The sequence below is a fragment of the Lutjanus erythropterus genome, chromosome 3 (genome assembly GCF_056507025.1).
Source record: "Lutjanus erythropterus isolate fLutEry1 chromosome 3, fLutEry1.hap2, whole genome shotgun sequence".
In the NCBI taxonomy this organism is placed as follows: Eukaryota; Metazoa; Chordata; class Actinopteri; order Lutjaniformes; family Lutjanidae; genus Lutjanus; species Lutjanus erythropterus.
Window position 1 is genome coordinate 36,036,218 of NC_139319.1, and position 72,089 is coordinate 36,108,306.

General features: G+C 39.0%; 1 protein-coding gene across 1 annotated transcript; it reads right to left on the reverse strand.

Annotated features, from left to right (window-relative positions):
• Positions 1-7,484: 7,484 nt before the first annotated feature.
• Positions 7,485-35,873, reverse strand: slc2a15b (solute carrier family 2 member 15b). Its single transcript, XM_084715965.1, has 12 exons — positions 35,725-35,873; positions 32,966-33,064; positions 26,489-26,649; positions 24,843-24,967; positions 23,898-24,043; positions 22,348-22,480; positions 21,021-21,208; positions 16,183-16,293; positions 15,554-15,655; positions 14,202-14,277; positions 12,813-12,940; positions 7,485-9,198 (listed from the first exon to the last, which is right to left on the reverse strand). Exons 1-12 carry the CDS (start codon positions 35,767-35,769, stop codon positions 8,971-8,973), a joined length of 1,542 nt encoding a protein of 513 aa, XP_084572091.1. The 5' UTR covers positions 35,770-35,873; the 3' UTR covers positions 7,485-8,970.
• Positions 35,874-72,089: the final 36,216 nt, after the last annotated feature.

The window sequence follows — 72,089 nt, forward strand, 5'->3', positions numbered from 1 at the left end:
GCTGGAAGTAGCAGATAGGTGAATTTACTTTAATTTATGGTATAGTTCTGTTGTAATGTCTACCCAGTTGCCCTCTAATATAGTCTAATAATGGTCTAATAAGTAAGTAAGTATACAATAAAGAACATAGTTTTAGTTTATATTAATACAAGGTACAGTTTGTTATGTCTTATTAGTGTACTGTACAATAAAATGCAGCCAAATGGTGTATTTCATAAGGAAGTTTTGACTTTCTGATCATTTTTATGTGTCAGTGACTTGTTGGCTCTCTTGTTCCCACTTTTCGGTCATGTCCGCTGTCATGTGCAAGTGGATTTGTGTCAGTGTGAAGGCAACAGCTAGCTCAACCTGTAGGGTCTGATGTGTGGTTAATTGGCTCCCCCTACTGTCTCTTCAGTTCCTCACAAGTCTCAGCACTGACTGACTCCACATTAATGCAGCTCAGCTAATGTTCCAAAGTGTAACTTACAACCAGCATGAAGGCACAAATGGATTTATAGCATTTAGATACATTTTTCTATGAAGTCTATATCTGCTGCATTTCTTCACAAGCCACTTAGACACTCACTTTGCCTCTTCCTTCCTTCCTCCATCCCTCTCTCCTTCCTGATCTATAAATACTCTCTCATCAGCAGAGCTTGGCTGCGAGAGGCGTCGACCCTGGCCTCTCTCTGTCCAGCAGAGCCATGATTTATGGGGGCTCAGGCTGGCGCTAACCTTGCACTTGGGCCCTGGCAGTATAAATGATGGCAGGTCAGTGGCACCGTGGATGGAGGGGAGACACTCTCATTCCCCACCTCCATCTCTCTCTTCTCTCTGTCCTGTTATCATGAGCGTGATGGAGACATCATCATCATCTCCTGGGAGTATAAATAGTGCTGGATCAGGTGACAGTGCCGGCCCTGGCCTTTGATGGGAGCTTTAATTTCATGCCTAATTTCTCTCAGCACAGAGAGGATCGATGCTGCCCTGCTCATGCTCCCCATCCCTCTGCTTCCCTCTGCTGCAGAGACAGAGAGAGAGCAAAGAAGGACAAACGTTCACTGTTGAGTGATGTGCATGCGCCAAGACATTTAGCTTACCTGTAAACACACATATGTGTGTGGGCATCCTTCATGAAGGTGCAAACGTGTTGACGAATAAACGCCAAGTCAAGACACACATGCAGAGGTCCGTTTCTGACACAGACGATCAATACAGCTGGAACAGATAGCTTTGGAAATAAGAGCAACAAGCAAAATATAACTACACAGCTACCCACCTGTGTGTTGTGTGTGTGTGTTACACATCGCCACGGTGATAAATAAAAGCCCTCTGTCCCCTGCTTGCAGCCCCAGGGAGGCATTGAACTCTAGCCCCTCCATAATGACTTTGTCTACCTATCGATCCAGCTATGATCCATGTACTGTAATTCTTATATCATCAGCCCCGGCCCCGGCAATAACTCCAAGTCATATTTCGGGGCCTCCCGTCCACTTGACAACTTAATGATGCAGGGGTCCTTGCCGAGTTTGGACTTTTACCCCCCTCCCTCCCTTTCCTCCTGCAGGGCTCTAATTTCTCCTTGTTCTTTCAGACTAATATCAGCAAAGGCACACAGAGGCTGTTCTCTCTAAGGACTCCCCTCTCTGAAACCACATATCTTCTCCTCTTCACCTCTGTGCGCTTGCAGTATAGCACAGGGTTGGTGTCCGGGACTGCTGTGCATCTGTCTCCGATTTGGAGCACAGCCCCTGCAGGCTCCCGAGGAGACTCAGCCGTCCCTCTTTAGACCCTGTTCTTTTTCTCCCGTTGAGCCGGGGCTATATTTCATTGTCATTTCAACCCTCTCTTCCTAGCCTGGATGTAATAGCGGGAGATATATGGCCCTGCGCTGCTGCAGCCTTCTGAGCTTCCTCAGCCTTTTATAAAACACTGTCAGAGTGACAAAACAGCAGCCCTTGGGTATTCGGGCACAGATGCCCCCCTCATCCCGAGGCCATTTCTCAATATCCTGCGCTGATCCTTTTAGCAAAGAGATAACATCTGGGTCCTTGGACAGGATGAGTTGGAACAGTCATCGTGGACAGAGTCGTAGCTCATCTCTATAGCTCTGTCTGCCTATAAGCCATAGGCTGTCTGTCTGTCAGCCATGTTTTTATAAGAGCTGATTTAGGGAGCAGTCCTTGGATCCCAAGCCAATAGAGAACCACCAGAGCATGCAGGACTTGCTGACACACCTGATACTGCTGATCAAGGAACTTCAACACTGTGGAAAAAAATAGACAGGAATCAAGTAATCTTTCTTCATTAACTTAAAGCTACTTAAAGCTAATACAAGAAAAGTTCATATGTTGATTTTGGAGGCCCCTGTGGACAAAAGTGGTAGTGTTTCCACCATAATAACCACAAAATATAGCATTAAAAAAAATTATCTCAAGAAAAATCTCCTCCTGCTTCTACTTAATTGGCTAACTGTAACTTTGTCTGTGAAAATGTAAACACAGGTTCGTACCTGATTTTGGGCAGAATCTGACCTAGTAGCAGCCATTAAGAATAACTATAAACTAATAGCCAATCATCTCCTGGATGGTCTCCTTTGCTTAGGTCATCTAGAGGCATCCATATTAAATTGAAACTCTTTCATAACTAGTTAGAAACTCCTTGTATAGGTTTGACATAAATATACGTTTTATTTGTTCAAGTTTATTAAACTTAAAATTTATATTTTTTTCAGAACACTTCAGAATTTATGAGTTCTTCTAACTTGAAACTTTTGACTTGAAATAATGAGTTGAATGAATGCACTGTACAGAGTTCAATCAACTCATTAAAGTAAGTTTCTAAAGATACATGGTCAGCTTTTTAGCAGACTTCCCAGCATATATTGTTTGAAAGTTAAAACTCTCATGAGACCCTTCTTTTTTAGTTTTTGAAGAAAACACATATGATGAAAACTTGCTGTGTGTCTCTACCACATTTTAAGATGAGTCAGGGTTGCTTGTTTTCACAATAATGAAAACACTGCAAACCATGATGAAGGTTAGTATTGAATTCAGTCCCTTACACTTAAAATGTAATAAATTCACTTGAGGCAGTTTCACATATTGTCTTTGCGCCAGTGCTGGAACAAAGTAACTCCAACAGCAGCAGCAGCAGCTGGAAGTTCTTTGTGTGAAGAGAAGAACTGACTCTTCAAACTGAGAAAATGTAGAAGAAATTTGTGTAATGTTTGTCAGGGAGACGGAAGAGTTGTTGGTTCAACTTAATAATCATTACAAAGTTCCCTCAACTTGTCTTTTCATATTCAGTCAAATTTTAAGGCTGCCCAGTCACTAACTAATTTAAAGTTAAAACAAAAGTGTTTTGTTTTTTTTTACTTTTTCAAAGTATTCAAATTAAAATGGTAACAAAAATAGGATAAAATCAATAAATCTTGCTAATATTCAAGAAGCTAAATCTAGCAAACATTTAACATTTCCCCAAATTTCTTTCAAATGAGTAATGAAAATCAAAAAAATTGTTAATTAATTTTCAGTCTGCCCTGTGATGAACTGGCGACTTGACCATGGTGAACCCCGCCTCTCGCCCAGTGTCAGCTGGGATAGACTCCAGCCCCCTGTGACCCTTTGGGAATAAGCGGTTACAGAAAATGAATGAATGAATAATTTTCAGTCAGTTGATGAATCAATGTATCATCCCTTTAAACTGAGAATTGATTTTAGGTACAAATGTAAACTTGATCGACTCACTTCATCCCAGTGCAATGGAGAGGACATAACTTTTGCATCTTGAAAAAGATTAGCCAGATTAGCCACAATCCTATTTGTCACACATCATATATGAGCTAACAACAATGCACACACACCTAATCAACATGGCGGCAGACTCAGATGCAGCAGCCAGTAGCTCCCTCAATTTTAAGGAAGCATGGAAACTTACTTTTTAAAGCTAAGACATTTTTTTTTACAGTGCATTAAGATTTCTCACATCCCAAGCTGACATTTTCATATGGTGCATTCAAATGGGGTTGTTTACCGTGTTTACAAGATGAGCCCATTTGAACATCCTCCTTTCATGTCGCAGTTACGAGTTTATGAGTTCCACTTGAACGCAGCAATATAGATTAGTTCAAAATTCCAACGTGTTCAAATTAAAATAATTAAAAACAGGAGAAAACCAACAAATCTGGCTGATCTGACTAGGAAAATTGATTTCTTCTTAAATTTATTTTACAAAATTATACCTCAACTTGTCTTTTCAAATTCAGCCAACTTAAAATTTTAAGACAGCCAGAACACTAACTTTTTAAAAGTTAAAACAAATAGTAGGATTTTGCTCAGACATTTCACCATCCAAAGGTAAAGAGGGAGTGTTATTGGGGGGTTGTTCATTACTGTCTCTGTTTGAAAGGCTCTAATGGTGTTCCACCTGGCCGCAGAGACACATAACAACCTATGCCTCTGAGACAGGGCCCTGATTGAGATGTGAGTAAAAGAGAAGAGGGGGAGGGAGGGAGGAGGAAGCAGATGGGCTCTGCAGACAATTAAAGCTGCATGTTCTGTTGTGATTCCTTCACTTTGTTCCTGTCACTCGCCTCATCCTTAGTGACATATATCCTCTTCATGTGCCGCTGCATCTACCTCCTGCCCTCACATTTACACCCCTTCCTCCATTACAGGGGCGTAGCAGAAAATTCTGGACCCTGTGCATTCTCTATGGGCCCCTCCCCAAACCCACCCTCCTCCTCCTCCTCCTCCTCACATGAGGGCCATGGCTTTTTACCCCCAGTCCGACACCCTTCCCTTCCTCCCATCTTCCCTCCTTGCACCATCTTTAGCTCTTCTCCTTCCTCTCACACTCTCATCCACTAGGCACACAATCTCCTCTCTCCTGCACTCCACATCTCTCTCCCTCCTCCTCCACCACCCCTCCCTCCCCCCCAGCCTTAATTGGGAGTCAGGGAGAGCAGTGGAAATCGCATTAACGCGGGCCCTGCCTGGGTGTGCCATCCATCTTCTTTTTTATTACGCCGCGCCGGGGCTGCCTGGGCTCTGCCGTTCGATTTGTCACCGGCCTCGTTCGCTGATAACAGGCATTTGTCATCGCCTTGCCTCCCTGTTAATGTTATCATCTCCTCCCTGACAGCCGCCCTCCGCCGGGGAGCGCCGGCGACAAAGCACATCCGTCAAGCGAATATTTCCACGGCTAAGGGGACCGCACACTGCAATAAGCCACATTAAAGCACTTATGAAGGGTGCAGGCCGAGTGTGTGTGTGTGTGTGTGTGTGTGTGTGTGTGTGTGTGTGTGCGCACCGGTGCCATGATGCACGCTGGAGTGTGCGCTGCGTGTGCGTACACACCCGCGCGCAGGAGCGTGTAGTGCGCTTGTCAGTGCCGTAAAAGAGGCGAGGTGGGGGCCGACAGGGAGAAGAAGAGGTAATTTGTTGCAATTAATTACGCAGTGAGTGTGGCTTTGTTGTGTGGGAGAGCATTTTATCTGTTGGAATGCTTCCTTCGCCAGGCTGTGATGCTATTTGTTTGATTTATAGCCTCTGCCTGCCCGAGGCGGAGTGAGCCTGCGTGTGTGAGAGTCTGTGAGTGTGTTTTCACATGTGCACAATGCTGTGGCATTATCCACAGAAATATACTGTAGTGTCGGTGACAAGGAGCCCTTTGTTTAGGAGTGACGTTACATATGAACAGCCACGCTGCAGCCCCTGTTTGTCCTCTCTCAGGACTCAAACTCTACTGTCCATTTGTCATTCAGCAACAAATCAACAGCTCAAAAGGTTGACTCTCAATCACCCAGCTTGCCTCACCTTCCCCCTCCCTCCTCTCCGTGACGGGAGGCCATGTCTGAAAGAGCTGTTACACTCAGATGTACCAAAACAATCCAGATGTGGTATGCTGATGTTTCTCACACTGGCCCGGTCGACCCTCTCCTTCCTCTCTCTCTCTCTCTCTCTCTCCTCTGTGATGTCAGGACAAGCAGCGATGTGACAACATTTATCCATTCTGCCTCAGTTGGGGGTTTGCAGGGCCCTCGTGCAGGGGCTGACAGATGGATCAGCCAGCCTAAAGGCAGTGGGAAGAGATGAGAGGGAGAGGAGCGCCACTTCCCATCCTTCAACATACTGTACGACTCCCAGATTTACCATACAGTGTCACATGGTATGGCAAATCTGCAGCCCGGGCTGACAGCAGACTGCAGTCAGGATGATGACAGTTTTACACAGTGAGAGAACGCTATGCTGCACGCTATGATCACAGTTTGAGTTGAATGACAGAAATATCACTGGTCATAACCTCCCTTACTTTAACTCCAAAGTGTCTCATTCACATGTTGAGCACAGAGATGCAGCTATTCAGTAACTGAACATGTAGTCATATTCACTGAGGGAACCAGAGGCAGAAAACAAGGTAATATTAATACACAGTGTCATAGATCCATATACTGAGGAGATGTAAGTTTGTTGGTTGGTTGTTACTTGTTTTAGACATTTAAAGGTCCAGCATGTGAGATCAACTGCGATTTATTGGCAGAATATGGCAGGAATGGAATATAATATTCATAAATATGCTGTCATTAGTGAATAATCGCCTCAAAATAAGACTCACTGTTTTTGTTATAAGCCATTCATATCAAGGCTGTGGAGTCCACCATGTTGCGCCATCATTTTCTTTCTTCTTTTTTGGTTTTCAGTTTCTGCTGTAGCTCAGAAAAAAATGTGAAAGGCCATATCTTGAGCCAGTGTTTGGCTTGTCCATTCTGAGTTTCACAGCCGCTGTCGGTTCTCACTTTCGAGCAGTTACAGAGAAACTTTATCATTAATTTGTAGTCATGGAAGTTCAATATTCACTCTTCTTTTAGCTTTGGTTTTGGTCTCCGCCAAAATGCACCATATGCAAGTTCGACCACTAGGGATAAGACGTAGTTTGATGTCACCCTGAAGTAGCATGGGATCATGGGAGTTGTTGTCTTCATTGTGAAACGACTATCATAGCTGATGAATATCTGACCCGACTCGTGCAGAAATCTCGTGTGATTTGAGTTGATTCAGGTGATTATTCCCTGCAGGTTCATCACACGTCTTTCACTCTGTCACATCGTTTGATAATTTTTGAAAAATCTTTAATGACTTGCTGACATCTACAAGGGCAGACTTTGTAGCTGATTAGAAAGTGAGAAACTTCTGAACATGAATTCATTTTACATTTAAAACTGGATTATTACCAAATAGAAATGTCCTTTTAGTAGTTGTTTTGGAGCCTTTGATCATAGTATAGGATTCTCATCAGCAGATGCAGCTTACCCAGAATTGTAGTAATTCTTCTGAGCAGTCTGAGGACTTCTTTGTTATGTTATCCTGTCCTCAACTTAACCTCAACTGAGCTCATGTGCTGATGAAGATCACGTAATATGATTAAAAGCTCGAGACCAGCTACTAAATGGAGTTTTTATCATCAAATGCTGTTTCCAAAGTCAAGGACGCACTTTGAACCTCACTTGGAAACCATTTATTAACCATTAGTTGCAATTTATAAACCAGTTATACAGTAAAGAGTGACTCTACAGTTTTAGTTCCAGTCCTGTCTTTTGTAATGAAAAGCTTCTTCAGGCTTTTAGTGTTTCTTCTACAGTTACATCAGTGTTTGGAATCATTTTTGGTTGTGGTTGTAAGGCCCACATTTTATTTGGGTATTTGTTTCTTGATGTATTTCTGCTGTAATTCCAAGTGTTATTTTGCTATGTTGGTTGCTTTTGGTGAGAGGCAGTAAAGCCAGATGATGATCTCTTTACTGTAATTTTCTAGACCAGTTCCTGGCATCACCACAGCTAAATGAATGTGAAGTAAACACTGGCCCCAACAGAAGTTAAAGTACTGTGGTAGCACAGGAGAGCTGCTCATTGTTTGATGGTACAGTGGGGTAAACTTGGAAAACGAGTTACTGTTGATTTTTAAAAATCTTATTTTGTTTGCTTGTGATTAGGAGGCTCAATCAGCAAAGCAGTTTACAGTTCAATGCAGCAGAAAAACAAAGAAAAAAGGCAGATTTACATATTGAAACATCTGTATTTCTTCATTTTGTAGATGTAGCTCACTGTCACTGACTCCACCATGTATTATACAAAAAGATCTTGTAAAACATACAGCAGTTAAAAAACGACTGAACAAACTTTTACAGCTACTTTGATGTGATATATTGATAAATTATAACACTTTAACAAGCATGTATTTGCATGTATTTGAACAAGACCTATGAAATGACTACTACAGTAGTCACAATATCCAGCTCTCTTATGTAAAAAGAGACACAAAACTGAACGAAAGATGAAAAGAAAGACAAAACAAACACAAGCTCAAGTTCTTGGTCAGCACATTCACCTTGAGCTCAATGCTGTAAACACACGGGGACAGTAAATATGATATTATTATGAGGGAAACATGAGAGGAACAGCTTTTATACCGTCTTTAAGTACACTGATAGAAGCTCAGCGTTATTACTGTCACTAAATAAACATTTTTGCTCTCTATTGAGCCACAGAGACAGCATTTGAAGCTGAATATGAACGTCAAAGTGATCATGGGATGTGTTGAAAGAACATGAGGCTAATGTGGAGATTAAAACTTGTGAGAGCGCTGTGAGAAACCAACTGAGCTCCCGTAAAAATGCTTTAAGATGCCGAGAAATGGATTAAAATGTCACTGATAGTTGATTTGAAACGCATGACTGCGTGACTTCTGTCTCGCATCTTGTACAGGAGCTACACTCTGACTGGGGATTAACTGTTAAAAACAGGAATTACTGTGTGAGTAGAAACATCTATTACAATATTTTCCTTTTGTGTGTACACATGGTCTTTGTAATTTTTTTTTACATGAAGCAGCAGATCTCCTCATGGAGGTTCCACCTTTTCTCTCTGCTACAGTTACTTCAGTCATTTCAAACCAACATCTACATTAAGGTCCACCTCCGCTCCCCTGTTTATTTTTCATCTTGCTTGCCGAGGGCTCCGTATCCGTTCATCATAGCCAGCTTGAGATGACCATTGGAGGTCAACTCTTCTTTGAGGATGTTGTTCTTGGTAGCGAACATTTGGCTGATCTCCATAAAGGTTTTGTTCTTGGTCTCCGGAATAATGAAGATGGTGTAGACAGCCACTCCCAAGCAGATGACGCAGAAGATCAGGTAACAGTAAGGACCTGTTGCCATCTGTGGTGGAAGGACACACAGTGTTACTTTGAATTAAAGAATGCACATGCATGTTCAAACAAAACTAACACTGCACTGACTTTCTTCACAAAGTTGACTAAACCATTAGTCAGTGAGAAGAGTCTTAGTCAACTATATTTTGAATTATTCATTAGTCATGGATTTTAAAAAGGCGGGAGTGTTTTTACACCTGCCTTATTTGGTCTGGTTCAAATGGACCATGGTCTCTTTGCCTGTTTAGTGTTTCAGTGGGTGTGAAAGCTGTCAATTGAACCCTGGTGCGGACCAAAGAACCAGACTGAGTCCACCTGAAGAGATGGGTCTTGGTGCGGTTCAAAACAGACTCTGGTCTATGTTTTTTTGTGCAAGCAAATTAACCAAACACAAGCTTTTACGATAGAAGGTGGGATATTAGCATGATTTCAAAAGCTAAACTGTTCATTAATCCCTCTGCTGATCATTAAATCTGTTCAGGAGACGATCATATAATTCATAAGATATGCACAGCCTGTATTTATGAAACTCATTTTGTGACAGGTAAGTACTTCAGCGCAGGTATTTCGCCTTATTAACAGGTCAGGAGCTGCTGCGTTTGTATCCTACTCTGTGTGCTTTGTCTGATTAAAAAGTGGGTGACAGTGATCCCGCAGTAATATAACTGTATGTCATACAGGAAAAATCTGGGAACAGGCAGATTCGCTCCTTCCTCCAGCCCTCTCTATCTCTCTCTGAACGGGGGACAACAAAAATCCCAGTGCATCCTTCTTATTCTTTTCTTCTCCTCCTAACAATTCTGTAAACTCAGTATATAAAGATATACTATGGGTTTGGCAGACGCAGTGCTGCAGCGCGCACATACGAGCTACAGCAGGTCAGCAAGGCAGCGTCCTGTCAGCTACAAGACACATCCTTGCGTCCTGTTTCGATCTGTCAGTCATTATACACGCCATGATTTGCTGAATAATGCTCATAATTGGTTATTTCTTTGTGAGCTTAAATATGCACAATATACACAATGACAATCACCAAAACTGTCCAATCAACAAGTTACCTTTGAGTCTATAAAACTGCATGTTTCCTCCTCTTGGTTCGTTTGTAAAAAAAGGACTAAATGCAACAACGTCTCTCTTTTTTCTTTTGGTCCGGACCAAATGAACCAAACTACAGTTGTGAAAACACCCTAAGTTCGTGGTCCTGTTAGATGACTGGGAACACAGTTACTAAGGTGATGTACAGGACTCCAGGGACCATAATGACACATTGGGTTTAGGCGGGGACAGGAGGCGTGAAACTATTGAAAGTTCCATCGTGTTAATAAGTCCGCAAGTATTTTTTTGTGAACAAGACTTGTGTGATGTTATACTGTGTTGAAAAAATGAACAAAATGTTCAGTCTCCCTGCTGTTTTTTCAGACACATTGTAGATCATTACCACCTTTGCTGTTAGTATTTAACATGCGACTCACTTCCTGCCTCAAAAAATATATATTTAAAAGATTAGATTAATCGATATGCTATGTTAGCAGCTAGACGCTAACTGTGCCTGTCTGTCATACAGGAAACGTACAGTGTACGGTGTAAGCTTTTTTGCTTAAGACAGGTGCCTGTTGCTGCAATGTTGAAGAGCAGCAAGACTGAGAACAAAACGGTAAAGTTATGGGCAGTGAAGCCAAAATAATCAGCTGGATGTTCCTGAAAAGTTCATAGAGTTTTAGGAAACAAGATATTGAACCTAGCTTAGCACAAAGACAGGAGGCACCGGGACACTGCTAGCAAAGCTCCAAGTCAAAAATATGGATTTGGACACCTTAGTAGCTTTGCACATTTTCTGTGAAATGAAAACAAAGATTGAGGACGTCAGAGAGAGCCCATGTGTTACATGGATTAGTGCAGGTTTCTATTGTCACAAGGGCAGATCATTGTCCTCTTTACTTTGTGTCCATTCGACTAGAACAGCACTGAGGACAATGACAGACAGCAAGGTCGCCATTTTAATTGGTAATTTTATTGGTATTTGGGGAGTCGCCTCTATTCAAACAAGAGCAGACAGCCCTTATCATAACTGCCATGTGTCTGACACTGCAAGTGGAGCCACAACAGATGTGCAGGAAATGGCAAGATGGACTTGAGAGTCTTAATGCCAACAAGACTAAAGATACAAAATAAACAACCTTTGGGCACAGAAAATGTTCGGTCACACTTCACATTATAGCATAGTTGTAACCTTCACGATTTTCCTGGGAGACTGTTTTTCATTGCCCTCTCCCAGTTTCCTCCTGGGGTCATCAGTACTCCCAACTTATGATACATTTTCACACCTTTCTTTCCGTTTTGTTATCACAATCTGTTTCTGGCACTGTGCAGTGTGTATTAACCCTACAACTAAAAGTCGGTTTTATAGAAAGTTTTAAAGGAAAGGCAACAATTTAAAGAGTAGCCTAACTAATATACACCTAGAAAAAGATTTGTAAAATGTTCATTTTCTGTGTTATTGTAATCAAATTTGAACTTGGACCAGGTAAGGCTAAATGCTGTGGTCCCATTGTGTTTTCCAGTTAAGTGTCAGTTATACTGGAGGTCATCTGCAGGCACTGGTTTGCCATAAAATTTGTACCTATTATTCTCACATTTTTCTAGAGGAGGACATCTATACCATCCACTTTGGTTGCAAATTCCTCCCTATTTTTGAGGTCTCAAGGTTTGCAGATATGCATTACAGCTCAAAAATAACATGGTAATTATAGTTGGACAATAAAGAGGCAAAAGGTGTAGAACTGGGTAGAGATGGTAGGGACATGTCCATGACATGGTTTAAAATTTAAATAACAATACAGTCATCACAGATGCACAACAAGTTTTAAGTCCTCCCCCTCATTATGCCTCACAGTGGTTTGTTCCAATACCAACCTGTAGCCCCAGGTGTCTTTTTAACTGCCACAATACTTAATATATGAATTAAGTGACTAACAATAAATCTTGAATTGCTCAGACCATCAGGGGTAAAGTGAGAAATACACATAAATATATTATTCTGTAATTTATTCCCATCAGTGTTGTAATCATAGTCGGCACTCCTCTGGCAGCAACACAGCATCTCTCCATCTCCCCTTGCACCATGTTACTGAAATTGAATAACTAGTTACAGTTACTAGTCACTTCTCTCAAAAGTAACTTTTGTATTACTTTTAAATGCCTGTTTCAATTATCTTAGTAATTCATACATAGCTTTATTATTCTAGTGCAGTTATAGTTCTTTATTTTATTATAACTATATAAATTTATTGTAGCTATATTAGCTATATTATTTTAGTGTATCTATAATGAAGCATACCGACTCATAAAAGCCCCCATCATAGCTCCCACTGGGACATATTTATTAACCCCACCAACTGTGGCATGAAATATCTACCCTTGAAGGAGGCAGTAATTAAGTAATGCCATGTAATTACCAAAGTAATGCCCAGGTAATAGCTTAGTATCATATATCTGACTTAAATTTGTGTAAGAGGACAATAAGGGGCCAAAAACAAAGGGTAATGATGAGAATAAAATAATAAATAACAGAATTCAGCTCAGTGTGACCAGAATGAAGGTGCAATTTGAGTTTGCTCTGACCTCTAGGAAGGGAAAGACGAAGCCGATGGTGAAGTTGGACAACCAGTTGAGGCAACCGGCCACAGTGTAGGCAGCTGGTCGATGTGACTGCTTAAACAGCTCTGCGGTGATCAGGAACGGCACCCCAGCTGCACAAAAGAGACAAAAAAACCATACTTGCATTATTTTTAAAGGACATATTTTGACAACTCTTGCCTTCTCAATCAGTCATGCTTCACTCCACATGCAGCTCATCTACTGGTCTGATCTAACCAGGCATCCTATCAAGCTGTCATAATACAAATCACATTTAAGCACTCCGTACAGCTGTATGAATCTATTGGGTGTTGTGAAATTAACATCAGCGTCTTCATTCATCAATTAGTTTATCAATATTCCCACTCAGGACTACTCTCTGGCAGTCATTCTAAATAAACAGAATAACAAATGATAAACATTCCTCGAGCCCCAGTGCTATTATATTACACTCCTTTTTTTCCTGCATGTACTTCATTATGAGTTCATTATTACTCAGTGATCATAGATTGACAAGAGAGCAAGATGTTTGTCATCTTGGCAGAAGTCCAACTCCGAACCACAAGAAACAGAATAGCTTAGCCAGGACTTTTAGCAATTCATTAGTTTGATATGCAGGATCTGCGAGATGTTGTCTTAGTTTTAAACACACAATTCTTCATTGTTAGAAGTGAAAGCTATGAAGGAGAAATATGCATTAATATGCTCTAATGATGAGCTTTCCAAATGATGTCCTCATTATCTGTGCATGATAATTGCATAGAAGAAGGTTTAATATTGTCAAACCAATAACTATGCCACAATTTGTCAACATCTGTGGTATGTACGGGAGGGGGAGTGGGTCATTGTGCATGCAAGGTTTCGTCTGAAGGAAACCGTATCTATCACGGCTAGCTTATGAACAATGAGCCATTAAAAGTCTAATTGCGGCAACAGAAATCCTCATCCGTGTGCCGAGGTATAGATTTCTCCAGCTTGACGAATGACGCTATGTAAACCAGATTCGTTCTAATTCATCATCCTCGCAGGTCCACTCAACGTGGCTCCTGAAGTTGTAAACTATCGCCTCTTAATTCACTTCACTCAACTCATCCGCTGTACAAATGGCTGTGGGAATGGATGTAGTGTGGCAGTTATGATTTCCTAATTTACAAGACTAATGAAATACAATATCTCTTCACAGTCAGAGGAGGAGCAGGGAGGGAGTGCTGCTGGGTTTGAAGATTTGGTGCCTGCTGTTGTGCGAGCCTCCAGCAGGGAGCAGTGTTATCTTACACACAGGGCAGCCCAAACCTAGTGCAGTGTGTGTGCGGGCTGTAAATGTTCATCTCAAGTTTTTAAACAGAGGTTTCCAGTGCAGAGAGGGTAGATTACCTGGACCTATGCAGAAGCCAGCAATAATCCCGACGACGCAGCCCACACTGATGTAGCGCATGAAGGGCAGCTGAGCCTGTGATTGGTCAAACACAAGTCATGAGTCTAAAGTCATGTGTTGTAAACAATTTGCACAGTTTTTCATACTTATTCATTTGACTATATTTAATCCTTCTGATTATATGTTAAATATCAGTTACATGGTTTATACCAAGTGCTCTCCTGACATTTAGTATTCTACAACCCCTCCCAATCCGTTTTTCCAAATTTCACCCACTTTATTATTGTTTACTGAAGAGAACATTTTACTAATTTTACTAATAATCTTATGTGAAAGTTTGTTATTTTACTCTTAAAGGATAGGATCACAATTTTTCAAATCTGTCTTAAAACAATAGTGTGTATATTAGGGGTGTCCCAGTTTCAATATAAATTGAAAACTGATCAGTTTCAATAATTGAAATAAAGGCAGAATCTGTCACTCTGTTTTTTTTCTATCCACCTTCACCTACTTGTGGTGTCTGGCAAGTGCCTGAAGAAAAACCAACACAGATGACGACTTTTTAAAGAAGAATTTGAAAATTTAAATGACAGTTGTCATAAAACCAATGATCCGTCTCACTGTGGCATAGCTGTGAATGTGAATCGAACTGAATCATGGATTTGGAGATTTGTGACACCACTAATGAACACTGAAACAGGTTTTTCTTGATGAGATTCCCACTTAATGTGACTTCAACTGGGGAACAAAATCCACCTTCTTCCTTCTCTTCAAAAATGTGCTAAAAAGTTCACCTCAAGCTAATTTCACTTCAGTTAGTACAACACCGATATCTTCTAACATCGCAGCCTTTTTAATCATCATTATTTGTATCTGTCTCTGTGTCTCTATGCAGATAGAAGACCAGAACTGGGTGTTTCTTCTATGTGTGTTTTTTGTTGTTGTAGTGGAAATCATATTAAATTGGGGAAATGTAAAAATGTACTTAAATAACAGTAAAAAGTGATGCTTTTAACATTACTGACTTGAAATTACTTTTTGCCGAATAATAACGAGCAACTTCTGGTAGAAGAAATATCTGTTATAATATTTGTTATCTATTTTGAAGAGAAAAAAATTACAGCAAGCAAAACCAGTTTCTTTGTTCTTTGTTTATCTGTTCATATAGCTTTTTATGAAAAAAGGGAACCCACCATAAATCAGACAGATTTTAGTTTAGGTAAACAATTATGTAAATTTTCTAACATCCTTAGCCCCATTTAAAACAATATACTGTACGCCTTACGCCACAATCAGCAAGTCTGCAATGTCATATATTCCGAGACGAGCGGGGCATCAGATGACACCGTACCTGGAGGAGGACGGACACTGTGATCCCAGCACAGCAGAGTCCCATGAAGAGGAAGCCGCCAATCATCAGAGGTCTCCTGCCCAGTCGCTCGATGGTAAAACACTGTAAAATAATAACGGGCCCAATCATCAGACATCTCTATGACTCTTATCTCCAAAACACAACCATCTAGACAGATAAACAGCACTACAGGCCACAGGAAAATAATGTGTATTCTAACTTTCCCTTCTCTGTGTGAAACAATGTGGATTATCAAAACTGTCAACAATTAGCCTTTCATTTGCATTCTGCTGTTTAAGCACTACATAACATATATAATTTGGCCTGAAACTAATGGTTATTTTCATATTTGAAAGTCTATGAAAACCCTTATCACAGGTTCACAGAGACAAAGTTGACAGAAGGTGCTTGTTTTGTTTAAAAAACACACCAAAAGCAAAATGTATTCAATTTACAATGATATAAAATGAAGAAAAACAGCAAAATCTCACATTGGACCCACTAATCAATTGGCTGTTCAAGCACTGTATCACACAAATTTGTTAAATACCCAATTCTGATTGGTCAATCACAGCATTCAACGGATAATGTGATCTTAGTTTGTAAAAAGTGTGATCATGTTTACTCACCCCCAGCATCCCAGAGATGACCTCAATGGCACCAGTTCCCACTGTGGTGTACTGAATATATGGTTCAGGGATTCCTGCGTTGTCAAATATGTCATTTGTGTAGAACCAAATCTGAAATTGACAGTGACGTTAAGTTTATTAATATGATGAATATGTCAGACGACAAAAAGACAGACACCCACACACACACACACACACACTCAGAGACAGATGCTCTGAAACTCAAAGTTTGTCTTTTTTTTTCACAAGGAGCCAAAAAGTCGCTCTGCTTATTTGGTGTTTCAACGTGATTCATCATAGTGATCATTATCATCCCGTCGACCATCACTCATGCATTTGAGATGCAACGTTTCATCAGTATGGACTTCTGACAAGTGCTCCCCTTGAAATTAATTTGTGTGTTCTCATTAATCACACTTGCTGATACAACATCCATCATTGATGAGGTGTGGACGAGATCGCAATTGGTGCAGTTAAATGCTGTCTTGTTGATTTAGTAACCATACATGTACTATTTCATCACCATTGCAGCACTGTATGTATGTATGCATACATACGCCTATATCAAAACAGAAAACTTGCACAAACAATCTGAAAAAGTTAAATAATTGGGACCAATTACATAGTTCTGAACACATGATTTGCCCTGAAAAATTACTCTATATACAAGTGGGCTAAAATCACTGAATCGAAATCTATCTTAAAGGGCTAGTTTGGATTATTTTAAGTATTTGAAGGGATTGTATGAGGTACTTATTAATTAGTATATCACTTAAAGAAGCTGACAGTCAACATGCCCCAAGTTTGGAGAAGCAGCAGGGGCACTGATGCAGGAAGCTAAGCAATGTACTGCTGTGAACAGGGTCAGCAGCAAGACGTGTTTTGCCACCTTAAAAAAAAAAATCACTATCAATTTAAGTGCACACCATAATTAGAATATTTTCACCACTTTACCTTGCCATCAGATATCTTTCTTCAGTGGGAAATCGTGTTTATATAAGCCAAATATTGCTCTTTCCAAACCAACCAAACTCCACAGGCGAAATAAGTAATTTTACCTCACAGAGCTTGGGAGTTGCTGGTCTACTGCTGCTTCTACTGGTCAATTTGCTTGTGTTATTGTGTGACTTTGGTGTTTTAAAAGGTTAGTTTGGATTCACTGAAGACACACAATAACACAAACAAACTGACCAGTTGAGGCAGCAATAGACCAGCAAATCCTGTGTTCTCCAAGTTAAAACTGCTGTTTTTGCCTATGGAGTTTGGTTGATTTGAAGAGAATGATATTTGGCCTCTACAACGTGTTTCCCGTCGGAAAATACGATCTGTTGGCAGGGTAAAGCTTTGAAAATGTTCTAAATATAACTTACACTTAAAGTGATATTGATTTTTTTAGGTGGACCTTTTTTTAAGTGGCTAAAATACGTTTTTGTTGCTGACCCTGTCACAGCAGCACATTGCTTAGCTTCCGTGCTGGTGCCGCGCTCTGCTTCCATGAACTGGAGGTGTTTAGACTAGGGCTACACAATTCATCGGAAGAAAACTGAAATCTTGAGCCACACATATATATGATCTCATTTCTAAACGACCACAATTCCCTTGCTCTTAAAGGACAAACAAAGCACAATACAAAATCCAAGCCGCCAGACCACACCAACCTCAATAACGCAAATGTTACACAGTTCATCGTCACTCTATTTTATTTATGTTGAGCAGCATTTCATTTACTTACTTTGACTAAGTGTTCTAAAGTAAGAAAGAAAAGGAGACTTTAGGTATTTCTTTTGTTACAAAAGACTCTGAAGTTTAAGTCCAGCACTTTGATATATTTTTTTGGCGTAAAAAATAAAAATAGCCTGAGAGAATCATGATCTCAATTCCTAGGAAAAAAAAATGTGATTAACATTTTAGCACGAGTTGTACAGCTCTATTACAGCCTGCCATCTACTGTAGGTAATACATTGATTATTGATAAGTACCTCATACAACCCACTTTAAATAATCCAAACTATCCTTTTAAAACAGATATCTTGTGTTATTTATGTTTGACATTTTGCTTTCATACACATGAAGAGTGCTGATTGTCACTGGTGTTTTATCAGTTACCCAGTGTCTAATGACTCAAAGGATTGCTGTTTGACTATATACATCCATATATGGTAGAAACAATTCTTTCATTTTTTAGAAGTCTTCGTTCTTCTAGAAAAACCTAACCCTAACCCTAGCCTTGGCATATTTCCTTCAGAAACGCCCTTCAGCTCTTCCAGGCCAAACCCAAGCTGTTCCTGAAGCGGCTGACTGATGTAGTCCCTCTGGTCCATCTGGGTGTACAACAAGGTCTTCTCCCAATTACACAGCCAGAGGGAGGCACCTGAAGGGCTCTCTGCACCTGTCTGAACCGACTAATCTGAATCCTCCGAGGTCTTCCTGGATCATTTACCTTCTTAGCCTGTTTGAGAGTGAGCTGTGTAACTCTGTGCTGAAATCAGTTCATCTTATCATCACTACCTGGGTGAGGGTCAGAATCAAGACTGGCCTATAAATCGAGACCGGTGCTTTGTGATTCCACCGATTATTGGAGATTATTGCAGAGTCTGCAAAAGTACAGAGACACCTCTCTCATGTCACTTAACCTGACATTCATCTTGAAAATAAGAAAGGGGACAAAGATTCACAAGTGTTTCTCTATATAGTGGCAGCTCTGCAGGCAGGTGAAGCATCTCGGCCCTCTTAATCAGGCCCAGACTGCATCCTGTTTCAGTGTGTATTCATCATTCATTTCTGAAGTTAAAAGTTTTCTAATATTGTTAATATTGTTCATCACCTAGATCCCCAACAAAGAAAAGGGCTCAAGGAACATGTGTGTGTGTGTGTGTGTGTGTGTGTGTGTGTGTGTGTGTGTGTGTGTACATATATAATGACATTGGTTTAAGGAGGTCATGCATTACATTCAGTCAGAAAAGATTTGTTATTATATCAAAGGCCTAATCCTGAAATTCTATGCTACCAGGCAACAATATAAAATTTTCTTGAAAACATGTAAACAGAGAGATTTAATTTCTACTTCTTGGTTTACACAAAGTTTATTCTGTCATTTGTCTTAGTGTTTTGTGTTTTTTTTTTTCAGCTAAACACCCAGCTGGGAGCGCTTTGTTTTTTTTTCAGCTGAGGTGCTTTGGTTGCTATGATACAGGGTATCTGCACAAATATGTGTTTTAAGTACCTAATTTTGTAGATAGTTTGTGTTACGAGTAAACACTGAATGTAAAAATGTTGGCACAAGGTAGAGTACTTGCTGTGGTCCTTGTTCAGGATGAAGTGAAGGCTGAAGCACATAAATCTGCTTAATTGTGGTCTCTTAATAAAGAAAATAAAAACACTTGATCGAGACAAACAAAACAAAACAAAATATATAGCAATGTGCACCTACTGCTTTATGATGTGAATGCCCAGACGTTATCGTGGTTACTTGAAGAATGATGGATTGGGAAATGGAAATGCAGGAAAAATTGTTTGAGTACTTCCAGATCCCCAAAATAATCCACAAAAATCAGTGTTTGGCCAGAGATATACTTGCATTTTAACCATGTGTTTGTGGAGTAGCATTACTTTCAGAGGACGTGCACAACCAAAACTACTTACAGTTATATTGGTCATCTGAATTGCTCTGTTTTTCTAAATACATAAAATTTTAGTTGACTGAGATTTAGTTGACTAAAATGTTATGTCATGCATTATTTAAACGTTTCTGAAACTACAAAGCCACTGTAGTTTAGAAGTGACATGGAGCTGATGCCAGTATCCCCATGCTGATAAGTTATTTATCTCATATTTATATCAAAAAGCACCACAGCGAGCACCTGAAATAACTGCAGCTTCACATAATAATGCAGTATTTAATAATATTTAGCAAAAACATTGTTCTAGGACTGGGGTGGAGCAGCCTCTTGGCCTAAGACAGCTGCTGAACTTCGGGTAGCTTTGGAGGAGAGAGCCGCGGGAAAAGCGGAGCTTCTGGAAGAATAAACATCGAACAGATCAGAATCTGCTTGCCCTTCCCTAATGTTTCCATCATTTGTAATAGTTTTATCATCACAAATTAATTTTTCAATTTAGTTATCATCTCATTTTTGAAGAACACCATGCAGAAAATTACTAGTCAATGAAATGAATACTGTAATGCTCCAAATGGAAGCAGGATATGAGGGCGTGCAAACACGTAGTTAACAGAAAGAATATCTCAGGCCTTACACATACTGTGAAATTGTTACATGTTCCTCTGGCAAAGATGAAGACAAGCGCCCAGGATATTTGGAACAACAATGAAGTTTTCACTTTGGACTCAGTACAATAGTATACACAGAGTCTGGACACATGGAGTCATTTAGATGTTTGAAGGCTTCCAGTGTTCCCATCTGAGACAGCTGGGACAGTGGGACTCAGTGGGGTGTGCCCCTGCTGGGAAATGGTATTACCATGTGAGCCAGCATGCATAGAGCTTCCATCCACACGGAGCGATGAGAACAAAGATGTGTTCGACCGTCTTATGTGGGGTAACACTAACGGAGAGGACCGAGAGATAATGAGGCGTGGTCCCGGTGCCCCCTGCTTAGTCAGTCAGTGGCTGCATGTGGGACTGTGATGTATAGACAGGAGGAGGTGCAGATGGGTGGAGCACAGCTGGGAACTACAGCAATATGAGCTCACACTCTCTCATATAATAACTACACAGTTTTTGCACATTTAAGATGTGAAAACACACACACACACACACACACACACATATATATATATACAGACAGAGAGGACAACAGGCCCACAATGCTTCTCACACTTACTGCGTCAATGCCGGACAGCTGCATGCCAATGTTGACCACGGCAATGGTGATGACCTGCCAGCGAACGCAGCGGTCTGTGAGCAGGTTGCGCACAGAGATGGTCTGGATGGAGGACAGAGAGCGCTGCTCCTCCTGCATCTCCTCAACCTCCGCCTGGATATTTCCTTTAGTACGATACCACTTCAAGGCTGCAAAGGACAGAAAGAAAACCTTTTACCACCTGGAGAAATGTGATATAAAAATTCTGAGAATTCTGAGTCCAGTCAGGTCAGTAACAGTAGACGGGATTTTATGTCTTGAAAGAAGAGAAGAGAAATGAGAAACAAGAAGAACAGGTTGTTAAGAAAGGGATAATGGACAGCGAGTGGGCCATTATTGTGAAATAAACCCCGACGGGGAGGTGGAGAGGTCTTGAATCACCCTGAAGGGCTTTATTTCACAATAACAACCTGCTCACTGTACATTATCCCACTTATTACACAGCTGCTTACATAAAAAAACAAACAATAATTTGACACAAAATATTTAATTATTATTAAATTAAAAAAAATATTTTGAGTCCATGATCAGAACTGGGTCCATAGCAACGGCCTGTTATTCATAGCAACTAAGCCTGGAACTAACTTTTATCTTCATTATTGATTAATCTGTAGATCATTTTCTCAGTTAATCATTATTTGTTTGGTCCAGAAAATGTTGAAAAATGTTGAAAACTGTTTCCCAAAGTCTGAGGTGATGTCCTCAAATGACTTTTTTTCATCCATCACCCAAGATATTCAGTTAGAGGACTAAAGAAGCTATAAAATATTTGTTTTAAAGAAGCTAAAATTAGAGAATTTGGACATTTTTTTCCTTTAAAAACAATTAGCTGATTATCAGAAGAGTTAGTGATTCATTTAATAGTTGACAACTAATGGATTAGCTCTGATAGCTGCAATGATTTATCAATGCAGTCTGTTACTCATAGCAACAGTCTGCTATCCACAATTAACATAGCTTAGATGCCTAAATTGACCAATCAGAATTGAGTATTTACTGCTACAATGCTGTGTGAAGGCTCGGTCACACATACGCAAATGAAGGGGAGTGGCTGTGAATCTGCGTCTGCTATTTGTGTCGATTTCAACTTTTGTAAACTTTAAGGGGGCAGAGTCACGGCCTCGACCCAAAGTGAAGACATCTGCCTCAGCAGGTGATGGTCACTCACCTGCAATCGCATATGTGTGACCTTAATAAGAGAAGCTATGACAGTCTTTACCCTATATAATGAAATATTAAAAAAAAAAAAAAAATAGGAAAGAAGGTGATGAAGTGTTCACTGTCTAACCTGCGATGGTGGCGTGAACATTTCCCTTCTCTATCAACAGGTACCGTGGACTCTCTGGAAACCATGGCAACAGCATCAGCTGGATCAAGGTAGGAAACACCACCAGTGACATGAGCATAGGCCAGTTCTCTTCCTGTGTGGAAAAAATAAACATGACCCTTTAATAATTTAACAATCAATTCTAATTAATCAACCCATTCTCTCTAACACTGTATCAGACAGAACGGAGCAGATGGAAAGAGCATCGACTCGTCCAGTCCTACCACAAACAAGAAAACACAGGAAAGGAGGAGGGACGCTACAGGGACAGCTGGACATGTTAAGCAATTTTTTTCTCATTACAACACAACAGTGTGTTCACATACTTTATCCTGCTACTTATTCATGTTTATACAATAAGTTATACATGAATGTGCCATAATTTATAATAATACACTGGTGTACTTAAAGTTTCTGGAAATGTGGCTTAAAATAGTAAAAATACATACATGATACCAAAGTTTAGTTTCTCATGAAGCATCTACAAAGATCTAGTTAAAACACAGCATATTTTGCTGTTTGAACCATTTCTCAGACTGTGTGGGCGCAGCAGATCATGTTTGATTGACTTCTCTCTAAGGAGCCAAGGCACAGAAGCTAAGCATTATAGTTACTGCTGTACAGGGACTGCTGTAGACAGGACAGCAGCAAAATGTGTTTTAACCACCTTAAAACAAATGGACCACCTAAAAAAACGTAATATCAGTTTAAGTATATGCTGTATTTAAAGCATGCTGCAGCATCACTGCTTTACTTTGCCATCAGCCAGTCTTTTCCAACAGGGAATTAAAGCTACCATCTATGCTCTCTTCACAGCCACCAGACTCCTTGGACAAAATTTTACCTCGCAGGACACGGGAGATACTGGTCTACTTCTGCCTCGATCTGCTAATTTGTTTGTTCTTGTGTGACTTCTGTGTTTTAACACTTTAGTTTGAATCTGATCTAACGGTTCTTGCTGTGGATCAAGGCAGTGAAGGTTTTAGTCCTCTGCTGGAAAAGGCTGTCTGCCGACAGAATTAAGCAGCTAAAATGTCTAAAATATACCATACACTTAAACTGATATTGATTTCTGCTATGTAAAATTACTATTTGTGTCAAACAATTCAGAAGTGATATTACGGCTTCAGCTCTCTGTTGTCACATTGGCTCAGACCCAGAGAAACAGATTAAGCCGGCAGGACCAGAGAATTTTTGTTGCACCAGTTAGAGTAGGGCAGCTCAGCAACTGACAAGTATTTTTTTTGTTTTTTTTTTTAAATGATTGCTTTGGTCAAACCGAGCCAGAGTGCTGCTATTGTGCATGTTGGCTCATCATTGGTAACGCCTGTGTTTACCTTTTACTATTTCATATCAAAATGGCTGCAGTGAAAAAGGTCTATTACTTGACAAATTAAGGATGATGCACGGGGCACAGCATCAGTCCAGAGGGAGCGTAACTGATAAAGCATTTCATTCAAATTTACCCAGCTGGCCTCCCTCATGATGTCATTGAACAGAATGATTAGTACCTGTCCCAGCAGTTCATGGAGTCCCAGGACCTGAGCGATGAAGACCCCGAGACAAATGTGAATGCTGGGAACGAGGCCCAAGAAGCCTCGCAGGTTCTTGGGGGCGATCTCACCAAGGTACATCGGCACCACGCTGAGAGAGATACCTGTGGGGGAAAGAAAAAGTGTGATTACATTGGGCTTAAATATATGTTTAATTATATGTTTAATTTTGATGAAAATCTGATTTTGTCTTCAGTTAATATTGTTGTTGTATTGTTGTTATTAGGGCCATTTTACATTATCTTCTATCATTTTATTCTCAACATTTTGACAGAAATCACAAAATACAAAAAAAACAAAAATCCTTTTTCCCTCTGTGATGTTATTTCTTTTTTGGGTGTCTAAAATATTTTTAGGTTGTCTTCTTCCTGAAAAATAAAAACCTAACATTCAGTGTTCTAATTTTTAATCCTAACTGTATGTTTTTCTTAATGTCAAACATTAAATGCCTTGATGAATGTTGGCGGACAGTGAAAACACAAGGGCAAAGATGCCAATAAGTCAGTGATGTTGCACTGTCTCTGACAAAGTCGGTTGTGTTGCATTTTATAAATATATTAGAGATGGGGGGATCAAGATTTTACAAGCTTTATGTCCATTTCTAATGGTGTTTATAGTTTTCTTTCTTAGTATGAGCACCTTAATATTTAGTTGTTAATACAAAATGAAAGTCAACTGAATATCAGAAGAAATGTAGGAATGATTCAAAAAACATCTCATGAACAAAATCACTAAACAATATTTGAGGCACTTTCAAAATAAAACATGAATAATTTTAATTAAACAACTGCAAATCCACCAAAGCACATTAAACAGCTCTGCATAGGCTGTAGTATACAAAATAAAATTGTTTCTGGTTTTTGCGCATTGGTAATAAACACACTGTAATTAATTCAGGTCTACCTGAGTGTACTCCTGTGATGAAGCGTCCAACAATGACCATCGCCGGCATCCTGCACCACCTGCTGAAGCCCATGAGACCTCCTCCTATAAACACCAGCACAGTGGCTCTCACCAGCGTCCCTTTCCTGTTTGGATCATCAACATATTTTAGAAATGGACAGGATCACAGCTCTCAAACAGGGAAGCCAATGCATCTCAGTCGCCCCCTGGTGGTTGGCTGCAGTACAAGCCATAAATCCTACCCCCCAATGTTAATAGATAGCACATGGGCCAGACTAAAAATTCAAAAACCACATCAAATATACTTTTCACAAAGATGGTTTCTGCCATTTTTGGTAGTTCTTATTATGCTCATGTTTGTTCAAGTCTGCCAGTCCACTGGCCGTGTAGGTGGGAACTCACACCGCGGCTCGAACTCAGTCACTACAGCGCAGACTCTGGCTCCAAATAATGACACCAGCACAAAACGACAGCGCCTGTAATCAGGATATTTTGGCTTCATCTTTGTACAGCTGAAGGAAGTGGAGAAGTGTCATCCATCTTTATTTGGTTATTGGTTTGGACACACAGAGATCCCACTTTGCTTTCTTAAAGGCATACTATGCAGGATTTTCCTAAAAAGAAAAAAAAACTAGACTCATAAAAATAATCCCTGTCAATCATCATCACTTATGACCCATTAGTAGTGTATGGTGGTGTCTGTATCTGCTGAGACTCTTATGCTAACACATAATGGAAATTACCATTAATGCAAAACAGAAAATAGCATTGCAATCGTGGTAATATTATCTTAACAACAATTTTCACTTTCAATTAAATTTTCAATTATTTTACTCATACTTAGAGACATATATTTCTTATGGTAGTTGCTGACGTCACATTGCAAACTAAATCTACTACTCTGGCTTCAACACTCCACACTGACCAGCTACAGTAACCTGAAAGGGTCAAAACTCAAACTCAAAACTCACAATGGGTTTAAAAAAACAGTCAGAGTCTCTATTAATTTTGGCCTAACAACAAATTTTATTTGTTACTTTTACTATGGCACTAGCTTACTGAGCTAAATGTAGCAGGTTACTTCAAAAAATATTTTATTTACTACTTTTATATGTAGTTTACCAATAACACTGAAAGATTGACATGTAATGTGCATTGTTTTCGGAAATATCAGCCATGATGTACAGTCTCTAGAGGTGTATGATTCAACTTTTTTCGCTGTCTGTGAGAGCTGCAGAGAGAGATATACACACATTCACACACAGGCAGAGCAGACTGAGGACACAGCAACAACATGAAGGTTCACTTCAGCTGTATTCACACAACACCTGGTGCTGTGAAGAGGTGTGGCCGCTTGTGCTTTAGAATGAAATTGCTGTGAACAATCAAAAAATAATATTTTATTTCTCTGATTCACTGCTTTGTTTTTGCTTACACCACTCCCTCACTTCATTCGCTCTCAAGCTCTGCTGCTCTTTGTCTCTCTTGTTCAAGGAAACTTTTTTTCGAAAGGAACTTTAAATAGTGTGGTTACAAGCAGTAAATCCTGCATATGCTATGTTTAAAGAATAAGAACCATCTGGAGCAGAGACTGATGCACTGCACATTGTTATACACACAAAAATCATCCACACACACACACTAACCTTCCATATTTGGTAACGAGTCTGCCCACCAGCAGCGCCCCGGTCATCCCACCAATAGCAAAGATCGACACAGTGAGGGAATACAAGACGGTGAGGAACTCCTCATCTGGGGCCCAGTCATAAGTTTCTACCAACGTCTCATTGTAAAAGTCTTTGATGTACTGGTGGAAAAAAGAAATAATTGAGTTAAATTAGCTCTGTTCAGCAGGGGAAAAATAAATAAATTCATTAAAATATACATATACAATATACATGGAATTACACAATGTTTTCCCCTTTTCCCAAATATCCATCCAATAAATTTTGCATTTCATTTTGCTTCTTTTTGAAGTAAAAAAAAATATAAGATCTCAGAAAGAAAGAAAAAAAGAAAGAAAGAAAACATTTAATTTGTACACCCTCATATAAATCAAATACACCTGAAGCATAATAGTAGTCACCATGAAATCACTGAAAATCATCAAGTTTTCTGCAGTGTCACACATCAAAATTTCAACATTAGTCTTGCAATTTCCACAGCGTTGCATGTATGTTGCACTGTGGGATGGGAAGAGATGTTTTACTCAGCATGTGACCGCATCCATGTGATTTATTTTTAGAACAGACAGGAAGTTCATCGAGCCCAGACAGTCAAAGTCAAATCAAGCTGAAAGAGAAAGGAATCCTAAACTGTCAGAATGTTATTCTTGTGGTGTAACATAATTCAGATTTCATTTAGATTTATCTGTGTAGAATCCATTGAGATCAAACAGTCCTACAGAACATTAAACCATATTTATCTCAAGAAGAGACACAATTCACTCACTTCCTGTGAAATGAATCATCAGGAAACTAAAACAGAAGACAGAAAAATAAGAGTCCATTTTGCTTTGTTTGAATAGTTTCAGTATAAACACTGCTTAACAGACTGAAAGATTATTATGATTGGTAAATGGTGAGGCTATAGAGTGATAATTCGAAGGAATGAGTGAGTCTAAGAGAGTTCAGTGATGAAGGAAAAGATCTGTCAATTTGTCATGGAACTCTGAACAGTGTGTGTCCAATTTGTCCCAAGAATGTGACTGTCCACACCATGTGCGGGGAAACTGTATAAGCTGGCAGTGTGTGCACATTACAGTCCTGACATATCAGTATAACTGACCTCCTTCATGTTCAGTATTACTTCCCTGCACCAGCCTGGTGCTGGATGAGCAAGAATTAATGGAGGTAACCAGGATCTTCAGTGTGAAATCAGGCTTCAGACTGAACACATACTTAGAGGTCCTCAATACAGAAACTTCCAAAGACTGAAATCCTCTCTTGTCTGAGTCTAGGAGGCATTTAAGATCTGTGATATCACAGAAACTGGTTTCCCAGACAGCACCACTGTTGGGTAACATTTCATTTGTCATCATTTTATTGTAACACTTGTCATGAAGGAGTCTTTATGAATGTTTATGACTGCTGTCATTCGGTCTATTATGCCATTTTTAATTAAAAGTTGACCATAGTTGTTTGAGATGTCTTTATTATGATGACTTTTATATGTGGTTGGTTTTGACACTATCAGGATTACAAGTGTGCTGTATTTTGTTGATCTCAAGTGGTGCCATTTGAACTTATCATATGGATGTTATTAAATGTTATAGGGCCAATTTGAGGAAGAATACAGTACAAAGGTGATTAAGCTCAGAGTTATGTGATGGACACATGGCAGTTTGCTATCTCACTTGTTTCTAAAAGAGGCCAACTGGTATCTGCTGTTGTCTGTTGCAGGCGTTAGCTTGGTTAACTTGGTTAGCCGTGGAGCTAGCCACCTAATTACCTGACTCAGCCCTGAGGAACAATTTGAACACCGAAATATTATATGTTGAGGGGCTACACAAACCAATGGCACTTTAAGATCAATATGTAATGTCTGTTCAAATTGGTGGGCTTTCCCATGTGTTACATCAGTCGAATTGGTGGGGTATCCTCTCCTCAACAAAAAACTCTCTAAAGATGGGGTTTCCACCCGAGTTGTCTTTTCTTCTCCATTGCGGGAAGCTAGCTAGCCAGAGACTAGAGAAGTGAGAGAGCTGTTGTCAAGGATACAGGCAGGTATACAGGTCTAACCACAGATACAGGCATGACAGGACGGGTCGAGTTTACAGTTCTAGTTAGGATTTCTAAAGTTCAGATAAAATACGATATCTAAGATAGGATAGGACACAACCATGATATTAGGAATTGCTTTTGAAATAGGAAGATTGTAAGGACGTTTCTATAATGAGCCCCAAGGAACTCCTTCATACAGCATGCAAGCAGTTAATGACAGATGTTGGTAATAATAAAAAATAGGATCTCTACTCAGACTTGATGACCTTCTTGTCAAAAATTTTTCTCATTTTGTCAATTTAGATGTATTTACTGGTTGAACAACAGTGTAACTCATCAGGACAGCATACATAGAGGTTCAAAGATGCTGAAAACGTTACATTTGGGCTTACATTTTTATTTACATCTATTGTTTTAAATGGCTGTACACACAGTTGTTTCAATCTGAAGAGTTAAATGAGGACCAAAGTGTTTTTTTCAGAAGCCACAAAGTCTGTTTAGAGAGAGCTACAAGAGCTACTGTGAATATGGACGAAGCATCAATGTGATATGAAAACTTTTTTGATCATGAATCCTGACGTTACTGTATAGTTCTGTGGTTTATATACTGTAGACTAGAGTCTCTGTTAACAGTGAGAAACAGACAGATCTGCATTATATGCTTGTCTCCTCCATCAAATGTCTATATCCTACCTGCACTTCTGAAAACGTTCATCCACACCTCACCTGCAGTGGCTCTACACCCCAAAAGTGGGCCTCAACCCACAGTTTAAGAATGACTGAAACTGACCTGAAAAAAGGTAAGTATTTCTCCCCTAGAGGAAAATATCTTATTGAAGAAATAAAATATTAATAATAAACAAACTAAACAAGTAAACAGATACAAATCTGATGCTTGTTGTGCACCACAGGAGCACCTCACCTCATTTGATGTGTGTCAAATGAGGTGTGTCAAATATTGCTTTCGGTGCAATAGGGCTTAGTGTTCAGAGATATCAAAAACTGAGTACACCTCCTACATGGCTGATGGAAAATCATTAGCTCATAGCAAGTGCTACACACTAAGAACATGATCAGCAAGGAGGGAGATTCACATGTAATAATCTGACTTCTACTGAATCTTAGCCAGAAGCTCCTATGTGCTGTACTTTGCATTGACCTCTGAGTCAGATGTGCTGTATCATATTGTTGGAACAACAACAACAACAACAATGGAGTGATGACCCAGTGTCACATGAGATCAAACACCAAAACTACCATGTGCTGCTACATTCATGAACATAGTGTCCAACACACTGTATTTAGCTCAATGTTGACCTTACTAAATGCATTGGGGTCCTTCCTATGTTCCTAAGGGACACAGAACCCTGAGGACACAGACCATGGGAACATAGGACCTTGTGAACCTGGGACCTGGGGGACATAGGACTGTGGGAACATGCTCCCAAGTGGATCCACTATCAGCAAGACAGAACGACCCTCATTAAAAATATTTCTCAGTAACTCTTGTTATAAAATTCAGCAATTACACCGTTATTCAGCCAACTGAAATGTGAGCACCGCAGCAGCCCTTGGTGCGCAGTACTGCCTTATTCTTTTCCAGCAGTTATTAATTCTGTCATTTAACTGTATTCTGACAGCACCCATTGTTTTCTGTTCTGCTTTGTTCATTTATTGCAAGAACTCAATACCACTAAATAAAACTTCCATTATAATTCATAATCTCATGTTACCTTACAAAAAGATAAATGATCCAAATTAGTTCCATGCAGTGAGGTAGGAAAAAAGAGCCCCTGGTCAGATTAGTAGGGGGAAAAATTCACTGTAAACCCCTGAAAAGCGCCTCTTTAAAAGTGCAGCCCCCCTCCCCTTATGCAATGTTCTTCCACAACAATAGAGCCCTACAGAAAGTCTTTAGACATCACTGACACATGGCAAGTGATACACACTAAGAATATGATAAATAAGGAGGAATTTCACATGAGATCATCTGACTTCTACTGAACGTTGGCCAGAAGCTCTTATACGTCGTGCTTTCCGCTGAGCTTTGAGTGAGATTGACTCTGTCACATTGTTGGAACAATAGCTGGAGCGATGAGCCAGTGTCACATGACATCAAGACCAACTCACAGACTACAAGCCAAACGGGCTACTAGTTACTAAGAAACTCCTCCCATGACATGACCTTAAGTTTCTTTATCTTTAGCTCACACGGATCCTGCTTCCTGCTTTAAACCCTCAAACTGAAATTAAATTACAAGGCAAACACATTTAAATTGAGGCTTAGTGACACATAATAACGTCAAGGCTTTAATAAAACAATGTAGCGATGCTGCCCCTAACACTAAAACATCATTGCCATGACCATCTGCTGAAAATAAACAGCTGAGGAAGTCGTTTACAAGTTTAGCCCTGTGATAATGTAATCTGATTACTAAGACAAGCCAGGTCATTAGTTCCTGATGTGTCCTATAAAAACCTCTTCAGCCATTTTCTCTTTACTCTCCACTACCTGAACCTTCTGCCACATCTAAAATATGATTTGGAGCAACATATGTGTTACTAATGTCAGATGATACAGCAGTAAACACTGCTGGACACTAAAGTCACATGGACCATGGTTAAAGGTTTCACCACACCACATTAGCAGCATTTTGGAATATGTGTGACACTGAGCAACTGACCCTTCCCAAGTCTCTCCCCTCCCCTCACATGTGAAACTCATGGCACAACTCAAAGAGGATCAAAAATAATTTATCTCTCGCTATAAAGGTCCCATAAAGCATTTAAGTTCACATTTACCTTATAGTTGCTAATGTTAGCAAAATTTTAGTTAACTATAACTAGGTAATGACTGACATTGATCAGCAGGCTAGCATTTTGCTAACATTAGCTAACTGAAGATGTGAATGTGAATGTGTCGCTTTTACAGGTCTCTCAGTTACGTCTTTTAACCTTATTCAAAATTTGGTTCTCTTTTCAATATAGACCACCCAAGCACATCTAGGTATCCTACAGGAAACAGGAAAAGAGAAAGCTGACTGAGGTTCCATCAGGTACCAAGTTTGCTCAACTGTAATTGGAGCACAAAGTGCAAAGAAGCAGGATTTAGGAAGGGTTAGTTAGCTCCAGTTAAATTATGGAAATGGACACAGAGGGGAAACAGCTGGTCTGGCGGTATGACAAGAAATTGTTACTGCATGCAATTTCCCATAAACTACAAACATTACATTATATCACATTTCTACCTGAGTACATATTAAGCAAATGCTGGGATGTTGGGACTCTGAATTTGATGCCTGCAACATGTTCCAAAGAGCAGAATGTGTCTTGGCATTGTTTTACTGAAATCAGAGGGGCTTTACAGTAAAAGACATTGTCTGAATGGCAGCATATGTTGCTCCTTTCAACAGATGTGACAGTTAGCCACGATGGCATGGGCGCTAACACACCCACACACTATCCTCTTAAGCCCAAGTCCATGATATCCAACAACAATCTGACATGTGGACTTGTCAGGCCATAACACGGTTTTTCACTTTTTCCATTTTCCATTTCAGATGAGCTCAGCCCAGAGAAGACGGCTGAGTTTCTGAATGATGCTGATAAATGACTTTCACTTTAAGACTTAACTGGCCTTTGCAGATACAGCAACAAATTGTGTTTAACAACAATAGGTTTCCAATGGGTTTCTGAGCTTTTGGCAAGAAAGTGAATAAGGAAATTTTCTCCAAATGCCCATTACTTAAAACCCATTATGAGTAAAACGTCAAAATGATTGTTGTGAGTGTCCCATAGGAGAAGTAATTTACATACCTACATCCAACCTGGGGAGATGAACACAGAGTACACCAGGGTTTTTCACATTTTTTAACAAACAAAAGCACATACATATTTGAAAGATGCTCTAATCACATAAAAAAAATTTTTGCACACAAGTGTAAGAAAGAGATTCCAAGCTTGTCCATTCTGCTTCACTGTGAAAAGGCGAGAGAGAAAGTGGAACATGAGGAATTTTGAAAGTGACCCATCATGTGCTGAGAGGGCCCAAAGGTGCAGCTCTTTCATGGAACTCCCTCCTGTCTTACACTAGCATGAGACGTGGCACCGAAGGTCACATGCTTCACTGTGGGGTGGTCCATGACAAGTTCACAGCTTAGTCACTGCACCACGGCAAATCAAACATTGAAGCAGCAGAGCACATGATGGATAAAAACAGCAGAACATTGATGACATGGTGAGGTGCACAGCAGCTTCTAGATTTGATACACAAACCCACATGACATCTAACAGTCATCCACTGTCCACTGTCCCCCCCAGTGTGCACTGAGCCTCTTTCATTCATTCTACGGATATTTGGGGCTCTCAGGAAAAGTGTGAAAACTATTCTAACACACAAACCTGTGCGGGAGAGTTGACGACTGCCAAATTGTAGCCATAGAGCATGGAGCTGCCGAACGAGGCCAGAAAAGCCACCGCCAGCAGAGGCTTTGTAAGATGCTGATGAAAAGATGAGATGGAGAGAGAGAGAGAGAACAAGTTAGATACCAACAAAAACTACACAGCAAAATGTCCAGAGGCGTGAAGGCATATTTTAAAAGAATGCAAGAAACATTTCTGAGGTCTAATTTAATGCGAGATCACAGAAATGAGGTTTTATTTTTACCTCTTGTAATTGCTTAACCTGCTTGTTTTTGAATTTTCATAAACTGTGAGGTGCCCAGTGGATTTTCCTGTATCAAATACAGTAAAGCTAAACAGTTAAATGCACAATATGTAAACGCTGCTACTTGTGGTCTTTCACACATTAAAATAATAACAAAATACATAATTTCATCACATTGTGAACTGGCAAGGGATCATGGGAGTTGTTATCTTCACTGTTAAACAACCAACACAGCTGATAAAAATCTATCCGACATGACTCTGGCAGAAATTATGTTCATATTTAAGTTTTAGTCAAACTATGTTTAGTCACGTTTGCCAATGTCCTTCTTCACTCTCTGACGTATCCAACGTATCCCGTGTTTTCCTGGAAGTTATAGCAACTAGCTAGCGATGACTGGTATTAAATACACCATTACATTGAGTAAATTTTGATTCCAAAACTCAGAAAGCTGCTGATTTTGAGATTTAAAACAATACTTCTGCATTAAAATGTCAAAAACATTTGACGTATGTTATATATTTTGTTGAGTTGTGTACATTATCCCAAATGTTTCCAACAATATTCAAAGGCAGAGAAATACATAAGGCCTATATTAACAAATTGGAGCTAGATATTCATAATACATAAGGGTTCTTTGATTGTTTTCATGGAATCTTATCTGAAAACAGAAAAACACTCACAACCCATCAATAAACTCACCATTATCAAAAAGCAAAGTACATTTTATGCAACGATTAGTTGATCAATTGATTAGCTGTCAATTATTGACTTAATTGCCAACGATTTTGATAATCAATTAATTGTTTTGAGTCTTTTTTTTTTTTTTTTTTTTTTTTTAAAGGAAATTCAGTTTCTCAAATGTGAATATTTACTGGCTTCTTTAGTCCTTTATGACAGTAAACTGAGTATCTTTGGTTTGAGAACATCACCTTGAGATCAGCATTTTTCACAATTTTCCATCTTTCTTTTTTTTGACCAAACAACTAATAGATCATTTGAGAAAATAATCGGAATGCAATATACTAAAGATAAATCAGCATGTGTGTAAAACCCCAAAAGCATTTTATTTACACACAGTTTAGCAAGAAGTTACCCATTAACTGCATAGCAGCATATACCCATAACAGCAAAATGATTATCTCTGTATTATTGAAACATTTTGATCGATCAGCTGTATTATTATCCCACGAGTACAAACACTACTTGTGAGCCACAATGGATCGTTTCTAACTTCATGAGAAGACTTGTATACCCTTGGACATACCTGAACCACTGGTGAAAGACCAGAGGCTAACACACCTTACACTGGCCATGCTACAACTGCTGCTGACTTACTCGCCACAGGTAAGCGAAAACAAGAGAAGACTTGAAATTATTTGATGCACTATATGCAGTAGGGGGTCGTGGCATGTTTCTGATAGGAGGAATAACATTTGTCGCAGCCAGGAGTCCAAAAGGAGTCCACTGATAACGAACAGGATGTTAGTATAGAGGACAGACAGAGAGGAGGCACCCTCTGCTCCGACTGAACAAAAACAGCATACATGCCTTAAAGAAACCTAATTTAGCCTGTAATGGCCTGATGGAGAGAGTTAGACGACTACATGTGAAAATAGCTCACAGCAGACAATGCTGCCCAGTCTGCATTCAATTTAGGTTGATTATCTGTCAGATGTGCAGCTCTTCACGTTGCATCACTTTGGTCAAAGCTCTGGCCAACTTCTGTATGTTTGACACTTTTTGTTATAGTCTTTTCAAAGTCTTTTTTTTGCGTGGTTTATACCTTTAATTATTCTAGTTTCCTGAATTTAATTTAGATTTTTTTATGATGATGGTAAACACACAGTGTGTATTGATCTGCACTGTCTGTATTTACAGTACTGATGACAATGAAGTTCAACTGGAAGGATCTCATGAGAGAATCACTCCTGTAGCTTTTGTAAACATTATATAGAAACAAACTTTTTTGCTTGAGAAATATCCCACGAATTTTGGACATCCAGAGTCACACTTTTGCATCTGTTAAAAAGAGCAATAAGCTTGTGGAGCTTAATACCAGTAATTGATTATTAAATTAATTACCAGCTATTCTGAGAATCAATTGATTGCTTTGACTCATTTTTTAAGAAAAAAAAAAGTCAAAAATATTTTCTTCACTTTTTTATGACAGTAAACTGAATATCTGTGGGTTCTGGACAAAACAAAACATTCAAGCACATCGGGTTTTGGGAAACAATTATTAACTTTTTTTCTCCCTATTTCACATTTCATGGACCAAACAATAAATTATTTATAGGTTTACGTTGTCATTTGTTTTATATCTATTGTTATATTTTTCCAGATTGTTTGTATGTTGTTTTTAATAATAAAAAAAATAACTCGAGATTATTCAAAACATGATGTGAATAAAAAAAGATAACACAGGTTATTTGGTTCAAGATGAGCAGCGTTTCTCAATTTATCGATCATCTATAATCATTTTCAGACTCACCTCGCCATGGTTTTCCAGTAACACCTCCTCCGCCATATAAGTCATGAATAATTACTCCTCGTGTGTCTGAGATGAGAAACAGCTCATCTGCACAACTTTTCTAACTCTGCTGTGTGAGTGTCCACATTTGTAGTTTTGAGCCACGCTCAGAGGAGTCTCGTGTTGATGGGCGGCATGAACCAGCCTGTCAAAGTCCAGATCCACCAGAGATCACATGAGCCAAGTGCTCCAATCTGCTTCCTCAAGTGTCCGCATGCAGTTGTTATTAAACTGCCTGTGACTGAATATATCCAGGGGCGTTTTTCAGGATTAGTGGATAATTCTGAGTATTGGCTCTGACCCTGGGGCAACTTCAGGGGCAACTTCAGGGGCAGATTCAGGGGCAGATTCACCCAGGAGAGAAGATGAGGCATCTTAACACTTACAGCACATTTTTGTTATCAATTAGGATAAACTGTGGGATCAAAATTAAACTACATTACTGTATAAGACAACCAGAGGGACACATTTGACCAAATTTACGGGACAGTCAAAACAAAAAATGACCGTACTTTGTCCTGACTTAATTTATTAACTTCTATTTTTAATATAACATCTTCATAAACATGTGGATGACAAAATATTTCATGAAAAGTAATTTGACGTTCATTGAAAGAAAATCTTTTTTTTTTTTTTTTTTAATTTAGGTATTTTATGTCATGTAGGGGAGACGGGGCAATTGTAACCCTCACTTCACCTAATCTAATCAGAAGCAAGCTACAGTAATGACACTTCCTGTGCACATGCTCAGTAAGATTCTCACTGTGTCTGTGGAACTGGAGCAGGTCATTTCAGTTTTCAACAAAAAACTTATTTTGAGCTATGAAAGTTACTTAGTCCTTAATTATGAGCAGTTGTGCCAAATCCTGAATTCTGTCCTGTTTATATGACGTGTGTTTTCACATTCTGGAAGGAATTTGTTATTAAAAAAACAAAGTATTTGTACTTACATTAATTTTACAACTGGTGTAATTCAACAAACAACAAAGTATAGCAAAAAAAAGTGCAGCAAAAGTTCATGATAAAACAGTTCCAGTCCCTGGTTTAGGCATTAAGAGCACTTTACCACATTCTGTCCACTGGGAGGACACTCTTACACAGTAATTACCAGAGACTGGATCACAGGAGAATTTATTTGGGTCACCAAATAGATAAAAGACCATGGAGGAAAATCAGCAAATTTAAGATTTATATCTACAGTACACCTTTTATAAGACATTTAAAAATGTTCATTGTTTTAGTGATGTGAGGAACAGTTAATTCCACTGAAATGCACTTATTTTGTCTCAGTAATGAAGTAAGATAAAATGTCCTATATTATTTTATCTGGTGAGAGGAAATAAAAACAGTAAGACAGCCTGTTAGCTCAGCCTAAATACATTTGTTTCTAATTTATAAAGTATTTAACGTGTATGTTGTTTTCAATAATGCATGTCAACATAATAGAAGTTGATTCAGAAACTGAAGTAAAAAAAAGTCAGGAACATTCATTTATTTATTAATTTATGCACAAATTAGGTCTTCCCAAGATAAACTGACAAACTGAAGGTTTGTCATTTTTAAAAAGTGGGTTCCCCCCAACCCCCCCACCACAAAAAAAGTTAATAATGATGTATAATGAGATTGATTTGAATCCTGTTCACCTGACCATCATTTCACAAAATATCTCTGTACACACAAGAACGCCAAAACTATAACAAACGCTCAAACAATTATTCTTCAACAATAGGTGGCGATAAAGTCTATGTCAATGATTCGTCAATAGAAGAAATATCTGAGATAGTGCACTTATTTCCTTGAGCACTTAAAACGTAGAAACATTGAACAATTGCAGATGTAGATTCCAGTGAATTCCAGTTGTTCAAAGTTCAATTTCTTTGCCATTATTGTATTATTCTACCTTTAGTTAGAGCTGTATTACTGCTGTTTCTTTTGTCCTTTATTTTGAAATATTCTTAATGAATATTAATAATAATAAATCATATTGACAAGAATAAAAATAATCATAATCATACATTTTACCTTTCATACATAAAATGCCAAATAAAGTGCCTCACAGAAAAGGAGAAAGAGGAAAAACACATAAGAACACGTACAATACCTGAGATCAAATAGGGGTACAAACATGCACAGTCATTATAGTGGCCAATTGTATGATAAAAGATATATAAAATATTAAAATATTAAGGTACAGAGGGCTGTGGCAGAATACAGCAAGGATAAAACCAATGAAATAAGATCAAGTCAGAATCATCAAGTCAGAATTATGTAGATAGATTTGGGCACAAGCACCGACGGCTGATCATCTTTTTTTTTTTTTAATTAATTATTTTTTTTCTTTGTCTGTAGAACTGTTCATAGTGTAAAGTCTGATGATTTCAGTGACGTGGTAGGATAAATATTCTGCTATGTATGACGGCTCCATGAGACCTTTAAAAACCAATAAAAGCACTTTAAAATCAGTCCTATAGGATTCAACCAATGTAAAAACCAATGTATTTCCAAACAGCAAGACATATGGGCTCTTTCCATTCCTCACTGGGGACAGGTTTTGTCTTGTCCTTACAAAGCATGACCAAATGATGTGAATTAATTCATCAAACTGATATACTCTGCATCACTTCCTCACACATGACTGTCTTGCTTGTTGGGCACCTCGTAATGGGCTTTGGTTACAGTGTCTCCTCTTTCACACATGACTCCTACACTGCTACTCTGTAATGGAGTCTTGGTAAAAATGTTTTAAGCTAACATAAGATATACTTTATTGTCCCTGAGGAGAAATAATGCAACACACAGCTTCAATCAACTTAAATACAACACGCAGCCAACAGAACAGTGCAGTGACACACCAGAGACACAATAATATATTATATACAGCAAAAATAAAAAGACATGTAAGTATTGCAGATACCTTGTGAAATAAAATGATATAAACACAGAGACATTATACAAATTAGAAATGAAATCATAAAAACTCATAATCCATAAAGGTAAATGCAGCAGTATGTTACTTATGAAAAGAAAAGATGTTTGTTTTGTTTCTGTTTTTTGTGATTTGCTTGCGCTGTAACATCTAACTGAAGGTGTGAGGTAACCTGCAAAAAAATTAATAAATAAATAAAATAAAAATTATCTATATAAATTCACAGGTACAGGCATGGGTGAAAATTAAATAAGGGTGAGCAGCAGGTGAGAAGAAAAACAGAACACACACAAAACAAAACATTTTTTTATTTTTTTTCTGGAGACATAAATTAAAATAATTGCGCAGTATTTTTGTCATTTAAATCAGCTAATAGTGTTGAGCCTAATCAGCTGTCAGGAATTTATTTTGTGAAACCGTACCACACAAACCCACATCCTGCCAAATAAGAGGACATGGCTGTGTGATGTGACGCTGATGAAGGCTAGCTGCTGGCTCAACTGGATGACAGAAAGGTAAAAACAGCCAGTGAAGGATAACTGTGGACAAGACACTGTCGATGTTTGGGAGAAATTTGTTGTGATCGAGGATTGTGAGAATCACACTTGTCGGTGGCTTTGAAAATTATCAGCTTTTATTTCTTTATTTTTATTTTTTTTATTTATTTTGTTATTTAAAAAAAAATCCTGTAGTGAAAAAAACATACAAAACAATGAATAATGAACAAACTTACAGTGAGAAACATAAACTAATGTTTCCTGTCTGAAAAGGAGCAGGAAGAAGCAACATGCTTATCTAGTCCTACCCCTGCTCTCACACTATACTAATCCATCACTAATCAAATTATTTCATGCATAAACTCTCCTCTCCATCGATCAACCCCACATTTACATCACTATACTTCTTTATACTAGATAATCAATATTACCCCATGCATAAAACAAATACGAAAACACCAGAAGAAGAAGACAAAAGAAAAAACAACATAAAAAGCAAGGCATTTTGTTTCATCATATTCTGAATGTGAAATGTGTGAAGAGTCGTTCAGAGTTGTGTGTCTTCTCATAGATAGTGTGAAGGGGCGGGCGTTCTTTCTGACCTATCACTTTCACTGCTGCTATCATCCTGTTGCCTGTTCTTGATTTTAACTGGAGTGTAAAGGTGTCGTACCACGATGCCATACCTTATCTAATGATGCTTCCCAGCACAGCATTGTAGACTGTTAACATCATCACACCACTTACAACTGAAAGTCTCAGAGTCAGCCAATCTACTTTAATATTTAGTCCATTCGTTTTCATCTTCAGTTTTTAGTTTTCATTTTCCCTGCAGAGTCCTTTCACTTATTTTCTGATCTGTATATTTGGCTTGTGTTGCATCATCTTGTCTTATTGATACTGTGTGATTTTAAAGTGAGGTCTTTTTTAGTGGTGTTATTTTGTGTGGACCCTAGGAAGAGTAACAACCACTTTTTGGAGGCTAATGGGGATCCAAATAAAGAATAAAGAACGAAATGCAGAGCAAATGCATCACCAAACACAGAGTTTTCATTATCTCTAAAGTACTGGTGTCAAACTCAGTTTCATCCAGGGCTGCATCAGCATAGTTATAGTTGTAAATGTAAGACTATAAAAATTAATCTGCTCATTATCATTTTGCATAATTGCCTCTTTATTTGATTATCGTTTTAGTAACTACTCAATAGTTAATAACTAGCTCTGAAACCAGATGTATGAAACATAATGGCAGATAAAAGCAGACAGTCAAGTGTGCAACTATTATACAACTTTTTTTTAAATGAAATATATGTGAGTAATAACGTCAAAATAACAATAAGGGTTGTTTCAGTTTGTGTAGCCTACAAGCAATGTTTCAAATCCAACATGTATATTAAAATGATGAAATTTTGATGGTCTGCTAATGAAGCTCAGCAAAAGTTCAGTCAGGAAGACTCTCTTTATGCCTTCTTTCTCTCCCCCCTCTCTCTTCATCCACTTGTTCTCAATCAGCTGTCCATGGGCGTGCACTCTTTAAGTCAACCAACCAGATGTAGCCACAACCTCCACCAGCCAATCATGTCTTGGCATCAGAGCTTTAAATCTGTTCTCCTCCCTGTCGCTTTCAGCTGTCATTTCTGCACGGAATTGTTGCAACCCTCCTCTACCTCATCCTCCTCCGGTTCTTCTAACCCAGTGCCCAGGTTGAGCTCTTCAGAAGTCCAGTCTTCATCACATCCAGATCTTCAGCCATCCCTTCAGCACCACCACCACCAGTGTCCATCGGGGGTGTCCTTAACATAACACATCTCTATTGTAGACATGTCAGATATATATATTTTGAACACTACGAACAAAGTTTCTCCTGATTTAACTATTAACATTACAAACATCAGCTTGAGTCCCACAGCTGGAAACGTCTACATGATACTGAGATGCTATCTAGCATCATGTCTGGAACATGCAGCTTATGGACACCGTACTTCTGTAATGCAGAATAGAATTGTACTGAACTAATTCTATTCTTTGCAAGCTCTCACAGGCCTTGAGTTTAACACATGTGCTCTAAAGCAACCGCATGGTCGCATATTTTTCATTTGCTTTGAGGTTGCAAAGTTGCACTATGAATGATCACATCTGTTTGCGTCAGTGGAACACTGATGCCACCACCCACAGTCACACAAGAGGCTGATACACAACGCTGCTCCCTCATGTAAGGGTTTTTATCACGTGTGTTTCCTCCAAAGACCAAACGTGGATCTCAAGTGGATGATACATACAAGACACACATAGTACACTGCAACCTGAGATGTATTATTTATTAAGCAAATTTTAATCATATATATGTATAGTTATATAGTTCGTTCTTTGTTTGTGCCATTATTTCACCTGCCTGATGTTGCCTCCCTGCTGCTGTTTCCTGCTGCAGTGTATATTCCTACACAGTATCCACCAATAAACAACCAATGAAGCTTCAGACTTGTGCTCCTAACTTTAACTCAATGACCCAAGTTGAGACCATCTTTCATGATAGTCTCAACTTGGCTCGCTGAGTTAAAATCAGGTCAAATGGCTTGTGTCATATGACTCATATCACCACGAAACGTCTATGGCGTCATGCTGCTTCTGTGTAAAAAATCAATTAGGCTGCAAATAGAGACACAACTCAGAGGTCTGACACCATAAAAGAAGAAAAAAAAACCCTCTTACTTCTGTGCAATGACAAACTATTCTGAGGACAGGAAGTATGGAAACAGTGGAAAGACCTGCTGTTTCAAAAGTGATGGCAATAATCACTTTAAGTACACTTGTGATAATCATACTAATCTAACCAACTGTTTGGTAAAACACAGGCCCTGAAAATAAAAATAAAAAAACCCCAACTTTTAATTGAGTTTGATCAACCTCAAAAAACTTCCAAGAGGAAAGTGTACTTAATAACCTCCAAAACATTTGAGTTATTTAAAAAAAAATGTTGGCAATGTTTAATTCAGATCCTTTGTCCATAGTCTTTTTGTCTACAGTATTGTACTCACCCAGATCTTCAGTGTTTTCATAAAGATGTTATCTTATTCTACTAAACAGGACTAAAGGTTAAGCATGAGAACAGCACACTCACTGTCACAAACTAACAGAGCAAAACCGTGACATTGATGTGATATGACTCTGAGAAACTCACACATTTCTTTTTTTTAACGGCACAGTTGTGCTCTATTACTCTATCAAAGGTGGGTAAAGCTATTCTGGAGAAAAACTGTTTATATTTTTACTCAACAGCCGAGCAAATCCTCCTTCAGTGCGCCGTCAGAAGATTTACCCTCCCTCTCGCTCCCCCTCCTCTTCCCCTTGTCCTCTTCACGTGCACAAATGTGATCTGTCGCTGGTCTGCTCGAATAATGCAGTGTGTCTCAGTCCAGCCCACTTTTTGTTTCTAAATTATAGAGCCAGGGCCGTGCTGAAACTTTTTTTTTCCCAGCTCATACAGAACGGGGAGCTAGAGGACCGTGAACAGATATTAGCTGAATTTGATAAAAAGTGTGTTGGATTAGAACAGTGCATCCCATCTTTACAGGTCCAGTGACTAAGATTTACAGGGATTTAGTGGCAGAATACAGAAGAAATGCAATATAATGATAAGTATGTTTTTATTAGTGTAGAATTACCTGAAAATAAGAATCTGCTCTTGCCAGTGTCGCTTCTTTCACAGAAACCGCCATGTTGCAGTGCAAAGAGAGTAGTTTTGTGGTCACTGTATTTTCTCTTGAGAGCAGTGTAATGAGCACAAACACAATACTGACATCATTACACCATATAAAGTTAGGGAACATCCAGAAGACACGGAGGAACATTAGCGTGCCAACCCTGTGTTTTTTACATTTGTATATTACTAAATTGTTGTCATAATTAAATTGAGGCCACATCGTAAGTCTTTCAAGGATTATATTCACAGACAAAGTTTCTTTGAAAGTTTATATATATCGTGCTGCATTCATGAAGAGGTGGGTACAAATGCAGGACTTCAGCACCACAGTCTGCAGTTTGCATCCAGACTCCTGCAAAAGAAATATCATGATTTGTGGTAGGTTTATGCATTAAAGGCACTTACAGTTAGAAAAATATTGTGATTTGCTGTTGCAAATAAACTGTGTATAAACATAATTTCTAGGAAACAGGGTAAGCCTTCATTTGGAGTAATTTTTTTGTCTTCCTGGAAAAGGTAATTCCAAAATTCACACTTTTTAAAGCTGCTTTGTGCTCCACCAACTCCTGAGGTAAATACTCAGTTCTTTAGCTGCTAAATCCTGTGCTGGTCAGGAAGTGTGGTTTTATCAGAGGTTTGTTACTGAAATCAACTGCCTGCTATGTCTGGAAATTAGGCTCATGAGAGTGAAATAAAACAGTGAGGTTGTGGGCCATAAAACAAGCAAAAAAAAAAAAAAAAGAGCTCAAAGACGCTGAAATACCCTGTACAAGTTAGGTGAACTGGGGAGGACAGTGATGTAGAAGCACTAAAAGTCTACTGTTTCCACCCAGACAACAACACAGCTACACCAAACCAGACTACGTAGAAGTTTCCTAAGAAAATTTTAAGGAAAGGGGTATGAATTTTGCAGAATCTGCCACATCATCAAAAATAAACAAATGTAAAAAAAAACAAAAAAACAAAAAATAAATATTAGTTTATGCCACGGGTTTATACAATTCAGGGAACAAATTATTCTGTTTCTTGTTTCTTGTGTTATTTCCATTCTGTAAAAGTTGCCAGAATGCAGAAGACAAATTCTCCAAAACTTTTTTTGATTTGGAAATCTTCCCAATTCTTGAGGTTTTGAGGTCTTAAGGTTGACGAGTATGTCCAAATATTGATTAGTGCGGCTTTAAACCCTTATTATTATTGTTGGTCAGGTGGTTGCATGCAGGGACCCAGTGGTAAAGAATCTCACCATTAATTTTACTTTTCTTACGCGTACAATATCAGTCATTCTTTCTGTCTCTGAAATGGATACCCTCTCGATTTGTGAGTTTGGGGATTGTGGGTAATTTCTCTGCTCCAGACCAGAAAAAAATGCTGAATAACTCATCCCACCTCCCCAGCCAAACACCTCACAGTATACCAATCTAAAGTGTTGACCTTTCCATCACCAGGACTGTCTTCCAGCCTCTCCTGCCTTCATCACCACCCTCAGTATCTGATCGTATCTTCTCATTAAGACAATGATTAGGTGAAAAACTAGGGACAGACTTCCACGTTGGCAAATAAAAAGCTGTGAAGAGAAATGAACATCTCACTGACATAATTTACAAGAGGGACGTCTCATGATCATAATCAGGATCTGGAACTACATGATTTAATTTCCTCTCAACAGTGAATGAGATGTCATTTGATAAATTACCCATCAATAGCCGACAGTAGGGGATGCTGTGCTGGGGAAACGTGGCGTGTGTGCATGCGTGTGAAAATTAGACTGTGTTTGTTTGGGAGTCGATTTTGTGTGCCCATACAAAGTCGTGTTGCCACAGTGACTATCCTTGCAAGCATTTCTGTGTGTGTGTGGTGTTCCAAGCACAGAATAACCTCACATTAGCAGCCCATTATTTCAATAAACCTCCTCTTGCATCCCGTTGACAGATCATCTGCCTAGAAAAGCAGATATTGTGGCCTTTAATCAGTCAGCCCCCTCCGAGCCGCTGTAGTCTCTTGTGCAGTATTTAAATTCCTCATTTACTCTGTTGCAGGCGGGACATGCCTGTCCCCCATTGTTCGCTCTGAATAAACTGGGGAGCTGATCGTGTTAAGTGCGGCCATGATTGATGGCTGCTGATGAAATCTAATATACTCGCCCCATGCCATCGTTTGGCAGAAACAGGATTAGAGAAAAAGACTCCAACACGAGCTGATAAAAGGTGGAAATGTACTTAATGTTTCTGATTTTTAAAAGCGAGCAGTTTTGGCTGTGGTCGAGTTACTTCAACAGCAGTCTGGGACATTAACTGTTGAGTGATGGCTGCTGTTTCTGGGTGCGCGTGATGAAAGTGGGTTTGGGAAATGAAGTGTGCATCATCATCGGTGCGCGTGAGGTCACTCAGCATAGTTTATACATTTAAAAACCATGAGGTGGAGTGACTGTCATCAGACAGACCTCCACGCCACGCTAATTATTTTCAAAATTGTTACCACAGCGGCTTTCTCATCCCCTTGAGCTCCTGGTAAGATCAGGAGTAAGGAGCAGAAAATTCAGAATTTGCATTTTCTCATGCACATATAGGGTCTGCATTTACACTGCGTGGTTGCAGATGGCACATGATTCTTCTGTGACATAACTGCTTCATTGTGCTGGTGAAGCAGTTGAGAGATGGAAGGAGAGCTCCAGAGGATTTTAGGGAAGTGAGTGACCCCTTGTGGGACTCGAGCTGCAGTTCATGACTGTGTGAGTGATTGTGGACTGAAACAAGGGACAAAATTCAGTGTATTTTTGTGTTAGCTTTGGCATTGGTGATGTTACCAGCTGTCACAGAGCAACATTAGCATTCATTTAGAGTTGTGTTTCTTTCTTCCTGAGAAAAGTCCAAAATTCACTCTTTTTTTTTTTTAGCTCTGTTTTGGTCTTCACCAACTCCTGAGGGAAATATCTGTCTCTTTAGCTGCTAAATGCTCCACTATGTCCAAATAACTTTGTTTGCTTTAACTGCGAGTGTGGTTGTTAGACGTCTTTTTTTTTTTTTTTTTTAAATCATCTGCCTGCCTTGGAAGGATAAGAGTGAACCAAACAACAAAATTGTCGAACCAAAACAATGAGCTGAAAGAAGCTAAAATGCTCTGTAGTGCTGGGGGACATCTTTTACATTACACATAATGTAATGTAAAATAGTAATTGCAATAGTAATCGTAGTAATCATAGTAATCTTGAGTAATATTTGTTTTGTTGTTGATAGAAAATAAGCATTTGTGCAGTTTCAAACATTCACTATGACTATTTTAGGGAAGTGAATGATCCCTTGTGGAACTTGAGCTGCAGTTTATGACTGAGTGTGATTATGAACTGAAACAAGGGACAAGATGCTGTGTATTTTTATGTTAGCTTTGGTTTAACATTGAGGTGATGATGTGAAATACCTCTGGCTGCAGCTAAAGACCAGAGTTGGGAGAGTTACAGTTAAAAATTATTATTCTACTCAGTAAGCTAACCTTTTCATTACTTTTGGATTGCGTCCATACCATTGTTAGGTTTCTTAATTGTTTGCCGAGCTATTCTTTCCTTTGTTATGTGTAAATGCATGTTAAGATTAATAGTGGTAATTAGTGTTGTAGTACTCGAGATCTGTCATGGTCTCAAGATCACTTTTTGAAGTTCTTGGTCTCGTCTCAGTCTCAGGCACTGAGGACTTGGGATTTTAAGTTAAGATTATAACTGCAGAGATATCACAAAATGGCTTCTGCATTTTCTGATTTGTCTGTTAAGATCATCACTGTGATAAGATGTAAAACTTCCTGCTGCAAATTAACCGATAACTTGACCAATTTCTAATTTGAAACTTTTGTTACCGTTACCATTACTGTTACGAGTGTCATGCTCCCTGCCCCCTTCACATGCACTCTAACTAAGTGAATGCAGAGAACAGGAGAAGAAGCTGCGAAGTCCCCAAATATTTTTCAGTAGTAGCAGCGGTAGTATCAACAGGTTTTCTAGCTAACTGAATTAACAGTTGGTCTTACCTGTAAATAATTCTTTAAAATAGATGTCGAGTTCTTGGATGATGACAGCTTGTTCTTGCTTGCCATGCTTGAAGGCTGAACTCGCACTGTACTTTGTTGTTGTGCCACTTTTCTGATTTAAAGACAAAATGATGGAGAAATTTTCACCCGGTGCAGCATTTCTTCACTAGAAGCCGTAATAATGAATTGGCAACTGTAAGATTAGCTGGTTTCACTCAAGACCAGAGTGTCAAGTGTTGTAATATATTACATGTGAGCTGTGCATGGTAGCATCAGGCTTGGGGAGTAACAGATGACATGTAACAGAATTAAGTAATTAGGATACAAAAAAGTAACTGTATTCCACAAAGTCTACAGTATAATACGACACTATAAAGGAAGAATGAGTAGGATTTGTTCGATCTGTTCATAAACACACCAGTAAAGTACCAAGACATCAGATGGTAACATTTTATGTTGGTAAAATGTATATAATGACCAGGGGTGGAAGTAACTAATTACAAATACTCAAATTACTGTAATTAAGTCATTTTTTGGATACTTATAGTTTTACTCGTATTACAATAAGTAATCTACTTAGTCACTTTCAAAATAATAATTGAGAACTACATTTTGAATTAATATCCAAACCTTTTATTTGCATTTTTGTAGCCAATATGATGATCTGATCACGAACGGGCAAATGAAAACTTGATTATTAACTGTTGTTAAGAATTTAACCAATTAAAAATGTATTAATGTATATTTAATCCCCATTCATGGCATTAATATGCACCTCATTTGATATAGTTTTGTCTGGTGGAGCCATTTGTTGAATACAAAGAAGTACCATTTCCACCACTATAATGAGTTGAGGGTCTTAGTCTGTATGTCATATGTGAGGACAGAAATAGATTATGTTTTTATGAGTCTATACATTGTTCTTTGAGAAAATGTTGCACATAATTCATTTAACTGTTACATGTAATCTCTCACTCCCCAAGCCTGCTAAAGGGTGCCGACAGGTAAAAAGACAAATCCTATGATAAAATACACACACACACACACACACACACACACACACACACACACACACACACACACACGTACATACTCAAGAGCCCACTTGAACCAGCCATAAGCCTCAGCGACACCCTGTCACCCTCCCTCTCCTCTCTTCCCTCCTCTCGCTCTGTGTTTTACCCACTTCACAGCTACATTAGCACTTGATTTGGGTGTAATGGATCTCCCTCCTCCACTCCCGCCCGTTCCCATTGGCTGCGGCTGGCCTCCAGCCCAGCCCACCTGCTCCACGGCGCTCTCCTTAATGTGACTGGCCGAGGATGATGGATCACCCCCTGTCACTTCCACCTCCTCCTCCAATCAACAACCAGCCATGGAAATTGATTGTTCTAATTTGCTCTCATTATTATTATGATATTAAGCACAATATACAGACACAGCTCACTGTCAGATCTGGGCAACGCCGTCATTAGTTACAGGGGCTGGAGAATACGCCTCAGCGGGGTTTTCTCCCACAGAAGCCAAGATGTAAAGGAATCAGCGAGCGTTGGAGAAACACACTGCTTTTTCTTAATAAGATTTGCCATGCAGCCCCTCACTGAGGTGATGTAGCATCTAATTAAGTTCAATGGGAAAGGGAAAAAAGAAGATATGATTAAGTTCCTCCGTGTCAGATGCGGCGTGTTCACTCGCAGCTGCTGGATTGGAGGAAATGGGAGGTGCCAGTGTGAGAAAACACTCGTCCTTACATCTGCAATGACTGCAAATGGTACAAATCTACAGTTATTAAATGCTGCTTAGAAAATACAATTAAGATTCACGACTGTAGGTTTACACAGGGAATGGGGTTGAATAACAATGAGGAACACATCCCACTCAGTTTTCTGGGGTCAACGTACATCCTCATTTCAAAAACTGATAATATATACACACACTGTCACAGACTTAAAGTACACATTGTACCGGTCTGACTTTGAGGATGACCTTTTTTTTATTCTTCCTCTCATAAGACCTCTTTTGTCTTCGTCATCACGCCTGAAGAGGAACAACCAAAGGTCAGCAGTATTAACCCCCCCGCCCCGCTGCAGTCACAAGCCTGCTTTGAGATGGCATCCTGATATTACTGCAGCAGCCCCTCCAGCTGTGTACCACTCCTCTATGTTCCACGGACCAAAGTGTATCCCCAGTCATGCTGTTACCAGCCCAGAGTATATTGGATAGTGCTTACATTAACACACAGTGTCTAACAAACCGCTTACGCTCCTTTAATTGGATTACAAGGAGTGCTGCATTCCCATTGGTGAGATTAGGAGGGTCCGGGCACAGAGCCGACTCTCCTCCCTTGCCTGAGCGAGGGATCTGATTCGCCGTCCTCCCTAACGACCTGCAAATGCCAGATGTTTGATTGGTGGAGTGGCGCTGGCACGGGTGTTTATTGGTCCATGACAGCGTAATAAGGGTGGGTGCCAAGTCGACTGTCAGGGCGTTAAAAGTGTCTACTCTGATCTAGTGGTGATTAATGAGGCTATTTATTTATTTACTGGCCTTAAATACAGTTTGTGGAGACACTTTTCTCTAAGTAGATTTAAAGGTCAACCTTCAAATATGGTAGAAATGGTTCAAACATCTACTTTCAGTTCTTATTTGACTTTAAAAAATGTAGAAAAAAACATAAAGTGACATAAGTGATAAATGCAGTGGTCCTTTGGTTTTGCTTGTGAGTGCAACATCCTGTGAATAAACATCTTCGTTCTTAAAGAGTTAGTTCAACCAAATTACAGGAAAATAATTTGTACCATACTTGCCAGTGAGGACACTGGAATTTTAGCAACTTTAAGGGGAAGTTCATATCCTACAATTAAAGGTAGAATAATAAAGATTTGTCTTTTGCTGTTTTTAAATAAACCAGAAAAGCCAACTGATTGTTGAGTTTCATACCCAGGTTGTAAAATACTGACATTTTAGGTTGGTAAAGCATCCTGAGCACAGCAAAATAATGAGACAATATGGAAATATAGGCAAAGGGCAGGGTCTCTGCTGACACAGACAACACCACACACTTCAAATAGGCCACTGATTCAGAGGGATTATTTTTTAGGGATTATGAGTCTATGCATTGCTTTTTGGAAAAATCCTGCACAGTGTGCCTTTAACAACTTGCATGCTTCAGCTGATTCCACTATTTTCTGAGCCAGTATATTTATATTTCCCCACTTTCAGGCCAACAAAATAAACACATTGATGTAGGATTCAGTACAGAAGAAACCACTTTATTGCACTGGTGTGTAGTTTTAATATTATCTACAAGGAATAAAATAGGACTGGAGGAATCCCATCATATAAATGCTAGGAATTCAAGGGATTCAAGGGATTCAAGATCCTACACCATTTTGCTGGGGTTTATTTCACCATAATGAGTCACTCACTGTAAATTATCCCTCTTAATACATGGTTATTTACAAAAAAAACAAAAAAACAATCATTTGACAAAAACATTAATTTAAAAAATATTTTATTGATTTAAAAATGATGTTATTGCTCCTCCAGAGTCTTTGATCAGTGCTCTGTCAGTACTAGTCTATACTTCATCACAATGGCCCGCTATTCAGAAATGCCACCGCTTAGAATGCTATAACTGACCAATCAGAATCGAGTATACAAAGCCTTGTAATAATGCTGTCTTCAAAGGGAACTCGTCAGCTCGTCATTGCTAAAAAAAATCATATTTCCTGGTATCCTGGTTAACAAAGTTTATTTGAACAACTTTAAAGTGAGGAAACGTGCATTTTTTGTAGACTGGATGAACTGACTCTTTATAGTTACATAATAAAAAGACATTCAGACTGGAAAAGTAAACGCACCGTATTACAGCATTGTTCTACATTTCCACATTAGCTTTCATAAGTGCTGTGGAGTATGTTGGTGCATTTGTGTGTGCGAGAGAAAGTACTCCTCCTGACCTTCCACACTTTGACCTCTGACCTTCGACCCTTTGCTGTAAATCTTGTGGTTTTGGGCCTTTTTCTTCACACATTACCCGAATCTCTCTGACCACTAACTTATGTGGACTCCTCTGCACAAGCTGCTGAAAACCTGGCAGCTGCTGGCCTCCTGTGAAGGAGGACCCTCTCCATCATGGCTGTGACACCTTAACTGTCCTGCTCTCACTTAGTGAGGAAGGCCCCCTGCCACCACACACACTGAACCACACACACACTTTCTCTTGTCGTGGTGAAAGGACAAACACAATGACACAAAGTGCACACAGTCACTTTCTTTTCTTGCACAGGTGCAAATGTAAATGAGTGCACATGTACTTGGGCGCATAAACTCGCCGAACACACAGTTTCTGTTACTTTGAATCCCAGTTCCCACACCACAATCTCTCCACACTTGCGACACAAACAATTCTCCTTTTGACTCGCACACATGAATACACACACACACTGAAGCTCCACCATTATGCCTTAATGTACTCTGGCCTGTCCCTGCAGGTGACCTGACCCTTACTGTCCTGCGTGTCAGGGAGAGAGGAGCCAATTCAGCCAGATGGCAGCGGAGCAGAATAGCTGCGAACAACAGGCCGAGTTAATATGTAGCTTTAACCATTGTCTCCTCCGCCTGACAATAGAGCGAGCTGGGAGGGCGGAGCGCTCGCTGGAGCTGCAGCTAAAGATGGACTCGGCATGTATTCTTGGTGGAGTTCATAAAAACGGAGCTTAAACCCACTTGATTCATCACTGTCTCATTTGGGCAGGAAAGCAAATGGACAGAAGGGGGTTGAACACCGTGCTGGTGTGTTCTGTGGGGAGGTTTGGATCTGGAGTCGGCAGTGAGCAAAAAGTGCAGGTGCACAAACCACTGATTTATTTTAGGCCTGCATGTAAAAATCATTTTCATTGTCTATAATCTGTCAATTATTTTCTCAACTGACTGATTAGTTGTTCGGTACATAAAAATTCAGACAGGGTTTAAAAATGTTTCCCAAAACCCAAGATGATGCCCTCAAACGTAATGTTTTATCTACAACCCAAAGACATTCATTACTGTCATAACGGAGTAAATGAAAATGTTCAGAAGAGAAGAAGCTGGAATCAGAGAATTTCACCTTTGCTCAAACTGATTAATCAATTATCATATTTACATATAATTTACATTGGTGTTTAATTTAAAGATCCAGTGTGTCAGATTTACAGGCATTTATTGACAAAATATTGCAGAAATGAATACAATAATCATAAGTATGGTTTTATTACTATATAATCACTTGAAATATGAATTGTTGTGAATTGTTAGAATCAGACATACAGTTTCTATCTACAGAGGACCTGGGTCCTCTTCCACAGAGTCTGCCATGTTGCACTGCCACGCCAAGTCGTTGCAACTCATTATGACGCTGTAGACATCAAGTGAAATCCCAGAGTGTTGTCACCAGCACATTATTTTAAATGCTGCCAGTACATTTCTACCACTTTTTGATAGATCTGACGTTTTAGCAACGTTACAGGAACCTCATGATATAAAGTACAAGAAACGTCACGCAGAGGGTGCTGAAAAATATGTCGCAAAAATACCATAGAATACCTGTTATGTTGTGTCTTGATAATATTCAAACTGTAACTTTGCAGTAACGTTGTCATAACGTCCCAAATGATACATCACAATCTGTTTCTACAGTAGCCTAGAATGGAAAAAACTAAACACTGGTTCTCAAAGCAGACCTTTACGTTTTGTGGCTACTGCAGATTCTCCTCCACACTTGGAGGGGTAGTGCTAGTTTATTTGCCTCCATATTAGCTATTAAAGCTTTTAATGTTTTCAACTGGTTATGAAACAGTCTCAATTTTATACCAATGGCTTGATATGACCTACATAAGTTAATGCAAACATCAGTGAGGAGACTGGTATAGTTGTTCGTAATGTAGAATCCCAGGTTGGATTCTCCTTTAAATCAGATGATTTAAGTTCTACAGGCAAAGTTAGGAGGATATTTTTATTTAGATAGACTTATTTTATGACACTACTTCTTTCGTCCACAGGGCCTCCCATATCAACAAAATATGAAAGTTCCTTGTAGTAGCTTTAAATCCACTTATCACAGCTGAAATGTAAGTTTGCTGTTTGTATCTGAAGGTCTATTTCATGAAATACATTACAATCAGATCTTCTAATTACGGTCCTACAGTCGAGTTAAATACAAAAAAAACAGAGATCAAAGTGTTTTTTTTCCCTCAATAACTGCTGCAACAACGCCCGCTAACATCCCCATTGTCAGCCTCTGTTCCTTGGCGCTATCACTTTCCTAAAGATGAGGGTAATTTTCTATGCAAATGGGCCGCCGTCATTGTCCCCGCCTCGTTAATCTGGGCCTGGGCTCCTTTGACAAACCCCTCTCTGATTGATGAGGCCCTGACAGCTCCAATGTGTGCGTGCATTTTCACAGATTGACATCATCATTAAGGAGCGAGAGCAGGGCCTGAATCACTGCAGATTTACTCCCCCCCTCCCATACACACACACACACACACACACACACACACACACACACCTCGCCTTAGCATGCACACGCAAATGTACAAGGGTTGATGCTTGTGTGCATGCAGGAATTAAGACACGCACACACACAAAAGCAGCCCCACCATCCGTCTAACAGCTGAGGTTTCCCTTCTGTACCCACAGAGCCGGGCAGGCGGCAGAATGCAAAGCGCTCACTCATTGGCTGCCTGAATCTGTCATGTTGAAGTTAATTGGTGTAGGCTTTAAGCAAATTTCCAGCAGCACCCCCAGTCACCGTGCCACTTGATGGGTGAGCCACTGTCATATGGCACCTATTGATTCACCCAGGGGATGAGATGACTCCCATAATGCTCGCTATGTCAGTGTCACCCTCTCGGAGAGAGAGGCCAATAGCCCCTCTCCTGATGTAGATCCGAGACGAGAGTATTTTAAATCATGCTTTATTCATATTCACTCAATCTGGAGGGGATCCACAGGCTGGATTTTTAGTGTTTCAATCGGCTAAAGTCCATTTTGGAGTTCATTTGAAAATGGAAAAATCGTTACCTAATCCTATTGCTTTGGCCCCCGAGCTACAACATAAGAAACATGGCGTGTGCTGGCAGAGCAGAAAAAAAGAGAAGAAGACAAGAGACACAAACACTGACTGAGTGGAGGCAGCTGCAGATGAGCAAATAAAGCATTCAATATTTATGACTGAAATTAAAACCAGATAAAGATGTCACATATTACCCACCCTCCTCTCCTCCCTCCCAGGCCTCTGGCCCTGACTCCGGTGCTCACAACTCTCCGCTCGCTCTCAGCGCGAGTGAAAGGGAAGCATTATTCCTTCGCAGCCCAATGTCTTCAAAGACAGTAATGAATGCAATGCAGTGACCCAGAAAATGGACTTTAGAGAAGGAGAGGGAGAAAAAAAAAGCAATCTTGCGTTTGTGGCGGAGCATTATCACTTTACTCCCCTCCCCTCGTCCTCTCCCCTCCCGGGCTGGTGTGTATATATGTGTGTGTGTGTGTGTGTGTGTGTGTGCACCTGCCATTATGTGTGTCTCCAAGGGCCTATGTGCCTGTGTGTGTTCATGTGAATTTGTATGAGTGTGCACAGTGCATGCATATATATGTGTGTGTGTGTGTGTGTTTGACGGTGTGTGTGTGAGCTGAAGTCTCCATCAAGAGGGAATGGGCACGGGCTGACAGGCAGGCCCATTGTGGGGTTAATTAAACACTTCAGGTTTAACACCCCGTCCCTGTCGTTAACCCAAACACTGGCTCATCACTCATTCCCGCCACACTTCAGTTAGAGAGCAGGAGGGTGGTGGTGGTGGGGCGGGCAGGAAAGGAGGGGGACAATGGAGATGTCACTGCGGGTGGGGGTATGGTGAGGGTGGTGGTGAGAGTTTGTATCAGGAGGAGAAGTGTTTGACAGGAATAATCAAAGTGTCCATTATAGTCATGATCTGATATAACAAACCAGAGTGTAATTTACCTGCCAAAGAAGAAGTCTGGCATCAGTGTTTGATTAAAGATCTTCACTGAGTGCTGTTACATTATTAAGCTCCTGTCCTGTTCCAGATGTTTCATCAAATAAAGTGGGGCTGGGCCATACACTGATTATATTCGTTATATTCAAGTATGAATTTAAGTGCAAAATAGCAGAGGACCGTAATATCATATATTTATGTTGTCGGTGTTTCTGCAGGTCGCTGCTGAGGTGCAGTTACTTTTCTTTAGTCAACCATTAAACGTGTAGATGAGTTCAGAGTTTAGTTACTGAAAGGTTGTGTGTTGTGTTTGCTGCCACAGAGAAGAAATAAAAAGACCCTGTTTATGTAACGTTACGATGCTGTCCTCCAGTACTCCTCACAGCAGAGCTGGTCAGGGAAAAGCTAACTTAGCTTGTTAGCAGCTACGAGTAATTGTGATTTTTCTGTTGTGGCAGACAAAAAAGTCACCAGAGAAAACGTGATCGATCAGCTGTCCGCATTTGCTGCACTACTTTATAATTCCGAAAAGTATCAGGAAGACCTCTGGCTTTTTAATCGACCTCAGGCTATTTTAATTGTCTTTAGCCTGACTTGTAGCGGCTAACTAGCTAGCTCACTTTCACAACAAATCCACTAGACCTCTGTCACGCAGGTTACCCAAAAGTAAAAGTAAAGTACCCAAGTAAAAGTTCTGCCTACTAAACTTAAGTAAAGTAAAAGTATGTGAGTATTATAGCAAAATGTATTTAAAGTGTCAAAAGTAAATGTAACATTACTCATTGTGCAGTGAGATGGTCGCTTTTAGCTACACTGTTGGGTTGTCTAATCTACAGGAATTCATCATATTCTATAAGATCATCATATGTCGGCACTATTTGAAAGTTAAGTGTCACAAAGTGCCATCGCGAGTCACCACGAAGAACAAAAGTATCCTCTCATGTGGAGCTTTGATGATTGTGCAGAGTGCTGACTGAAGGCCCCTTCAGACTCTGTGATTCTGACTCTCATCTGTCTGTGACAAAAGTTAACAATCCAGAGAGAAACTTGGTAAAATCTGAGGGTGCACCCAAATCTAAATTCATTACTCTGGAAAGCACAAATAATGTGACGGAAACATATATTTCTTCTAGCTGAACTTGCTTGTTATTACTCAGAAAAAGTCAGCTCCATGATTACCTCGGCATAGTTAAAAACCTCGCCTCTGCCTTAATCAATCACCGTTTTAATGCACCAAGATTACTCCCTTCAACTGAGGGATGTTTTATATAGTTTCTATTTCCAATGAACCTTTTAATTTATGAAACTTTTTTTCAGTCAATTCATAAAACTTAGTTTAAAAATAAAAAGAGAGAGAGATAAAAGAAAAGTACAGTATGAAGATGTGGAGATGTATTTCAATTGCATTGCCAAAGAATATTAGGTTAGAAAATAAAACATTTGCCTGTTTCTTCCAGAAGCCTCTAAATCTCGCCCACTGCTGGACTTCTATCCAAATACAAATACAGAGACAGATAATTTGGTTGGTTGAACAGATACAAATAATGACATCTCTGTTTACCTCTAGTAAAATCTTTGCTAATCAGTCCAAAATGGCGCTCCTAAGACACATTGTTAAACAGCCAATTTGGAGCCTCGGGGCCCAAAATTCTGGAAACTTAGGACCAAATTCTCACCATGTAGCACGTTTACAAATCAACCAATTACAATAAGACATGAAATGACACAGAATACACTGACTGATTCATATGTGCCATTTTTGAACATAATTTTGATTTTAAAAAATTCAAACAAACACTGACAAACCAAAAAGTGGAGGTGAAACTAAAGAGAGGTTTGTGTGACTCAGCGAAGAAAACCTCAATCAACAAGATTTTATCAGAAACAATTCAGTATCATACAGGAATTGACTGGAATCAATTAAACTCTCATTAACTTGACGTAAAGTTTTATTGTTCAAATTAATTAAACTTCAAATTTCTAGTATTTATTTTCAGAACTTATAAATATGAGTTTTTCTAACTTGAAGTATTTTGGCTTGAAGTGATGAGTTGAATGAATCTACTGTACAGAGTTCAACCAACTCATTAAATTAATTTTCTAAAAGCATGATCAGCATATTAGCAGACTTCTCAGCATGCATCTTTTTGAATTTCTATCAGGTTTATTTGACTGGTAAACTTGATTTGTTTTAAATCATTGCAGAATTACCTCAATTTGTTAGTGCGATATGAAATAAAAAAACATTAAAACATGGGTCCAAAATCCCCCATCGCTGTTCCATTCTGGTGTCTGCCAAGCCCATAACATACGATTCACATCATTTTCATATTCATCAAACCATTCAGCGACCCCTTAGATCCTGTCTGGAAACATCTGCACTCTGAAAACCAGCCTTTCACTCTGATTGGCTTTCATATGAACACAAATGAATCTGCTGAACAGTTCTGGTGAGAGATGAGAGGTTTCTGTCCTTGTGCTTTTGTCTTTGCTCTTCTGGTCTGAAACTAAAATTGTATTTCTGTGCAACATTTTAATCAAAATATGACAGTTGCGGTGTTGTTTTGTATGTTTCCAGACGACTACAGTCAGATCTGATCAAACCACTCACACTCAGTTCTGATTAAGAAAATAAGCCAAGTTTTTTGTTTGTTTATTATAATCATAGTAAGGATGCCTTGGATGCTGTGTATTTAGTCATATATATTTAATCTTAGACATATTACTTAAGATTTGGAACCAAGTTATAAGGGGTTTTACTATTTATTTATTGAGTTTTTTTCCCTTATAATTTGTCCCCTGTCTGTATATGTTATCAACATTGATCAACAAAGATTGAGTTTGGTGTCAGAGGAGCAGGAAAAGAAAGACGAGCACCAGAGCACGTCCACAGGCTTTTATTATTATTATTTCTTATTTGTGGCATTAGTTAAAAAAGGCAGAAAGGAGGGACATTACATTTGAAACTGCTGTGAGTCACATTTTCACTTTCACAAGATAAATAACCCGAGGAAAGTAATTCACTATTCTCTTCACACTTTTTTTTGCACTTCACTGTTTTGAACATACTGAATGTGACATCAGATAAATGTGTAATGAAGCTTTGGTGACTCTGGTCATCCGAGGGACAAAGTGCCTCCGCCCTCAGTGTAATGGATCCTCACACCACTAGATAGCAGTAGTTTACACCACTGACAACTTAACCAGTCCACTCAGTTAATACAGAGCAGTCACCACCAACCACTCAGTTAATGAATGAGGGACTAATGAAACGAATGAATGAAAGGATTTTGAGAACCTAAAAAAGAGAGGGTTAATTACATTATTTTAGTCAGTTACATCAGCAGCTACCATTAAATAAATGAAAAAATAATGAGGTAAAATCAGGTTTAAGTAATTGCTGCATTACTGTGGTTGTATGTCTGCAGTAACTATGAAAGTACAAAAAATTAATTACCTTTAATAACATGAGAAGTTTAATCAAGTCCATATATTACAGATTATTACATCTCTGATAAAAGTTGTGTTGAATAACACATAGCTTTCAAGTGTCTTTTCTCCTAATAATGCAAAATAAAATGATAACGTGTAGGAATAAAAATCCACCCTTCATTTAGAGCTTATATGTAGAAACCAGTGGCTGTGTTTGTATCAATATATAATTTACCAGTGCTTTAGATCAATTATTGAAATCACGATGAAATGAAAAATGCCTTTTTAACTCTTTTAGGTCACATCCCCAGTCATATTGTGCACATATTTAACAACATATGCTGAAAAAAGACAGGAAAGAAAAAGGAAAAAGGAAAAATCAATGTCTTTGTATCAAAATCCAATCACGTTTTCTTCCTGTAAAACAAAATATGATGAGTGATTGTGTAGGCTTGAACCAACCAGTTCAAATATCATGACCTCCACCCATCGATCACTCAAAGTTCAAATGATATTCCTGCCTGCTTCCCTATTTTACTCAGCAATGTACCATGATATGGAAGCATTAATAAATTATTTATTAAACATGAATAAAGCCATTAGTCACAAATTACTTTATAAAGATGTTGCATAAGAAAATGATACCAGGTATTTGCACTGCTCCACCAATTATTCTACCATTGTTTGTGTTAGCGAAGAACCATTAAAGCTGAACATTCACTGCCACACATACAGGGCAGGTGTTTTTGCAGGTTTACATGTTCTTCTTACGGGGGACTGTAAATTAACCAACTGAGCCACATTTCAATCTTCTTCTGACTTTGTCTACAGTAATTAAAATTAGCAGATGTTAGCAGAAAACAGGTTTACACACGTCTAATTCTGGTATCCCCACAGATGCAGTAATGATAGCGCAGTTTTTGTTGCCATGTTGTCGTGTGTCCGTCTTATCGTCCAGGTTTGGTGAGACGGATGCAGTCTTTCCATTAGCCATTAGCCCATTAGCACTCAGGCTGCTGGAACAGCTTGAATGTGTGATGCTAATGCTTCACTGGGAGGTGTTCATCTTTTCTATTTGGTAATGAAGCAGTCATAAATGTTTGTAATTAATTCATAAATGCTTGCGAATTTTTAGGAATGGATCTTGGTCCAGATCGTCCATGGCTTTTTTCTAGAAATAAACATCTACCCTACAAATAGTTTTCACAACCTGGCAACCTGAAAGTTGATGCTATTAATGGCTTACAACTGATCTATAAATCATTACTAAGTGTTTTTTTAAATGTTGATAAAGCCAGCAGTTATAATTTACTTTATGAAGCTGTCTTCTAAGAAAGTGGCACCAAAATAATCCTAGTTTTCTTTAAAAAGATTCACGTTAGCAGAGAGGTTTTAAAGCTGAACAACTGCTAGCTTCTTTTTCACTGCGACACACATGAAGCAGGTGTTTTAGCAGGTTTACATGTTGTTCTTACAGCTATGAAGCAATAATCAGGTAACAGGGGACTGTAAACAAGTAAATTAATCAACTGAGCCACATTTCAATGTTCTTTTGACTTTGTCCTCCGTAATTAAATTTTGCCGGGCAGATGTTAGCAGAAAGCAGGTTTACACGTCTAATTTTGGTATTCCCACAGATTCATTAATGATAGCGCAGTTTTTGTTGCCATGTTGTCGTGTGTCTGTATTATCGTGCAGGTTTGGTGAGACGGAGCCCGCGCCCATGATGCAGTCTTTCCATTAGCCATTAGCCCATTAGCCCGTTAGCGCTCAGGCTGTTGGAACAGCTTGAATGTGTGATGCTAATGCTTCAGGGATCCAACCCAAACTGGAGCCTTGGCAAAGGGCCAAATAGGAGGAGTGGTGCAACAACTTCCTGTACCTATCTCTTCTCCCTCTCATATTATCACCTCACACTCCTCTCTCATTGTTTTGTCTTGTTTGTCTGCTGTGAATTCCTATAAGATGCGAGTGCTTTAGCATCTTTAAGCTACACTTTTCATTGGACGAGCAGCTCTGTTTCATCCCCATGCCATATGTTAGTAAGCAAGACTAATGAACATGTCTATCCAAATGCGGTGGAGACATTTTTCTCCTTCAGTTCACTCGCCGTTGCCCACTGCAGTTTATCCCCGGTTTGTTTTCCAAGCATTTCTCATAAAAGTGATTTATCAAAAACACTTAATACCGAACTGCCGATGTTTCATCCTGAATGATTCCAAAGGCTGCTGAAGCTGGTGGTTTTTATGGCTCGGGCTGAAAAGGGTACCTCTCGGGGGCATGTTGTGTTAGCTTCTTGTAAAGTAGTAAGACACACACACACACACACACACACATACACTCTACCCCCATTGGTGTTGACTGGGGATGGGTGGTGGGGAAATGTCAGGAGGGATGGAGGTCATTGCCTTCCAAAGGGATAAACACACATTCCACATGGCTCCCCGCTGTGTTATCATTTACTGCCCTATCGGACACGTTTTGCCGCCTCTGAATGTATTTATATTTATAAACATATTCTTTATTTATTTTCTCCGAGGCCACTGGGCGGAGGAAATGATTCTGAAATCTAACATTTGGAGAGCCATCGTGACTGCCAGGATGCAATTTGTGTTCTATCTCCGTGGAAAAAAGGGGGCCGTGATGCCCCGGGGCGGCCATTTCGTTCCCTGCAGTGACATTTTTAACAGGGTGCCTGCAGGACACTGGGGCGCAGCCTGAGCCACGCGCTCCTCGTCATGGCAGACGGCCTGTGCACCACACCGTGGACGCACTGACTGTCTTTGTAAGGCTCTTGGTCTGACTCAATATGCTGGACCAAAGTTGGCTTCAAAAGGCTACGAATGCAGCAAAGAATCTCTATGGGTTTAAAGGATTTACAGGTCATTCTGTGTGGGTGCATTTTCTAAAGGGATAATACGCAACATTTTCTTCAAAAAACAATGTACAGACTCATAAACATAATCCCTTTTAATCATCACTTATGACTAACTAGAAGTGCGTGGTTGTGGACGTATCTGCAGAGACCCTTCCCCTTTGAACACCATAACAAGTCTATTTCAGTTGTAGTTAAAGTAATGTAATGTTTTGAGTGAGTCCCAGTCAGATTAGTCTGTTTTTGTGGATTATAACAACTTGAAACTACATCACATAAGTTATGTTTCTCCTAGTATTGTCCTCTGATGTCACGACATCCACGACATGACATGTCTGTTCCAGAATTTTCCCCCTACAGATGAGCCGCCATTTTCCCTTGGCAACTCAGAAAGAAGGTTAAAGGGAAAGTTCACCCCAAAATCAAAAATACACGTTTTTCCTTTTTTCCTTTTTTAAAAAACTGTTTTGATGTGAGCTGCCTTCTCTCCAGTATAATGGAGCTAATGGAACTATGGTACTATAGCCCTGTGTTGCTCAAAGCATCAACAAATACTTTTGAAAAACTCAATGGAAATTGATAATAATAATAGAAAGAAAGTAGTTCAGGTAGATTCTACTGTCATGTATGCTGTATACACATGTATTGGTGCTTTGAGCCCCACAAGCCAAGTGCTGTTTAGTCCTATTATATTGGAGAGAAGGCCAAGAAGCCCAATATCACAAAAACTCTGTAAAAAAAAATTTTTTTCCACTATAGGGAAAATATGTGTTTTTGATTTTGGGGTGAACAGTCCCTTTGAATGTAATGCAAGAAAAAACATATTTTGTGATCAAATTCTGTTACATATAAAATGGTACACTTGAATTGGTTAAACTGTGTTGTTTAAGTTAATGCAACCATCTAATGTTAAGTCATGCTAACATTAGCAGTTGCATTCATTTATATTTGATAAACCCAAATAATCTCCTGAAACAATTGTTAATGAGCTTTTTTTTTTTTTTTTTTTACTTTTGTATAAAGCAAATAATTGAGTTGGAAAACTTTTAACATGACCTGCCTTAAATTACATTTGCATTAATGCAAACTGTTGATATGAAAGGAATCAGATTATTAAGTACATCTGACTTTAAACAATTGTGTTCAACTAACTTGTTAACTTGATTTGAAACCACTGAACCCATTTGTGTGTTTCCAATTAATCATTATTTCACTGTGCTTTACCAACCCCAAACATCTGTCTGAAATTCCACTGATTTTCCCTTTAAGTTCAGTGAGTTTGTTAGAAGTATAAACTGAGTTCTCGTCACACAGGTAGGTCAAAAACCTCCCTGAATCCATGACAGTGAGCGCCTCCGATGCAGCTCAGGATGCTCCATCCGTTCTCTTTGTCACCTCGCTGTGTTCCTCGCCGTCTGTAAACAGACCTCCATCAGCAGCAGCCAGGAGACTTTAATGGCCGCAGTTGCTTCTTTTCATTAACAATGATATATACCAGTTTTGTGTGAGTTCCCTGTTCCTGCCTATATTTATCAAAGCAACATTAGGAGTGTATCAGCATCAATTTGCCATCATGAAGCATGGAGCTGCATTCCACTCATGTGTGACCATTATACTAATGAGGTTAATGGTTCAGCTGTGCTTACCATAAGATGGATACCCCCCAGTGGAACCTGCCCCTTTGTGTGTGTGTGTGTGTGTGTGTGTTGTGTGCATCTGCGAGCTTGTCGGTGTGTGTCTTTGCTTTTGCGCTGCGATAAAATGAAGAAGCAAAGTGAAACAAGTTTTTTATTCTCTTCCCAACAAACAGGTTTCTGCATTTCATCTCCATCAGCGTCTGAGCTCTGAACGCCGGAACCTCATTATCAGTCAGAGGTATGTATGGCGTTCTCCGTCGTCCAGAATTATCTTTGAACTTTGCAAACTAATGTGATGAACTAATGACTTCTTGTAGGCTATTACGAGAGGGCGAATTACTGGTGTCTATTTTTTGCTAATTACAAATGGTAAAACCAGTGAAGCTTTTTATAAGCTGGGATACTGTTTATGTCCTGCCACATGCTATTCAGTCTAAAAGTGAAACAACCCTCAGGATTGAGATTGCACCATTTCTTTAACAGATGGGATGCCCCAGCCATCTGTATTGTTTTTTTCTCCCCTTTGTTTTAAATGTGTTTAGGTTGAGAAATGCTCTATCTGACTGAAAACAGTCTACCTGCTAACTCTTCCTAAGCTGCTTTAAAATAACACGTGGGGCATTCAGAGATATGAGCCCCACAATTCAAACAAAGTGAGTGTGAAGTGATTAAACTAATAAACACGCTTGTTATTGATTTTAACATCTTGACATAAACAATTATGAGGGCTTGGATTTGTTTGTTTTAGCCTGTTTCTAATTTCAATTTCTGCATCCACAACGGTGTCGTGGGCCAATACTTGTTTGCACACAACCCCAAAACCACAGTATTGCTTCTTAATTAGATTTACAGGATATTAAAAACACAGTAGGTGCTCCTAAACGATGATCATTGGAGACAGAGCTGAAATAGCAGGCTATCATACATCTTTTTTATATTGCTAGCCGAACCGTAACAATATCTGTTTTTGTTTTTATAAATGTTTTCAATTATCACCACCAATCTCCCAAAATATGAAGAATGTCAAATTAAGAGCGCAAATTTGGAAATACAGTACATGCCGCTGACTGTTATCAATTTTATCATCTTCAGAATGGCGCTTTAATGAACAAAACGAAGTTGGCCTCATTTACTGTTAATGCAGTCAAATGCTTTTTCTCAGTGGGTGCTGCCCAATAAGCTGAGGAGAGGAAGGGCACTGGGTCTCTGGAGGGGTACAACTTTAATTGGATGATCTGAAAGTCCTTTTTCCCAATTCCAAATGTAAACAAGGCGTGTCATGGCACATCTAACACCAAATGAAGAAACCTCCTGAAAATGCCTCTCAGAAGTTTAACAGCGTTTTTGTTTTTTTCTCCCTCTTTTTTTTATTGTCTTTTTCTTTTTTTTCTTTTTATAGCAGCACACATCCATGTAATTTTGTCTTTTTGTCTTAGAAATGGTAACACAGGAGGACAACCAAACCAAAGTCAGTCATCAGTTAACATTTCTGCAAGTCTTAAGACTGTGACTGGGCTTATTTATTTGTATCTTTTTGGATGCAACAGTTAGGGGAATCAGGGGATAAAAGGGAACAGGGCTGCAACCAACGATTATATTTTATTATTGATTGACCTGCAGAATATTTTATTTATTTATCAATTTGTCGTTTAGTCTATAAAATGTCTGACAATTGTGAAAAATGATCATCACAACTGTCCAGAGCCTGAGGCGATGTCTTCCAATTGCTTGTTTTGTCCTACAAGCATCCAAAAACCTAAAGATATTCAATTCACAGTGACATAAAAAGAAAAGCTATAAATCCTCTCAAGAAGCTGAAACAAGCACATTTTGACTTTTTTTTTTCAAATGACTTTTATAAATAAACACTAAATAACCCCATCATTTCCTTACTAAAAGGTGACTAAAATCAGGCTGTTTGAACAATTTTGTTTGTTTGTTTGTTTATTTTATTCATATTCTCTTTTATGGAAATACTTGGAGCACTATATGTACCAGTGTTTGGAAGCACAGAATTATTTATCAGATTTAGCATTTTTTTTATTATTATGGAGTTGGAGTTAAATTATATCAAAATTGAGGTATAGGTCACTCAGACATAAAAACCCCTTGTTTAAATCATATTTATAAAAAAAAAAAAAGACAATGGACGCTGTTCTGTAAGTGACCATGTTGGCCTACTGATATATCATCATATTATAGATTTAAATGAACTTCTAGCTCATTGTGTCACAAAATTGGAGTTTTAGTTTGGAGGTATCATGAACGTGAATTAACAATAGAAAAGTATGTGCTGATGCACAGCCACAGTCACTCAGTTGAAAAGAATACTCCATATTTGTGCAAATATTAAATCAAACAAATTCATTCACATGTTATGTATATAGCCCAAAATCACAAATTACAGTTTGCCTCAGGGGGCTTTACAATGTGTACATTTTTGTAGACCTTCTACAGAGCAAGGAAAAAATCCTCCCAGAAATTTAAGTGGAAATGTATCTTTGAAAACTTCTTCTGATTTCAGTCTCAAGTCTTTCTCTTTCTCTTTTTTCCTGTAAATGTTATGTCTTAATCTACATATGTAAATCTTTATATTTCTTGAGTATACCTCATGCAAAACAATATCCCTATAATAAAAAAAAGCCAACTCCCCGTGGCTAAAAATCTTGTATTTTGTTGCCCTTTCCTTATGGTCGTGAACAAAATTTGAAGAAAAAAAAAAAAAAGCTAAAAATCTCGATGATTGATCCACTTCACACAAATTATACACAACAGTTTACTCTGTTTTTTATGAATCCTGCTGACACAAACTTCCATGCTGGTGATTCTTTAATAAACTGTATGTTCTCATTGTATGTTCAGAGCTCAGAGGAAACTAAATTGGCACAAAACCACAACAACAGAAAATACAGATGCAATTATTCTGGAGTCATTCAACACCAATGACGCTGAATTTGGTGTTTTTCCCTCCATTTTATGCAGATTGAACACTTATTTGAACACCACAGCCAAGAATCGAGCTCTGAGCCAAATCAGGTGAAGGGATGTACTGTATGCAATGATTATAGTGTCTATGTGAATGCATTTTCAAAGTCAAAGTGTGGATTTAAAAACTCAACACCTACATTCATTGTGCTGTGGGTTGATCCTGCTTCAGACATCAACAAACATTGCAAAAAAAAACATCACATTCAAAATTTTCTAACATGAAGTCATGGCTAGATGTACTTGTAGCTAACAGAAGATGTGTCTGTGTGCAAAAAAAACATGGCTACACTGAGGAGAACAACAAATGTGTGCTGTGCTGTTGTGTTGCTCTCCTTGTCTACATATGGGTGATAATATTGGGCCTTTAAGTTTGTTTCCCAGTGCCTCAGCGAATGTGTTGAGGAGCTGAGCTAAAGAGTGCTGAGGCAGTGAGTTAGCTTAGCCGACCCTTGGGCCTTTAAAGCTGCTGAGCGCAGCACAGCACTTTGCGCACACACATACACACACACGCACACACACACATACACACGGCCCTGATAGCACATAAAAAGTTTTCAACCCCTGAAAACACTCGTGTATGCACAGCTCTATCTCAGCTGAGTAATTTAACAAGACTTATATCAACGTCTCAAGGATGTGAAATATGCAATCGACAGACATCCAATTGTACAGGAAGAAAAGTGTTCCATAAAGTTCACGCTGGTGCCTGCTTTATTGGCTCTTTTAGGATCAGTGAAACTCATAGCCAATGGGAGCGCTGGAACACAGACGGCATATTAATTCATCGCTATTCGTTAGGACCTCCGCATGTGCTAAAGATGGTAATCTTAAGTAATTTGTTAGTGCTGCATCGGCGCTTTGACTTTTTAGAAAGCTACTTGACAGCAGCGTTAGCCCCTGGGCTCCCGTCTCGGAGAAAAAACGATGCTCCAATTTGCAATTCATACACATTGGGGGAAATGTTTAATTCCATGGCCGTTATTCAACTCAGTTCATTAATTAAAGAAAAAACGCTACCATTCTCTTCCCTGCTTTCCCGCCATCTTTTTGATGAGCTTTCTTCAGGAGTAATTGAGTCCGTTAATTAGACAGAATTAGGCTCTAATTATTCCAAAGGCCCAGTGCCGGGGGAGAGAAGAAACCAAATGTGCCATATTTCACCGCCTCGCCACTCCAACAGCTCTCACTGAATCCCCTTTAACTCTCTTTGATGTCCCCTACACCGCCGGTTTCACAGGAAATGGATTAGATATCAGGCCTCTTAATTCTGCCGCTCTGCTCAACAGGAGAGCTCTTTTGACATTTGTGCTCACTTCTGCCTGATTTCAAGCCTGTGCTGCAGTAAATGCATTTCATTACAATGGGGTGTTTTATTTTCTCCAGCTCAGTCTTTATGTTATATTAAAGGGGACGGGCATCCGTCTTGTTTATGTCCTCCCTCAGCCTCTTAGTCAGTGGCAGTCCTTTGCTATATCACATTTTTACGGCCTTACCTTTAAGCGGCTCTTTGTCACGCCGAGCCCTGGATTTAAAGATACTGAATTAATCCTTTGCAGCAATATTCAAAAGATAAGCCCTGTATATATGTTACATATCGCTGCTGATGTAAGAAAACCTGGTAACTGTGCCTAATACACAACAACTAAGCCTCATTGTCAAGCTAAAAATAAGTCACTTTCTTCTTTATTTGTTATTCCTCTTTAAAACAGGTGTCTATATTTGTTTCAGACATTTTTGTACAAGTTAAGATTATATACCAATGGTTCAAAACCAGATACGCTCATGTTAACAGTGATCTTGATCCTACATGTGATCAATATAAACAGTACTTGGCCACTTTGTACTAAGGATACACCCAAATCTGAATACGTTATTCAGGAAAGCACAAATAATGCAACAGAAACAGATATTTCTTCTGTCCGATTTTGCTCATTATTATTTGGAAAAATTTGACAAGGTTTAAAAAGGTCACTGCTTTAATACGCCAAGATTATTCCCTTCAATTGCTTCTCTTTGCAATGCAAAACAGATATAAATCTTTATAAATCTTCTGATTTATAAGACACTTTTTAAAGTTTCTGATTTTTCAATATTCCCCAGTAAAAGGGGAGGTGGTGGTGGGCTTCAGACAGATCATAAAACTTAGTTTAGCTAAAATAGATGAAAAGCACAGTAAGATGATGTAGAATTTCATAATTAATTATATGCCAATATTAAATCATTTTGGTGCTGTGTAGGCAGAACAATTCCATTGCCAATGAATATTAGGTTATAAAATACCACATTTGCCCAATTTTACGTGACTTGCGATAAGCTATGCCTACTTCTCGTCTCCTAACGAAATACAGATGCAGAGACAGAGAAAGATCATTTTGTTGGTTGAACAGATATAGATACTGACGTCCCAGTGTACCTCTACCTTATACCATATGTTTTGGTCATGTCCAATTTCATTACATTTTTTTCTTTTGGGTTTAATATTAAAAACTTTTTCAAAAATGTTTGGACAGTCTGTTGCTCCATCCATGGCCATGGCAACATTTGGATCCCCAGGATGTTGAGATTGTTGCTTTCTGCTGACTTCTGCTCACTGGATTAAACAAGTTATGTACAGTTTATAATTAGAGATCTGCTGTTTCATCTGGGGATCGATTAAGTGCTTCTTTACAACCTGACAGCCATTTTTAACTTTTGTGGCAAATATGGAAACTGAAGAACTGTAGTAAATTAAATATATGCTTTCCATTATAAACTCACATATCAGACATCTATCAATTCATTTTTTTTAATCTCCTTTAAAAAAAAAAAAAGATACCCAGCTAACACATAACATTCCCAAAACATTCCCAAAACATTCCCAAAACATTCTAATAACCACATGAATAATGAATAATGAGTGACATAATGTGTTTCAGGAATAATTTTTGTAATGTTCCCCTTAAGGTCTCTATTGGTAGCCGTTTAGCTAACCCTCCCACAACATTTCAAGAATGTTGAGCAAATATACAGAATAGCTTTACAGTAGGAAAAGTTGTTACCTGTATGGAATGTTAAGGGGAACACTGAACAAACCACAACATTACTTTTTCATCACACTTTTACATCACACTCCTTTTAACGTCCAGGAAACGTTAAGGGGAAACGTAGGAAAAAAGTAACCTTTATTGAACATTCAACTAACTTTCCCAGAACCTTCTGGAAACATAACTATAACAATAGTTTTACAGACGGCAAAGTTATGATCATAACTGTGAAGGAATGTTTTCTTTCCTGGAACATTCAGCTATCCAGTCAAGAATGTTTTAATAACATAACAATAACACTGGTTTATGTCACAAAAAGTTTTTTTTTAACATCTATGGAACTTTAAGGGGAGACGTTCAAGTAACCCTCCTGGAACTTTTATCTGACCTTTCAAGAACGTTCACATTCAAGGAATGTTATGCTGAAACGTTCAACACTCTCAAAACCAAAACCAAACATTACCAAAACATATATGCATATGAAACATATGTATATATATATATATATATATATACATATATATGTGTGTGTGTGTGTGTGTGTGTGTGTAGATACATACACATATATAAAGTTTTTTTGGTTAGTCTGACTGTTCTTGTTTATTCCTGCATGCTGAGGGTTTGGTGGGGTTGTTTATATTAGATCTGTGTTCATTTGCTCTTACAATGAATGCCTTTTTATACATTGTTAATAAAAATACCTTCAAAGATTTTTAGTATCATGTTTGTGTAAATAAAATCACGTAAACTCTGGTTTCTGCAGTAGCCAGATGTAACTTCATTTTGCATCCTAGTTGTCAAGCTAAAAAAAAGCTTTTTCCCCTAATTTGTGAGAATCTGACATTTTTCAACAAGGTTGTGACCCTTATATAAGATCACACACAGACATTTGCCCTAAATGTTCACAGCTGTCACTGCAGGATGTGTAAACACTCGTGAAACTCAGTCCAGAACCTCTGAAATGCCTTGTACTCAGCCAGCCTTTGCTTTTATGTAACTATTGATTTTCAACATCATAAATTGGAAGATATTAGAAAAACAAGACATCGCAGCCTCCGCTCACTGTCCTCCCTCCTTCCTTCTTCTCACATTAATCTCAGCAATGCTTTATTAATGGTGTAATATTGTCTCTACACATTCAGAGGCCAGACAGTAACAATGCAGCACTTTAGCACCAAAACAACCAGGACACACACACACACACACACACACACACACACACACACACACACACACACACACACACACAGGAGCAGCCCTGCACACAGCTGCTCTGCCAGAGTCTCTCATGCAGATGTTGAATTGGACAGACCACCCTGAAGCGCAGGGCCATACAGTACCACGAGTTACACTGTCGCCAAACCTGCTGTGATGGATCGGCCCGCTCTCATGCCAACTACGACGACTCGCTCCCATTGGTCCATCTCCAAGCGTTAATGGTTGTTCCCAGATTGTAGCATGAAAAGGCCCTTTAGCTGCTCTCATAAATATGGTAAAGAAGTAAAAAAAAACGAGATAAGACTGATCCATCACAGGAGTTATGAAGGTTTGCACACACATGAGCCCAGAATATACCCGCCGGTGATATTGTAAGGAGGAAGAATACAATAGTAATAGTTGTTTTTGGAATAAAGTACATTATTTAATATTAATAACTCAAGTTTTCTGATTCAAAAATGTTGTGATCCTTCCTCCAGAGTCAAAGGATTACAGTGAAGCTTGTATATCAGCCTTTTATAGTGCTTTAGTTCCCTGATCTGAGCTTTCTCTTATGTTCAAGGGTAAAACTGTCGCCCAGTATGAAAACAGCCATAAACCAAGCATTGTTCAGAGGTATTTTCCTCTATTTTCAGATGCCAGATGCTGCATGTTATATGAAATGCCCCCGTCGTATTTTTCACGGTGACAGCGCCATAGCTTACTCTAAGGGGACTGGGGTTAGTTTATCCTCAACTGGTGTATTACTCTTTGAATGTCTCTAAGTTAAACTGCTGGTGACAGCTTATCAGTCAATGTAATGCACAATGCCTCTATGTGTGCGGAGCAGGGGAGTAATTCAATATCCCTATATGATTCAAGGCAAAAAGAGGGAAAAAGAGATTTATGCCTCCGACGGTGGCGAGGGACATTAATGTTGGCGGAGTCTGAACTTCCCGCAAGAAAAATCTATCCCAGGCATCAGTCTTCCACTTGTAATTTATTCTAATATTAAATTGTGTTTACCAGCAAAGACAAATGGAGAGCTCAAACACATGCAAATCTGGGGGAGCACGGGGATGAGAAAATAAGGACAGTAAATAATATTAATATTTTTACTTTTGTGTGTGCTTTGTGCTGGATGCAGTTCTTCTCTGTTTAGACTGTTGAGATTTCTTGTTTTGGACTTTCCCTCACTGACAGATAGAGCACACAATCTCTCAGTAACACTTTATAATAACCATCATTAATAAGTGATAAATTAATAGTTAATTACGTTTTGTTATTTTACTGTTAACAAGCATTCAAATAATGATTATATGTGCTTTTGTGCACCATTTATTAAGCAATTGTAAAGTTTTATAAACATCAGTTGCAACTTTTTAATGGCCATCCATATAATGTTTATAGATGTACTATGTAGCATTTATTAGGGTTGCCCCCGACTACAGATTTTCCTGGCAGAAGTCATTAGGACTGTGTTCAATAGTATGATGGTATGGGGTTAGAATTAAGTATATTTTTTTAATTAAAATTTTAGGAGAACTCTCATAGTATGAAGAACACAATGCCACATAGATAGAAATCAGAGTTTGAAAAGTTTACTCTTTCATGCAATCACAACAGACAAGATAAATGACAACTCTGTTGAAACACAACACAAAATTATCACAGTATTTTTACCCCTGCTTTATATCCCTGCAAATCATTAGTCCAAGCCCTTAGTCGACCAGTTGTCACACATTTATGATATTAACTATTTACAATATATATATATATATTTGTGCACAAAGTGAGCTGCCTGTTAAATGCTAATGCTAATGTAAAATGCTAACAGTAATGACTCTGAATGTGTCGGAACGACCAGCAAGGAGACTGAACATTTTGTTAACGTATTTCAACACAATTTAACATCACACAAGTCTCGCTCTTAAAAACACAGGAATAAATAATGTTCAGCTTCGTGAAAAGACATACTCGTTGGCTTATCAACCCGATGAATGATGTATACTTACAAATTAACTTGCTATATTAACTCGC

Excerpts from the sequence above, each read along its gene's own strand:
- slc2a15b (XM_084715965.1), bottom strand. The coding sequence starts at position 35,769 with ATGACTTATATGGCGGAGGAGGTGTTACTGGAAAACCATGGCGAG. Across the intron at positions 24,044-24,842 it reads CATCACAGGAGTACACTCAG|GTATCTCTCTCAGCGTGGTG; the intron begins GTAGACCTGAAT and ends TTTCCCCCACAG. Across the intron at positions 14,278-15,553 it reads CAGTGTCCGTCCTCCTCCAG|GCTCAGCTGCCCTTCATGCG; the intron begins GTACGGTGTCAT and ends GACCAATCACAG.